The sequence below is a fragment of the Phocoena sinus genome, chromosome 1 (genome assembly GCF_008692025.1).
Source record: "Phocoena sinus isolate mPhoSin1 chromosome 1, mPhoSin1.pri, whole genome shotgun sequence".
NCBI classification, from domain to species: domain Eukaryota; kingdom Metazoa; phylum Chordata; class Mammalia; order Artiodactyla; family Phocoenidae; genus Phocoena; species Phocoena sinus.
In genome coordinates, this window is record NC_045763.1 from 38,554,275 (window position 1) to 38,623,754 (window position 69,480).

Genomic DNA, 69,480 nt, shown 5'->3' on the forward strand with positions numbered 1-69,480 from the left:
GACCTTGGGTGGCTCTGGCCTCTCCTGTGTCCTGAGGGTAGCAAGGAGTCAGGCCTAGGTCCCTCCTGCGGACTCAGTGGGACATGAACTTAGGGATTAGAACTTCTGCCCTGCTTTACTTTCCTCTCAGAGTGCCCTGGAATTGAGAAGGGTCCAAGGAGGAATGAGATCTGGGAGGTGTTGAGAGTAGGGGTCTGATGTTGTTGATCCCCATGGCTGGGATCATCACGGTCAGTGACCTCATTCCCTCTGTCCAGGTCAGCTGGAAAGCTCTGGGAACTGCACCACGAGATTGAGGTGAGGCCAGAGCCTGTCGACTAGAGTAGGGCGGGTGGGGGGTGGAGTTGGACAGGGCACCTGCGTTGGGGTCTCTCGGCCACTGGTCCCCTGGAGTGGCCCATCGTTCTCCCTTCCACTCCCTGACAGCTTGGGGACTGCTGTCAGACCCTCACTTGCCTGGAGACCCGTCCTAGGGGCCTGGGTCAGCCTGGGGCTCCTGTCCTGGATACCTCTTTTGCCACTCTGATGCTGCCTGTAGCCAGCACTCCATGGCCCTGCCCTGGTAGGAAGAGTGGTGTCTGTGGTTCTGTGGAGCAGGTGATGCCCCCTGAGAGCAGCCCTGTCTGAATACCCCTGAGGTCCTCCATCCCACTGTGGTTCAGTTCACGTCTGGGGCAGGTCCAGGGCTAGAGTCACCCCAGCCACAGTGCCTGCGTTGGAGAGTCCATGTAACGGGCTGGGTCTGAGTGCTTCACCTGGTGTACGGGTATCCTCCCCAGGTGTACCGTCACTCTGTGATTGCCCAGTGGAGAGCAGTGGAGCTGGATGTGCTGCTCACCCCCATGCTGGGCCCTGCTCTAGACTTGAATGGCCCAGGCAAGGCCACAGGTGAGGCTTGCAGCCCCGTCACAGCCCTGTCACCTGTCTCTTCTCTTCTATGAGTTCAGCCCTTTGCCTGGTGGGGCTGCTGGGAGGTAGTAGAAGAGGAACCCTGCGGGTGGGTTGCCCGCCTGGGGAAGGACTCCACCCTTGAGAGGCTCACAGTCTGGTTGGCTGGAGAGATGGGAGTCATGTGGGACCCTGTCCTCAGCGCTGTTCAAGTTGGAGATCATGTTACAGAGTCTGTGGTTTTGGGAGGTGGTGTTTGAAGCCCAGGTGGGATTTAGATAAACCAGGAAGACAGCAGCAACAGTCCAGGCGGGGGGAAGCTGCAGGGAAGAGGCACAGGGCAAGCTCGTCAGCGCGCTCTCCAGCCCGCCCTGAATCTGGATTCCCGGGCTCTGTCACCCTCACTCAAGTCTCAGCCCTAGGAGAGAACCTCTCCCTGTCTGTGGATGCAGGGTGCCATTTCACAGGGTGGAAGACTGGGGCTCAGAGAGGACAGTTGTCATGGAAGGTCACCCAACCTGCTCCAGCCACATGTGCTGTGTCTCAGGGGCCATCAGCTACACTCTGCTCTACAACTGCCTGGACTTCCCTGCGGGAGTAGTGCCTGTCACCACGGTGACTGCCGAGGACGAGGCCCAGTTGGAGCATTACAAGGGCTGCTTTGGGGATATCTGGGACAAGGCGCTGCAGAAGGTAAGTCCCTTTTCCCCTGGACTCACACCTGCTCCCCTTCCTCTAGTGGAGGAGAGAGTATAAACACGAGTATCCTTGTTTGTCTGTCTTGAGAGCTTGTTTGGAGGTTCTAGCAGGGGAGCGCAGCTGCTCGTATACCCTTGACCGAAGAACGGACCTCCTCTATCGGGGAAGGTCGTCCTCTTCGACCGAGCACGCAGCTTTGGGAGGGATGCACATGGAGTGGTGAGGGAGGAAGGGGACACCCGCCTAGCCAGCCAGATCAGCCAAGTCAACGCTGGCGATCAATGGGGTGACAGGTGTCACAGCCAGATCGCCCTCATGTCCTCTCGTCTGTCTTTCTTAACACAAGACCCCTAAAGACTGCGGGCTGGCCCTGCCGTGCTGCCCTCCTCTCCAGCTGGGGTGCTTCCTGGGCCCAGGGTGGGGTCCTGCCTCGACACCTCCCGTCCTGACGCCTGTGTCCCCTGCAGGCCGTGAAGAAGAGCGTGGGCCTGCCTGTGGCTGTGCAGTGCGTGGCTCTGCCGTGGCAGGAAGAGCTGTGTCTGCGGTTCATGCGGGAGGTGGAACGACTGATGACCCCTGAGAGGCAGCCATGCTGACTGCCGCCGCCTGGCCCTAGAGGACCTGAGACCCACTGGAGCCACGCCCAGTGTAGTCAGGGCACAGCTGCCACCCTGGAGGAAGTGTTCAGCCTGGGGCAGAGGCTTCCAAGTCCCTCCCCCTCGCCCCTGCAAGAAGCCCAAACCCACTGAGTCTGGACCTCGCTCCCTCCCCTGTTCCCTTCCCTGCCCTGACACCCCCAACGTGGCAGCCGGTGGGCATGACATGGGCGAAGGCCCGCTAACAGTCAAGAATCGGTTCCTATACCACAAAACAAACAAACAAACAAACAAACAAAAGAATCGGTTCCTGGTCTGTGTCCTTTCTGGAAGTCATCGTTAGGGCACTGGGGGTTGGAGACCCGACCTTCTAGAACCTGACTCCAGCCACGTCAGTCTCCTGCTCCAAAACCTCCTCTGGTTCCTGTCACTCGCAGGATGGACACAAGCTTCTCAGGATGGGCGATGCGGCCCCAGCACTTCACACCCAACCCTCCCACCCGCCTTAGATTAAGCCCTACTTTGTTAGACATTGTCTTTTCTCTTCTCCTTGCCTCTGCTGGGAATGCCCTTTCTGCTCCCCTACCATTAAATCCTCTGAGGCCCAGCTCAGATCCCTCTTTCTCCTTCTGAGCCCTGGAGTAGGTGGGCTGTTTCCTCCCAGTCTGCGCTGTGTGGAGGGCGTCCGCGGGTGGGTCACCGCCCTTAGCACACTGGCTCTCCTTGACGGCAGGGATACTATTTCTACGTCTTTGTCCTCAGTGGCCAGCACAGGGCCGGGCACAGGGCAGCGGGGAGTCTGGGATGCTGCTGGGGAGAGGAACCCGCAGGACTGAGGCGAGCACAAGACAAGGTGATCTAGCAGAGAGTGCTCGCAGGGCCAGCCCAGGACTGGAGTGTTCTGGGAAGGCTTCCTGAAGGAGGAGTGCCTGTGTTGAGTATAGAAGGTCCCCAGGGCTGAGATAGGGGACGAGGACATCCCAGGGAGAAGGAACAGTACTACAGCCAGAATGGGCACAGGAGGAGATGTGTGTGGGGGTCAGATCAAGGTGGACTCGGAGGGCCAGTTCAGGAACTTGAATCCAGTCTCAAGGGCAATGGGGCGCTCTTGAAGGATCAGACAGGTGTGGCGAGGAGAGTAGACTGGAGGGGCGGAGCCTGGAGAGGGTAACGAGGCTGCTCCATGATCCTAATGTGGGGAAGGGCACCTGGGGCCTGAGCTAGGGCCGTGGCCCAGGTAGAGAGAGGGGTGATTTGGGACTTGACAGTTGAGGGGTGGAAGTGAGCTGGCTCAGCTCTGCCCAGTTTGCCAGCTCACCTCTTACTGGACTGCTTTGCCTGGTGGGTGGAGGGTTAGCTGGTCTGGATGCCTGGGGGGCTTCTCGGGTCCACCAGCACAGCTGCCTCGCTCCTCCCTGGCTCCAGCCCTAACTCGCCCGCTTGCTGTCGGAGATGTTTCTGGCCTGAGCCCTCGGGCAGGGTGGGCCCCTGGCTCCCACCTGACCTCCTTCGTATTCTTTTCAGGGCAAGCTGCTTTCCCAAGGCTCCCTTCTCCACCGAGATTTTCCTGCTTCTCCAGTGGTGCTTTCCCCTCCAAGTCACGTGCCCGGTGGCACCTGTACTTTCTGCCAGTGGCGTCCCTACCTCAGTGGGGCAAGTCTCAGGGCAGACATGAGGCCCTACCTTGGGGCTGACTAGAAGGCCCGACCCACATGGATGCCTAGACTGGGGTGACCAGGCGGCTGCTGCACTTTGCCCTGATTTCTCTTAACTGCTGTCACTTTGCCTCATATCCTTCCATAAAACCACGTGCCATCTGCCCCAGCTTCCTGCCCCATTTCTCTCTTTGGTTAATGATAGCCTCGTGCTTTTAGACACGAGGCTGCCGTGGGGGGCCACCTCTCCTCCATTCCTTCCCTGGTTTATTGATGTCACCCTTGGACCCCAGCAGGGCCGTGCCCAGCCCCGTGCTTAGTGGTGCCGGAGTTCCGCCAAGCCTGGCTCCCATCCCTGAGAGGCTCCTGGGCCTGTGTGTGTGGAGGATGCAAGCACGTTGGCTCTCTTGTGATCAGGGCGGGGGGGAAAGGGTAGACGATGGGGTGAAATGCTGCTGAGGGCAGCGGAGGTGGTCAGCGAGGAAGCGAGTACCCCCTGCGTTCCACCTCCACCTCTACACTGTGGTGCAAGCCACCTGCCTCTCACCTCGACACTAATAACCAAACTGGGCTCCCTGCTTCCTTCCTCACCTGTCCGCCAATCCATTCTCCATACAGCAGCCAGTGTGATCATTTAAAAGTGTATATCAGGGCTTCCCTGGTGGCGCAGTGGTTGAGAGTCCGCCTGCCGATGCAGGGGACACAGGTTCGTGCCCCGGTCCGGGAAGATCCCACATGCCGCAAAACTGCTAGGCCCGTGAGCCATGGCCGCTGAGCCTGCGCGTCCAGAGCCTGTGCACCGCAACGGGAGAGGCCACAACAGTGAGAGGCCCGTGTACCGCAAAAAAAAAAAAAAAAAAAAAAAAAAGTGTATATCAGATCGAGCCACCTCTCTCCTTAAGACTTTGCAATGGCTTCCCAATCACCCGCGAATAAAATCCAGTCTCCTCCTCGAGTCCTGCGAGGCCCCATGTGACGTGGCCCTTGCCCACGCCCCTGCCTCCTCCTGGATGTCTCTTCCTCTCATTCATCGTGCGTGCTCCAGCCACATGAACACCCTTTGGTCTCTCGATCGTCTCAAGCTTTATCAGAGCTTCTGTGTTAGCTGTCCCTCTGTTTGGAACAGAGGGACAAATGTTTGGAACATTTGGCGCCAATGTCACCTTCCCTGATCACCCACTTGGCAAACAGTCCCCCTTGACACCTTCTAACATGCCACCCTTTGTACTTTATAGCATTATCACTATCTGGAATCATACTTTTTTTTTTTTGTCTCCACTCAGGCAAGCTTCCTGAGAGCTGCACTTTGTCGTGCTCAGCCTGATACTCAGCATGTGGAACAGTGCCTAGAAGGTGCTTAGTTAATTTAGTGAACATTAACTGAGCATCTACTAGGGACCAGGCGCTGTATTGGATGCTGGGACTGCAGTGATGAATGTGGCAGGCTGGGGTCTTGTCCTCTCGGAGCTGCATTCATTCTGGAGGATATTCGTTGACTGAAAGGAGGCAGGGAGGCAGGCAGGTGTGATAGTAAAGATGTACGTATTTAATGAATGAAGTGATAAGGTGACTTTTAATCAGGACAAGGGGGGAAGGACATTCTGAATATGAGCCGTCTACCTTCTGGGCACTTTATAGTGATCATGTCATTTTATCCTATTCACCCTGTTGTGGGTGTTTGTGTCCCCATTTTACAGAAAGGTCCCACAGCTAGAAGCAGGGGAGTTAGAATCGATATCTGATTCATTCGATGTCAGAGCCTCTGCCTGGTGTCCCATGATGCTGAGGCACAGAGGAGTGACAGCATAAGCCAGCCGCTGCCTCTTCCTGTCTGACCAGTCCAGCCGCCTCAATACCCTCTAAGTCACATGGCTACTTCCTGGTCTCAGCCTTTCCCCTACTCCCCGGTCCACTGCCATAGCTTCTTGCCTGGCCTCCCTCTTCAGACTGGTCTTCTCCAACTGTCTTTCATATGGCAGATAAGTGACCTTTCTAAAAACAAATCTCATCACGCCTAAACCCTTGTGCTCAGTCCAGACTCCTGGCTCTGACCCACAAGGCCACGCTTCACTTGGCCATGCAACTGACCACTCTGATTCCTCCCCTTCCTTGGGGCCCTGAGATGGTGCTCAGGGCACTGCACACCTCCCACCTCCATGCCCTTTGCTCACTGTGCTTGCTCTGCCTGGGATGCTCTTCCTCATGTCTCCACCTGAAGATCCCCGCCCCCCACATCCCACTATTCCAAGGTAAGGGTGGTCATCCTCTTACAACTGTCAGGCTGTGCTGAAAGGGCTTCTTGGTGCTTCTGTCCATGCTCGAAAGCAGGGGCTGTGACTTAATAATAGAAACCAATATTGATTAGGTTGTGGAGTTGATAATCCATTATCTCATTGGAAAAAGTAGGCATTATTACTTCCATTTTATAGATGAGGGAACTGAAGTTTAGAAAGGCGTTGCTGATTTGTCCAAGGACAAAGACTTGAACAGAGAAGAGTTGAATCCACATGCCCGACTCCAGACTTAGTGTACTTTCCTTGTCTGCACAATCATCCCGAGGACAGGCAGTAAACACCCTCTGGGTGCCGGGTTCTGTGCTAAGTGACCACAACACTGGAGACAGAAGCCACATCCAGGCACTGTGCTCCTCTGCTGGTGTCTGTTTACAGAAGGGTTGTGATATTGGAGTTTAGGACACACAGAGGACCTGCCACTTGTCCCTAAAAAGCACCATCTTTTAGGGTCATCCCAGAGCTCCAGCTTGTTGAGAGCCTTTGGGATCCTGGCTCTGTTGTCCACTCTTTCTGCTCTGCCTCCCAGCTTTGTCCATCCACAGATCTGAGCACTGGACCTCTCCAACCTCATCCAAGTCGCCAATAAACAATCAGATCAGAGCCATGGAAAGAGCCGTGGGGTGTGACACCCCAGACCACCTGCTCAGACAACCTGGGCATAAGAGATTGCCACATAATTAAGTCTTATCAAGTCTTGAGCGTCCCAGCCATCCTTGGCGAGACCTCCCAGGTTTCCTACACATAGATTGGGAGCGGCGGCCCTCTGCACCTGAGGCACATGAAGTCACCTAGGGTCAGGGCCGTGTGGGGTGTTTGCCCTTGCATGTCCGGCACCCAGCATGGCGCCTGGTACTCAGTGGGTACCCAGTGAAGGCTTGTTGAATGGAGGAGCGGGTGATTTGTTATTAGTGAACCCTTTTGGCCCCACCTGTTACTTCCTTCTCATCCTAAACAGGAATGTCCTGGTCAGCCCCTGTCCTCAGCCCTTTTCACATTTATCTTAACTACTGCTCTGACCTTGATTTGTGCCCATAAGGACAAATAGCTCCCAGTATATATTCAACCTGTGACTTTCTCCTCGTCTGCAAGTCCTCATCCATCCAGTTCCCCATCTCTATACCCCCTTCATCTCCATCCATCCAATAAACGTATTGAGCTCCTCCCACAGGAATTACTTCAGGGTAACCAATCAGAAATAGTCCCTGCCTGAATGGAGCTTTCATTCTTCTAGCAAACAGACACCAAGTGCACAATCACATAAAAACACTTGTTAGAAGTGCAGTAAAGCAGAAGCACTACTTTATCAGAGTAAACTAAGTGGTACCTGGTTCATCCTGGGTGTGTGTGTGTGTGTGTGTGTGTGTGTGTGTGTGTGTGTGTGTGTGTGAGGGAATGCTTCCTGAAGGAAGTGACATTTAAGCCAAGAGCTGCATTGTCACGAAAGCCAAGGAGTGAGTGTATTTCAAGAAGGGTGGTGGCAATGGCTTCACACGCTGCTGGATTAACTTCAGGGAGGTTGTTGAGGTGATTTGGCATAAACCAGACTGGATTGGGTGGAGGAGTGAGCGAAAGATGAGGAAGTAAAGGCAGCAAGTGTAGATAACTTGAGAAACTTGGCTGGGAGCAGAGGAAAGATGTCAGGGTGGTAGCTATGAAGGATGTAGATCTGAGAGAATCTTGGAAAAAAGGTTAAATTATTTTTTTAAGATGGGAGAGACTTAAGCGTGTTACATGCTGCTAGAAAGGAGCCATAGAGGTAATAGAGGGGATACATCGAGATAAAGGCGGGAAGGGAGGGTTCGACCTACCTATCATTTCTCCACTTAAGAAATATTACTGAGCAGCTGTCGTGTGCCAGGCACTTTGAAAAAGGCTGACAAGGTACTTGCTCTTATGGAACTTATTTTTTTTTAGGGAGGAAGGCAAGACATAAGTAAATAAGATAATTTCAGCGAATGGTAAGCGTGATGAGGAGATAAAATGGGGTGATGTAATGGAGGGGTGCAATCAGGAAAGGGTGAGGTAACAAGGCCCCGGGTGCTGCAGGGGTGGTGCAGCAGCCGGACGGCCTGGGGGAGCTGAGCTGTCAGGGGAAGCCAGGGTTCGGTGAGGGGGGCGGTGTGGGGAAGGGAAGGGTGGGGGAAGAGGAGGAAGGACGCGGGGAGTTTGCTGATGAGGAGGGCTAGTTCCAGAGGCCCCTGGGAGACGGTGAAGAGTGTTAGAGGGTGGATGACCTTGGGGTTACTCTGTAGGTTGTGACTCCACATCCAGCCCTGGGTGAGCCCGGGTGCTCAGACTCAACATTACGAACCACAGACCCGTCTCCTTCCCACCAAATCTGCTTCTGACTTCCCAGTCTTGAGGGTGCGGCCACCAGTCTCCTGTTCACCGGTGACTGGCAGCCTGAGATGTGACAGACTGCTCCCCTCTCCTCCTCTGATACAGAGGACTGGGCCCAAACAGACAAGAGTGGAAGGGCTCCCAAATCAAGTCCCTCCGGCTCTACTGCTGCACATCTTCCCCGTCTTTCCTGCCCCTCCTCCAGGAGTTTACCTCCATCCCCTCACCCCACCCCACCCCACAGATTCCTTCTCTGCACACTCTCCCTGCTGGTAGGGAGCTCCTAGTCCAATGAGGAAACGAGAAATGAGTCTGGAAGGGAGACCAGTAGACTGGGGAGGCTGGAATCCCAGGGGCAGCAGTGCGGCCTTGCTTTGGGAATCAGGAATGAAAGTCTAGGTGGGCTGGCGGGGGCAGGGGTGAGTGCTATGCCTGCCTGCCTCAGTCCTCACTTCCTTACATCATGTCCCCTGGGACGGATGCCTTCTGAGCTCTGCCTGCCCCCTCCCCCCGGTGTCCCTTCCTTTCTTCTCTGCCTGAGCCCCAGACACCCGCAGAGTGAGCTGCTAACTCTGGGCGGCCATGGGCTGTTCAGTCCTTCTCCCTGTGACCTATGAGCCATGTTAAGGGCGTTGGCGATTATCCCTCAAGCCACAGGCAACCCCATCCAGAACTGGTACGGGTCAGATTAGGGTGCTGGTGGGGTGTCTGATGGGTGGGATGGGGGAGGAGGACGTGAAGGAGGTGCGATCAGAGCCTGGTCACCTGCCCACCTGCAGTCTTGGGCTCCTCTTCAGGCTAGTTTCTGCCAAAGCCCCTTCTTCTGTAGGGCCTGAGGAACAGGGGACTTTGTCCAGATAGGGGATAGGTCCAGATGGCAGTAAGAACTGGCTGGGAGGAGGTTGGGTTCTGTCAACACCTGGGACCGTGGCTCCTGCCCCGTTGGAGAACAGGCGTGGGAGTGTGCGCTGGCTGTGTAGCTGACAAATAAGTAGGCAGCGCTCCTGAGGAAGCAGATGGTGCACGCGCACGACGCCTGTGGCGGCTTGGCTGTCTTACTCGCTGGTGGTGCAGCAGGCTCCAGCCCTGAGCAATGATCCCGGGGCGCAGAAGCGCGGAGAGGGGGCGCTGCAGCAGATGGCAGCCCTGGCACAATGTCTCCGGCAGCAGGTGAGCGGACATAGACCCCTGAGGTCCCCAGCACTCAGTCCCAGTAGTGGGTCCCACCTCAGGACAGGGCCCCTCCTGTTGCCCCATCTTCTTCAGAAGACAGGGAGCAGCCCCCCACTCAGCTCCCCATCCTGGCTCCTTGTGTCCCTGTCAGTTCCTTCTCCATCTGTGTCCTTTGAGCCCCTTGAGGTCAGGGGCGGTGTATTTTCTCTTTCTCCCAGTGCCAAGCACAGGGCTCAGCAGCATTGTGGGTGCTTACCTGGGCTATTTGTTGAAATAAAATAAACTTATGGAGGTGATTGGAGGTAGGAGGCCAGGGCCCTTTCAGCCCCTGAGCACCCCCAGACCCCACTGGCACAGGACCCTGCTCTACACATTCTGCCTCTCACTCCCCCTCCCCCCTGCCAGCACAGGGCTCTGCAAATGTTTGCTGAGCACATGACAGGTGCAAAGCACATGGGGTCACTGGAGATGGGGTCCTCCCAGGAAGCTATGTTTCTTAAAAGGGGGCTTGGACAGCTTGGCTGGGGATAGTGCAAGGCACTGAGGCAAGTCGCTGTGGCTGGGCTGGGCCTCGCAGTGAAGTGGTTTAGCTGCGGGTAAGTCAGCAAAGCCTTCCCGGAGCGGCAGAGGGAGTGGGGAAAGGAGAGGCACGGAGACAACTCTGCACCATGTCTGCGGTTTGCTGTGTGGCCTGCAGGATGTGACAGTCCCTTTCTGGGCCTTGGGCTCCTCAACTGACCCAGGAGGGGTGGGCTGGTGATGTCTTGGGTGATAGTGGCGGACTCCCTCTGGGAGCCCGGGGAGCGGGGGTTGGGGTAGTGCCTGAGGTGCTGTCCCTGTGCTCTGGAGTTCCTGAGTGTCCTCTGCTGTCCCCTGGACGGTGATTGATGGCCCAGGCAGCTTCTCTGCCCGAGCTGCTGCAGTTCCTGAGAATGTGTATTAATATTAATTGGGGCTAATTAGTTGGATAAATCAATCTGCCCCCAGAGAGCAGCTGCCCCTCCCTGGTTGATGAGGAGGAAATCTGGGCTAATGGGGTTGCTGCGGCGAATCTGTGTGATGGAGAAGATTCCTGTGTGTGTGGGGCGGTCGCATCTGTGTGCATTGGTGAGTTTAGGTTCCTTTACTGAAAACACCAGGGTCTGCTTGTGTGTGCCTCCTGCTGGCGTTTTACTGTGTGCTGGATGGGTGTGTGTCTGGCTGTACGCTGCTTGGGTTTGGTTACGGGCCTTGGTGTATGTGCCTGGCTGGGTGTGTACGTGTTACTGATTGGCGTGTATTCATCTAGGTATGTACGGCTGGCTTGGGTCTGCATGTTTGGCTGAGTGTGTACACATGGTGTCGTGTGTCTGATGTGTGAGGAAGTCTGAGTCTGGGTGTGTCTGGGCATCTGGTTGGTGTATGTGTGGGTGTCTGGGATAGGTAGTTATTGGCTGGGTACCTGGAGGGGCTTGTCTGATTGGCTGGAGGAGTGTAAAGGGTTTGGGGTGAGGTTACCCATGGTGTCTCCAGCCTTCCCTCAAGGCCTCTTGGCTCTCAGCACCTTATTCTCTTCCCAACGTAGCTACACATGTCTGTCCTGGGCACCTTCCCAATCAGGCCACTCCTCTGCCAGGGTTACCCTCAAGGCCTCAGATGACCAGCTTTCTGACCCAGGCAGGTGGGAGGTTGAAACACAGGTCAAACCCTCACAGGATTCAAACAAATCCAATTCATTGCCATTTAGGAATATTTCACAAAGGATTCCCCTGGGTCTTGCCTCTGCTGGACCCTGGGGACAGATTCATTATACAGATGAATCTAACATCTGACCCAGGCTTGCCTTAAAGAGGCTCCCGGTCTGGGTGGGGTGTGATGGAAACAGAGCTGTGCAGACCACGAGGGGAGGCAGCTCAGCTGAGGGTGGAGAAGGCCAGATGCCCAGGGAGCTGTGGGGCTCAGCAGGAGGGGTGATTTCTTCTGTCTGGAGAGGGCTGGTGGGGAAGGCTTCACAGAGAGGTGGTGTTGGAACTAAGCCTTGCAGGACGTGTAGGAGTTTTCCAAAATGAGGAAGGAACAGGAAAGGCAGTACCAGAGAGAGAAAAGCCTGAGATAAGGCAGTGTTTCTATAGAATACTTAGAAAATAATATTTGTAGGGTCCACTGGCTGAAGGTTGCTGCCTAGGAGGCTCTGGTCACCTCAGGTTGAGGGGTTTTATGACATTAAACATATTTAACAACCACTTTGGAAATATGAATAATAAATCAATCTACTAAAAACTTCAAAATATATTTTCTTTGATTTTCAAACCACACGTGGAGGCAGGACCAACTGAGCGTGGAGAAGGCCCGACGTCCCTGGACCTGTGGGGCTTGGCAGGACGGGGTGATCTCTTCTACACTACTGGGCGGGCCAAAAAGTGCCTTCAGTTTTTTAAGTAAAAATAAAAGCCACATTTTTCATTTTCACCAGGAACTTTATTGAACGACGTATTCACCCTTTTGTTCCACTACCTTCTGCCATTTTTCAGGCAACTTCATAATTCCATCTTCCCAAAACTTTTTATCTTTTTGAGCAAAGAACTGTTCCAGGTGCCTTTTACAGTCTTCCAGGGAATTGAAATTTCTTCCACTAAGAGAATTTTGTGAAGACCAAAATAAATGGAAATCCGAAGGTGCAATGTCTGGTGAATATGGCGGATGAATCAGAACTTCCCAGCCAAGCTGTAACAGTTTTTGTCTGGTCATCAAAGAAACATGCGGTCTTGGGCTTCCCTGCTGGCGCAGTGGTTAAGAATCCGCCGGCCAAGGCGGGGGACACGGGTTCGAGCCCTGGTCTGGGAAGATCCCACGTTGCCGTGGAGCAACTAAGCCCGAGCGCCACAGCTACTGAGCCTGCGTGCCACAACTCCTGAAGCCCATGTGCCTAGAGCCCGTGCTCCGCAGCAAGAGAAGCCACAGTGAGAAGCCCACGCACCGCAACAAAGAGGAGCCCCCACTCACCACAACTAGAGAAAGTCTGCACACAGCAACGAAGACCCAACGCAGCCAAAAATAAATAAATAAAATAATAAATTTATGTTTTAAAAAAAGAAACATGCGGGGCTTCCCTGGTGGTGCAGTGGTTGAGAGTCCGCCTGCCGATGCAGGGGACATGGGTTCGTGCCCCGGTCCGGGAAGATCCCACATGCCGCGGAGCGGCTGGGCCCGTGAGCCATAGCCGCTGAGCCTGCGCGTCCGGAGCCTGTGCTCCACAGTGGGAGAGGCCACAACAGTGAGACGCCTGCGTAATGCAAAAAAGGAAAAAAACAAAAAACAAAAAAAAACCAAAAAAAGAAACATGCGGTCTTGCGTTATCCTGATGGAAGATTATGCGTTTTCTGTTGACTAATTCTGGATGCTTTTTGTCGAGTGCTGCTTTCAGTTGGTCTAATTGGGAGCAGTACTTGGTGGAATTAACTGTTTGGTTTTCCGGAAGGAGCTCACAATAGAGGACACCCTTCCAATCCCACCATATACACAACATCACCTTCTTTGGTTGAAGACTGGCCTTTGGTGTAATTGTTGATGGTTCACTTTGCTTGCCCCATGATCTCTTCTGTTCCACATTATTGTACAGTATACACTTTTCATTGCCCGTCACAATTCGTTTTAAAAACGGAACACTTTCATGACGTTTCAGTAGAGACTTGCATGTGGAAATATGGTCAAGAAAGGTTTTTTCGCTTAACTTATGTCAACCCAAACATCAAAGCAATGAACATAACCAAGCTGGTGCAAATGACTTTCAACTCTTGATTTGGATATTTTGAGTATGTCAGCTATCTCTCACGTGGTATAACGTTGATTGTTCTCAATTATTGTTTTGATTTGATCACTATCAACTTCAACTGGTCTACCCGACTATGGAGCATCGTCCAGTGAGGAATCTCCAGTACTAGACTTCGCAAACCACTTTTGACACGTTCGATCAGTCACAGCACCTTCTCCATACACTGCACAAATCTTTTTGTGCGTTTCAGTTGCGTTTTTACCTTTCTTGAAATAATAAAACATAATATTGCCGAAAATGTTGCTTTTTTCCTTCCGTCTTCAATATTAAAATGGCTACACAGGGCTTCCCTGGTGGCGCAGTGGTGGAGAGTCCGCCTGCCAATGCAGGGGACGCGGGTTCGTGCCCCGGTCTGGGAAGATCCCACGTGCCGCGGAGCGGCTGGGCCCGTGAGCCATGGCCGCTGAGCCTGCGCGTCCGGAGCCTGTGCTCCACAATAGGAGAGGCCACAACAGTGAGAGACCCGTGTACCGCAAAAAAAAAAAAATGGCTACATAAAAATTCACCAATTTTGGTAAATCTTTTTTTTAAATGCAGGGTGATATGACAGCTGTCACATACAATCTAACAAAATTGTTTCAAATGAAGTTAAAGACAACTAAGTGCTACCAGAGCCATCTTACGGAAAAAAACGAAGGAACAATTTGGCCCACCCAGTATATGCTAAAATGGCTTCAAAGCAATGTAAGTTGAGGCTCAGTTCTGTCATCAGATTATTCTAATAATTATTAGAATTATTCTAATAATTTCCAAATAATTTGTTGATGTTTAGAAAATTTGTGGGGATTGTCTGATGTGGTTGTCATCTTTTGAAGATGTCCCTATCTTTCAAAGCTCTCTCAATAAACTGAGTCATTAGGTGACTTGCAGTCTCATTAAGTAGAGACTTTCTCTCAACACCCATGCATCCATTCTCGGGCCGAGTCTAGCTCAGCTTCTGCTGAAACAGTAGCACTGACACTCACAATTCCTAGGTCTTCTAATGCCCTCCGAGATTTTATATATTCACGCATCTCTGTTGTCAACTAAGTCATAAAACTGTTATTAGAATGTCATATAAATGACATCGAACCTGATCTTACAGGCGCTGGGAGAACCTAACGTGTAACGCGGTGGTTAAGAGTGTGGTAGTTAAGAGAGTGCTGGGCTGCCTGTGTTCGAATCCTGACTCTGATGCTTACATTTAAAATAATTTCTCTGTGCCTTAACCTCCTCATCTCTACGATGGGGTGATGATTATAATTATAGTACACAAGTAAGTTAATAAATGTTTACAGTGGGTATACAGCAAGCACTATCTAAGTGATAGTTCTCATTTTAGCAATAAAACTAATGTCCTTGTTGAGTGGGCCTTTAGTGAGTTTCAGTGAATTTATTCTAATAGACTTGTTCCATTCATCAGGGCTGGTGAAAAACTTCCTCGGGCCTTTGAAAGCCTCCCACCCCAGCACTGGCAGAGGAGCAGTCCCAGCAGAGGCCTGCAGGGCCCCCATTTGTGTCTCCTGGCCTGCTCTCCCCACCTCTCCCCAGCTTCCCGAGAGGCTGCTATTTTCACCAGTGGCCACGCAAGTACAGCTACAGGGGAACGCTAGCCTCAGGGGTCCAGATGGATGCCGGGCACTTGCCCTCAGGGTGCTACCAGGGGTGCCACCTCACCAGGTAGCTATTGGGGTTGGCGTTCAGTCTTGATGGAGTGCCCGTGGACCGGCGAGTGCTGGGTGGTCGCTGGTGGGGCTGGTGGGGCTCCTCAGGACTGGGGAGAGAAAGGCAAGGGATGAGCACAGCCTGGCCCTCCGTGGCCCCTGAGGGAGTCAGAGGCTGTGTCTAGAGGAGCCCTTTACTTGCTGGGCTGTGAAGAGAGGATGCAATCCCAGGGGAGGGGCTAGGGCAGCTGGGGTAGTGCAGTGCTCAGGGCAGTGGCTCTTTGCTAAGTGACTCAGAAGGATTTCAATATCTTTTAGGCACGGAGGGTGCAGCTGTTGAAGTGCATTCTAGCCAAATGCTCGCCCTGTCCAGGGTGATGCATATCCGGGCCCTCCTGAAAGTCCTTGTGTTACCGACTAGGGTTCTTGGCCTTCCCCAAGCAATAGAAATCGACTAGAGGCCAGACAACAAATGCAGGCAAGGCTTTACTGGGGTCCCTGCTGCAGTGGGGGAGCGGGAACAAGCAACAGGTTCCCTTGCTTTCTCGCTCCCCGAAGGGGGGCAAGCTTATTTCTTACATGGGGTGAGGGTAGGAGTGTGTCCAGGGGTCGGGCCAGAGGGTGGCTTAGGTGGTCTGCCCACCCGTTAGGTGGTGTCGTGTGCAGGGGGCATGCGCAGTGCCCTGCTTTTGCTCCCGACACCCCGCTTTTGCTCCAGGTTCTGCAAAAGTGGCAGTTGGGTTTTTGGTCTCTTTGCATCTTTTGGGTCCAGAGTTTGCCCCAGCTGTGCACGTATGCAGTCATTTTTAGTCCCATACAGTTTCTTTGTATTTTGTTGCTGGAGGAGAGGTGTGTCCAGGTGCAAGCACTGCAGCACAGCAGCAAAGGGGCCCAGGTCCCAGCCTGCCTCACTTGTGGCAAACAGGCTGGGGAGCTCTGAGCTGAGGCACGGAGATGGCACAGTGAATAGAAGGATTGGGCAGCAGTATACGGGAGGGGAATAGGCAAGAAGAGGCTGGTGAGATGGGCCCACCGGGACCCAGGCAGAGGAAGGGCCTAGGGCAGTGCCTGGCACCCAGGAAGTGCTTCATCAGAAAAGCTCCCCTCCCGAGAGCCATTAGAGGGTGGCGGTGAAGCTACAGATGACTTGGGCTTAAGTGTCCCCACCTTTAGGACCTGGGGCAAGAAAGTTAACCTCTGTGTCCCAGTTGCCCTCACTGGTGAAACGGAAATGATAATAAAAGCACCCATTTAAGGGTTTTGGTGAAGATTTAACAGGCAGAGTGCTTGACGTGTTCCTAGTGCTGAGTAAGTACCGGGTAATTGCGAATATTGGTGTATCTATGTGTGAACACGTTATATGTTTATGGTGAAAGTCTTTAAACCATCCTGAAGAGAATGGTGTTGCAACTGTATTCTGAGGGCAACTGGGACCTGTAGTCAGATTTGGGTTTTACAAGGTCTGGAAAGGATCACCCAGGCTGTAGTGAAGAGGCTGAGCTGGAGGGGTAGAGTCTCGAGGCAGGGAGGCCAGTGAGGAGGCTGTAAGAAAACTGAGAGACAGAGAAGGTTCTAGGCAGGAAGGAGTCCGAGGTGGGAGATTTGAAGGAGGCAGGACCACCTATTGGCATTGTGTGTGGATAACAGAATGGTCACTGGGGCTGCACAGGCCGGCGTGAATCCAGGTCCTTGGGTAAACAGCTCTCTGTGCTTCAGTGTCTTCTGCTGTAAAATGAGAAAATACCATGACCTACCTCCTAGGCTTGTTGTGAGGAGTAATATGAACTATTATATGTAAAATGCTTGGAATGGGGCCTGGCACGTATGAAGTCTTGTAACACATCTATCTTACGTGTGATCGTGTTAGCGTTTGTCAATCCATGGTCAGAACTTGGGTCTGTCACTATTATGACATAGTGTGAGTGTGTTTCGTGTTTGGTAACTGCAATCATTGCTGCTTTTGTTGTGGTCATCCATTTACAATGCTTGGTGTCTTGTAGAAATAAAATACAGTGTGTGTGTGTGAAAAGAAAAAAAGAAAAAAGAACTTGGGTCTGAGGATCCAGGGTGATCTTGAGGTTCACTGCATTGGCGACACAAGTAGCATCAGTTGGGAATCTCATGAAGAACAGGTTTGACAGAAGAGTGATGAGTCCTGGATGACTGTGGGTCCGTGGGTGGGTAAATGGGTCTGAGGCCTGGTGGGAGGTGGGCCTGGACTGGAGAAATGGGGAGATCTGGGCACTGTGGGGCCCATGTGGCCACTGAGGTTGCCCAGGGAAGGTGGACACGTAAGGAGAGAGGAGGGCCAGAGGAGACTGAGCGGGAATTGCTGGAGAACAGGGGAAAGTCAGGAGAGTTGAGGGCAGGGAGAGTTTCCAGAAGGAAGGTGTCTCAGAGTCAGACGCTGCAGAGGAGAGTAAGGTGAGGATAGGAAGAATCCAAGAAGCCTTGGAGCCCCCAACCTCCCAAGAAAACCCCTTTGTCTCCCCTGCTCCCTTCCAGGACCAAGAAAGCTCCACCCAACCCACACTCCAGCTTGCCAGCGGCAGGGTCTCAGCTGGGACCGTGGAGGGCAAAGGGAGACGGCTTCGCCTTCTTGAGTGCCCGCTGTGTGCTAGGTCCTTGTCACGTCACCCTTGCCCCTGACCGGAGTCCTGAGGGCTGATTCAGGCCCTCCCTCACACCCTGAAGGGCTGAGTTTAGAGTGGCTGGGGAGCTTGTCTGTGCTCACCTGCATGGCTGACTCCTCATTGACTTCCGGTCCTTTCCTCTCTGAGGAGACCTAGGCCACGGGAGGGGAGCTGAACAGTGCTGTGGTCAAGGATGGCTCCCAGCTCTCCTGCCACCCACGCTGGACCTTGCCCTTCCCCAGGGTCAGACCAGCAGGGGTGGGAGGACTGGAGAAGAAGGAAAGGAGGGATGCCAGGCTGAGTCCTGAAGGCAAACCTCACAGAACTGAGCCTCACTTTCCGTAACCCCTGTGTCCCAAGATGTGCCTGTAGAGTCACTCCCACTCCCCTGGTGTCCCTGCTGGATAGCGGTACGAGGAGGGAGGCAGGCCTTCTCTGTGCCGGGCCCTGGGCTGGACTCTGGGGAGGCAGACACAGAAGAGGACACCTGTGTCCCTGTAGGGCTTTCATGACAACCGGGAGACAGACCAGGAGATGTCTTTAATGCTAAAGATGAGCACAGGAACACGTGAAGAGCACACTGTGTCCACTGGAGTATGTGGGCGTGATGTTGAGTGTGGGGGGCCCTGAGTGGAGCAGTATGACATCTGCCCACCCCCCACCTCCATAGGAGCCAGAGCTGGACTCCAAGCCCATTCTTGGAGCTTCCCCAGGAGAAGCTGGCCCAGAAGCTGCGGGCTGACAAGCTGAGTCTGGAGAGCATCCTCTGTAGCTACTTGGGGGGCGGGTGGGGAGGGCGGGGTGGGGGAGGTCGGGGTCAGGGCCCAACCCCGGGGCTCTGGGTGGAGTGGGGGATGTCACCCGTCGTTGTTCTGCTTAGAGGAGTTGTGGGACAGGTGTGACCCTGTGGCGCTGCAGCCAGCTTGGGAGGTGACTCGTGCCACAGTCGTCTGTCACTTCTGCTCTGAGTCAGGGTGGGCAGAGGGGATGGGGTGACTCAGTGCCCTGTGCCTGGCCACCCCCTGAGCCCCCCTCTGGTCTCCCTCAGCGCTGCTCAGGCACTGAAAGTGCACCAGGAGGTGAACTGCCTGACAGATGTCCTGGGGGAATGTGAGGAACAACGGCAGGCATTGAAGAAAGTAAAGAAGAGACAGCGAGGCCTCCCCTGCGGGGTCCCACCAGTCTCAAGGCTACCTATGACAGCGTGGTGAGCCCTGGGGGTACACGTGCATGTATACACATGAGCATCTGGGTGTGTGACATTGGGCAAGTTACTTAATCGAGGCTGTACAGTTAGAAAGTGGCCAACTGGGAAACCGAACCGGCGGTCGGGCTCCCAAACCCCATCTCTTAACCACCGTGCTGTGCTCTTCTGCCGTCTGTGAATCCTACTAGGCGTGCAGCACTTGAGTCTCAGAGGGCGAGAGAATGCATGTGAGTGCGAGCGGAGTGGGGGTGAGAGTCTGTCCGCTGGCTGGTTCCACCCTGGCCCCCAGGGGCTGGAGCTCAGGTCACTTCCCTGCAGGGCCATGACTCAACGTGTGGCCTGGCCCAGTTCCTGGAGAAGCCGGTGGCCAAGGATGGGGTCATTGTGAAAGGGCTCAAGGCCCGGGTAGCTATTCCCTTCGTTAAGACCAACATCCCCCAGACACTGCTCAGTTCTCTGCAACGGGCAGGCCGGGGCCGGGGCTGGGCCCAGGACGAAGAAGCAGCTGAGAGTCCAGACTCAGGGCTGAGGGTGAGGTGAGGGCCGGTCACGCAGACCTTGGGACCAAGGTTCTTGGGTAAGTCTTCTCTGCCCTCTGAGCCTCAACTTCCTCATCTGACAGCGTGTGGGTGGACTCCATGCTCCCTAAGGGCCCTCAGGTCCAAAGGTTCTGGAAAGTTACATCTCTGTTTCTATTCCAGCTTCTCTCTAATTGTTCTTATTCTCTATTCTCCTCCCCTCCCCTGCACCCCACTCAGCTGTTGGTGTATCTATTTCTACCTGTTTTTGGAACCTGTTCCCAGTTCTGATAGCAGAGCTGTGGGCTCCTTGATCCTTATTTGAGGAGTCGTGGTTGATGACTCTTGCAGCAGCAGCCCCTCCCCTCAGCTGAAGGGACACCAGGAGGTTTCCAGCACCCCGGGTGGAGCTCACCGGCCCTGGGGGTGACTCTGAGGGAGGCCGGCCTCTCTGTGGGCGGGCCAGTCTTCTCCAGTTAAACCTTCCCCTCCCAGCCCCTTTTCTTCTGCTTCCCTCAGCTTTGATTGCAGCAACCCCATCCATGCACAGATTCAACCCTTTGAACTTAAAGAAGACACCTGGGGGCTCCTCAGGGGGTGAGGGAGCTCTCCTGGCAGGAGGGAGCTCCATCCTGGGCATGGGTACCAACGCTGGTGGCAGTGTCTGCATTCCAGCCAGCTTTAGTGGTGTCTGTTCAGAGGTGCCTGCCTCCGAACCACAGGGTACTGCCTCAGGTACTCGGTGGTGGGTTCCTCCAGTCCAGCCTGGAGGAACTAGGGGTCTGGTCCGCACATCAACTCTCATTAGCTAAGTACTAGGGGAAGTGGGTCAAGGTAGGAGGGCTTCAAATAACTCCTGCCTCAGCCACAGCTAAACACACCATGTTTGGTATGGGTGGCAGTGGAATAGACTGTCCACTCATTTATTACTTCATTAATTCATTCGTCTGTATATGCATCCATCTACCTAGCCTTCCCCTTACTCATACATCAACCCATCCATTTATCCATCTATAACAATTCGTCATCCATTCATCCACCCATGCAGTCATCATCCCAGCCTCTATCCATGAAGCAATTTCACCATTCATCTGCCATTTAATTTATTGGGCAAAGACAGACACTGTACTAGGTACTTGGGATGCATCAGTGAACAAAATGGACAAATATCCCAGCCCTTGAAGAACTTACACACATCCTTCCTTCCATTCATTCATTCATCCATTCACCCATTTATCTCTCCATCCATCCACTCAACTGGTCATCAATCAATCCACATGTGCCTCCATTCATCCATCCACCCACCTCTCCATACGTATTTCCATTAATTTTTTCATCTATCGTGCATTCATCCGTACATCTATCCACCCCTCCACCTATCTTTCAGCCCCACTCTGAGTACCTACATTGTGTGGGCCCTGTAATGGGGACACAGAACACTCTCAGACCTAGACATGGCCCTGTTGTGCTCTTAGACATCCGAATGGCTTAGTCAGCAAGTGATCGAGGCTCTAAGAGAGGGTCAAATCTTGTGGGAACTTACAGGATGAAGTTGACATTTTCTTCAACAGAGATTTATTAAAAGTCTAGATTTTAAACTTTCAGAGGCAGGTCAAAGGCAGGGAAGGCTTCTTGGAGGAGGCAGTGTTTGAGCTTGGATTTTTAAAATTTATTTATTTATTTATTTATTTTTGGCTGCATTGGGTCTTCGTTGCTGCACGCGGGCTTTCCCCAGCTGCGAAGAGCGTGGGCCATTCTTTGTTGCTGGGCGCAGGCTCCTCATTGCAGTGGCCTCTCCCGTTGCAGAGCACAGGCCCTAGGCGCATGGGCTTCAGTAGTTGTGGTGCATGGGCTTCAGTAGTTGTGGCACATGGGCTCAGTAGCTGTGGCTCATGGAGTCCAGAGCACAGGCTCAGCAGCTGTGGTGCACGGGCTTAGTTGCTCCGCAGCACGTGGGATCCTCCTGGACCAGGGATTGAACCCATGTCCACTGCATTGGCAGGCGGATTCTTAACCACTGAGCCACCAGGGAAGTCGCTTGAGCTTGGTTTTGAAGGATGGACATGCAGAGCTGGAGTGGCATCTAGAAGGCTGTAATTCTGTAAGCAGCCTATTTTGCCTGGAGCAATATGGGTGTGTGGAAAGGCTAGAAGGGGAAGTTATGGAAGGAGTTGATAGTTTAGAGCCTTGAAGGGCAGTCAAAGAGCTCAGATTTATGCTGTGGGCAGTAGAAAGTCATGGGAGGGTTTGAAATAGCTCCCATTCTTGTGTGCTGGGTCCCGGGGGAGTGCACTGGCTGGGTGCCCAAGCCTCTTTGGCACCCAAGTCCTTCCCTTCAGGTGCTGAGCTGGGCTCTGGGTGGGTGGGGTTTTGCAGCTACTCCGGAGTTGCCTCTGCTGTCGAGGGGAGGAAATCGGGTGAGGTCTTGTCCGCCTCTGGCCACATCCATTCAAAGACAAACCTGCTTGCCTTTCTCCAAGGACATTTCACTTGTCCTGTATCTCAGACAGACTGGCCCCACTGGTGATCAAGGAATCTGGGAGAAGGTTCTGCCTGGCTCCCTAGTCCAGTGACTCTTGCCCCACTGAGAGGTGCTTTAACCTCTCCTAGCGGTCTCTTGATGTTCTGCCCCAGACGAGGGTCTCCTTTCAGGCACTAGTCTGACTAGTCGGCAGTCTGCCGACTCCACCCGTCCTCAACCCCTGACCCAGGTTGGCCCCAGGGCCTCTTCCTTTTGCCCTGATCATGGCCCTGGGTCCCACCCTCCGAGGCCAGGCAGTGGGGGTCCCCAGAGCAGAAAGGATGCGGTGTATCTGCCTCCCTCCGTCCCCTCTGTGCAGTGACCACAGCGGCTGGCCCCATGGCCCGGGACGTGAAGAGCCTGGTGCTGTGCCTGCGAGTGCTGCTGATTGAAGATGTGCACCCACTGCACCCCACCGTGCCCCCCTGCCCTTCAGGGAGGAGGTGAGCCAGGTGGGGGGCAGGCCTGGAGGGCTCCCTCCCCCCGCCCCTCATTCCTCATTGGCGGGTCTTCTGTCTGTCCATCCCCTGTGAAGCCCTCCTTTCTCAGCCCAGGGTGCAGTGAGCAGGAAGCCCACATGCTCAGTCAGTCAGCTGGATGCCCGCTGCTTTGGCTTCTCTGCCGCCCTGAGCCGTAGAAGATATCACCCCCAGAGAGGGAGGGACTCCAGCATCATATACCCAACACACACAGAGCGTACTCAGCAAGTGTGGTTTGGAGAGCCCGGTATGGAATGAAGCTGGGCCTTTAGGCCTCTAGGTAACCCTGGCCAAGTCCCGTCTCTTCTCTAGGCCTCAGTCTCCACACTGGTATAATGAAGAGGTTGGACCAGAAGACTGATGGGGTGGAGGTGGGAGCCGGGTGGGCCCCACCCTGTGAGGAAGGCATCCCCCTTCGGTGGTGGGGACTCTGGGGCTCACGCCTATGATTCCCATAGCCAGGGGTTTCTGTTGCCTCCATCAAATGGCTGTAAGGAGCGCTGTGTCCTCAAAATCCCCCCTCCCCCACCCCCCACACCCGGTGGCTCCTCCCTGCCCTGCCTCCCCTTTGAGAATTGCCCGGCCAGTCTCTTCACCCCCGTGAGCCTCAGGTTTCTACCACACCGGCTGGCTGTGCAGGTTAAGTGAGCTCACAGTAAAGCACTTGGCAAGGGGCAAGGTCACAGCTAAATAGGCATCTCGAATTCTGTCTCATCTCTGTGTGGGCTGAGGGAGTGGGCATGGCACGAGGCTTCTCACGCCCTGCTGCGGGGCTGAGGCGGATGGAGGTGAGGGGTGAGGTGGTACCCTCTCTCTAAATCCTGAGGGATACAGAGAGAACACAGGGCAGAGCAGGACGAGCTCCAGGCCCTGACTCGGCCTGTGTCTCCCCAGGTCATCCGCTTCGCTATCCGCCGTGCCGTGTATGCCTTCTTACACCTGTAGGGCGGGGGTCCGTTTGCTGAGGGAGGGGCCACTCTTCTGGAGAAGCTGTACATCTGCTGGGACTCAGATATGCGGCATGGTGGAAATAGGGAGGCGGCTGGTGGCAACTTGAGCCCTAGGAGGGGAGCTGCGGGCCTGGGCTGGTGGGATGCCTCTGGCTAATTGTGTGACCTTATGCAGAGAGTCACCCACTCAGGCCCCGTCTTCAGGATGCACACATTCCAGGGGTGGTGCTGGTGGGAGCAGAGTGTTTCTTTGGGTCTGACCTCCTTCCGTGGCTTATCTACCGAGGGGAAGCTGGGCGGTGGGAGCCAGCTGGTGGCTGAAGGCTGTAACTGACCAGCTCTGTGTCTGTGGTTCCTCAGTAAGGGGGACATTGTGGACCCCACCATGAAGGACATGGTCAGCCAGCTCTGCCTGCCAGACCCACTCAAGTGTTTCTCGGCCTGGATCCTGAAGTACACAGTGAGTGTGGGCCCAGAGCGGGAGGGACTCAGGGGGCGAGGGGCCCAGAGAGGACAGGGGCTCAGAAAGGGGAGGGGCTCCCAGGGGGGTGAGGTCGGGTCAGAGAGGAAGAGGAGGCCCAGATAACGTGGTAGTTCAGAGAAGGGCTCAACAGGAGAGGAACTGAAAGAGGGGGGATGGGGCCAAAAGAGAGGAGTGCTCTCAGAGAGGGGAGGGGCTTCAGAGAGGCTCAGCGAGGGGGAGTGTCAGTGAGAGGGAAGGGGATTTAGAGCGGGTGGGACCTAGAGGGGGCCCAGGGCTTGGTGCGGTGGTCAGGGGCTTAGGGACGAGCAGAGCAGAGTTGCTCTTCCTGGACCCCCGTCCCGGGCAGGCTGGTGTTGCCCTGTGGTTTCTGAAGTCCGTCTCCCCCTCTCTCCCCACCTCTGGGAGCCCCGGACTGGCCAGAATTTGGAAGAGATTCGTGGAGTGGGGTGAGTACTCGAGTCTCCTCAGGTCCAGCTCACAAGGGTTTTCCATGGCGATTGGATGAGGGTCACGTGGCTGGTGGGGGGGCTTGTCTGCTGGGGACAGGGCTGTTTAGACTTTGGGATCTAATTAGGGTTTTAGAGTCACGCCTGACATGGGGTTAGATTTAGACTTTTGGGTGTGGCTGGGACCGCAGCTGGGGTTAGATTTGGAGTTGAGCTCTGAGTGCGTGCTAGAATTGGGTTAAGCTGCGATAAAGGTTGGGCCTGAGTTGAGGTTAGGTTTGGGTTTGGGTTGGGGTTAAGGTTGGAACTGTGGTGGGGATGTGGCTGGGAGAGGAGGCTGGTTTGGGCTTGGCCTTGCTGTTGGGCTTGGCCTGGAGCGCTTGGAGTTGAGGTGCTGTTTGGAATCAGGGCTGGAGCAGCCTGAGGGCTGACCTGGGGCCTCGCAGTTTAGGGGAGGGAACCTGTGGTTTTGAGGGGGACTGTGGGTCCCTTTGGCTGGTGGTGGTGGTAGGGCTCTGATCAGGGGATGTGTACTCTTGGGAACATTGGACAGGCAAGGTGTCTTGGCCAGGGGACAAGATACAGGGTGATTCCCTGTAGCGGCTGCCAGCTGATACGCAGCCGGCATTGAGGCCAGACCCTGCCTCCTGGGTGTCTTGTCCCCATTTGTATGAAAAGGAGTCCTCCCGTGCTGACCTTTGGACTTCTCAGTCTTCCCCATTCCCCAAGGACACCCAAGAAACTGTGAGAGCAGCACACAGCAGTGGAGGCGATGTATGCCTGGGGAGACCTTGAGGGACTGCCGGAACAGGGGCAGCAGACACCTGAGTGATGACAGGAGTAGCCCAACAGGAGGTAGATCTCTGTCCTGGCCGGCAGGGCATGCCCAGCTGCACTAGGATGGTGACCTAGGAGGTTAATGTAGTCTGCCTCCCTGGGGCCAGGTTGATGCATTGTCCCCAAATCACTGTAGCTTCAGACTCCCCTTCCCATCCCTTCGCCTTGGCCCCTGGGAAGACCCTGACATCTCCCCGTCCTGCCCCCATCTCAGTCTGCATCTCACAGCCTGGGAATTCTTCCTGGTGTTTAAGCTGACTCGGCCTGGCAACACCTGACCTTGTCCTGAAAACACTGACCTCTGCCAGTCTTACCCTCCTGCCCACCACTATCCCTGCAGGAATATCAGCAAGAGTTCATAGCCAAGTGGATGTCCCTGGACCTGGACGTGTTGCTGGCACCAGCTCTGGAGACCCTGCCTACTATATCGGCTATCCTGCCATGGCATCAAGTGAGAGGGCACTGAGTCTTGGCGGGGGTGGGGTGGGTGAGACTAGGAGTCCAGGACCTTTGAGTCCTGCCACAGCCTCTGTGGCCTTGACCTCTGATGCTATTCACTATTTTAAAATTTTTCTTAAGTTGAGAAAAAATTCAGATTACATAAATTCACCATTTAAAGCGTACAACTCAGTGGGTTTTAGTATATTCAGAATGTCATGCAACCACCACCACTATCTAGTTCCAGAACATTTTCATCGTCCTGAAAAGAAACCCTGTACCTGTTAGCACTCACTCCCAAATTCCATTCACTTTTTTTTTCTGTTTTCTTTTGGCCACATCCTGCAGCTTGTGGGGTCTTAATTCCCAGACCAGGGATCGAACCCGTGGCCTCTGCAGTGGAAGCGTGGAGTCCTAACCACTGGACCACCAGGGAATTCCCTCCATTCACTTTTTAAATGAACTTTATTGGAGTATAATTTACATGCAATAAAATTCACCAATTTTGAGTAACTTGATGAATTTTAACAAATGTATATATACATGTATAACCACCACCATAATCAAAAGATAGACTATTTCCATCATCCTCCAAATTTCCCTCATGTCCTGTTGCAATTCACCCCACCCTTACCTCCAGCAACCACTGGTCTGCCTTCTGTCACTACAGTTTTGCCTCTTCTAGGACTTCATATAAATGGAATCATGAGGTATGAGGCTTGGGGGTCTGACTTCTTTCTCTTAGCATATCCTTTCACTCTTTTTTTAAAAAAATATTACATTTAAAATATTTATATATTTAGGCTGTGCTGGGTCTTAGTTGCAGCACGTGGGTGGGATCTTCCTTGCGGCATGCGGGATCTTTAGTTGTGGCATGCAGGATCTTTAGTTGCGGCATGCGGGATCTTCTAGTTGCAGCATGCAGACTTCTTAGTTGCGGCATGCATGTGGGATTTAGTTCCCCGACCAGGGATCTAACCCGGGCCCCCTGCATTGGGAACGCAGAGTCTCACCCACTGGACCACCAGGGAAATCCTCAAATGTTACGTTTTTATTTATTTTTTGGCCCCATGGCATTTGGGATCTTAGTTTCCTGACCAGGGATTGAACCTGTGCCCCTTGCAGTGGAAGTGCAGAGTCTTAACCACTGGACTGCCAGGGAAGTCCCCCCCGTTCACTCTTAACATGCTTTCTGCTGCCTCACTTACAAAGGCGGCCTCAGCCCAGGCCACCTGCAAATGCAAGCCTCAGCACAGGGCAGCAACCCATCCCCAGCGCAGGTGCAGGTCTCAGAGGTGATACCATGCAGAATGCAAACCCACCTCAAGCCTGGAGTCCTCTCCTCTGGGTTCCCCCACGTGGCTGCCCAAAGGCACACCCCACATCTGGCTCTGCTCTAGTGCCCTCTGTCCACCTCACTGCTGCTTTGATGCTCACTCCCTGCACACAGGTGGCTGCTGGGAGGAGCTGCCTTTTCAACTCAGGATTGCACTGTGCACTCCAGCCCTCTTGGAGCCCCATGTACTTGAGGGCATGGCTGAATCCTCTGCCGCCCACTACCTGTGTACCTGTGTACCTGCCTGCCACCTCGGTTTCCCATTTGTACATGCGGGATAGTAATCCGCATCTCACGGGGTGGAGAGGAGTCAAGGACTCAGCAACACAGAGAGGGGAGCACAGTGCCTGGCACTTGAGTAAGGCTTTGCAGGGCGGATTCTTTTTTTAAAAATTTTTATTGGAGTACAGTTGATTTCAATGTTGTGTTAGTTTCAGGTGTACAGCAAAGTGAATCAGTTATATATAATAATAATCAGTTATATATATATCCACTCTTAGATTCTTTTCCCATATAGGCTATTACAGAGTATTGAATAGAGTTCTCTGTGCTATACAGCAGGTTCTTATTAGTTATCTATTTTATATATAGTAGTGTGTATATGTCAATCCCAATCTCCCAGTTTATCCCTGACCCCCCATCCCCTGGTAACCATAAGTTTGTTTTCTACATTTGTGACTGTACTTCTGTTTCGTAGATAAGTTCACTTGTATCCTTTTTTTTTAAGATTCCACATATAAATGATATCATATGATGTCTTTCTGTATCTGACTTACCTCACTCAGTATGAAAGTCTCTAGGTCCATCCATGTTGCTACAAATGGCATTATTTCATTCTTTTTATGGCTGAGTAATATTCCATTGTATATATGTACCACATCTTCTTTATCCATTCCCCTGTTGATGGACACTTAGGTTGCTTCCATGTCCTGGCTATTGTAAATAGTGCTGCAGTGAACAATGGGGTGCGTGTATCTTTTTGAATTATGGTTTTCTCAGGGTATATGCCCAGTAGTGGGATTGCTGGGTCGTATGGTAGTTCTATTTTTAGTTTTTTAAGGAACCTCCATACTGTTCTCCACAGTGGCTGTATCAATTTACATTCTCACCAACAGTGCAAGAGGGTTCCCTTTTCTCCACACCCTCTCCAGCATTTACCGTTTGTAGATTTTTTGATGATGGCTCTTCGGACTGGTGTGAGGTGCTACCTCATTGTAGTTTTGATTTGCATTTCTCTAATAATTAGTGATGTTGGGCATCTTTTCATGTGCGTTTTGGCCATGTGTGCAGAGTGGATTCTGATTTTCTCCTTCCCTCCACTGTGGGGAGCAGGAGATAGTGGTCAGGCTGACCCCCTGCACTGAACTGGCTATTACAAGCAGAGGGCTGCAGTTCCAAGAAGGACCCTGAGGGAGTGCTCACCCACATACTTTCCCACTGAGTCTTTTCTGAGCAGATAATTTTGGGGGCTTGCCTGGATCTTCCTACAGGTAGATCTTCCTACCTGGCCCTGTACAACATCCTGAATTTCCCTGCCGGTGTGGTGCCCGTCACCACCGTGATGCTACAGGATGAGGAGGAACTGGCCTTCTGCAGGGGCTACTACAGAGATCGTTCCAAAAAAGATTTCCAGGAGGTCAGTTTCCCTCTCTGCCTCTCTCCCTGTTGGGGTGGGGCCGTTCATTCCTGGTGTTTACCCTTTATGACTTCGGATGCAGTTTCGCCCCATCCCTGACACACTATTTGACCTCCAAGTCAACCTCTGTCCTTGTCAGGGGAGAATACTTTGCAAAAGCAGTGGTTTCCTTAACACTTCTGTAGGGAAAGTCGATCCCAGAGGCAAGGTAGGCGGAGCAGGGCGAAGGTCCCTGGTTAGGAGCTTACTCTGTAACCGAACTGGACACTGACCCTCTCTGGGCCTCAGTTTCTTCCCCAGGGAAACGGGATTTAAAACATCTACCTTGCGGGATTGTGCTAAAGTTTAAATGGAAAAAGAGTGAAGCAATTAACATAATGCCTTGTATGTAGGAAGTGTTCAATAAACGCTACTATTACTAATTCAGAGAGGGCTTCACAAAGGAAATATTTCCATGGACCTATTTAATTCATGGTCTAAAATAACAACCCTGACTTGGGTGAGAGAGAGGAAGAGAGCAAGGGAAAGAGAGAGACTGGCTCTGAAAAGTATGCATGTGTCTGAGTCAGACATTAAGTAACTTATTTTTTCTGGAAATTGATTTTAGTGCTAGAGTTACCCAGTGGAACTGCTGACCTGAATTCTGAGAAGATAACAATAATGATACTATCTAATGTGTTTTGAGCTCTTGCTCTGTTCCAAGAGCTGTTTAAAAGTGCTGTATATATATTAAATCATTAAATCCCATAACTGTCCTGTGAGGTTTTGCAAATGAGGAAATGGAAGCACAGACAAGTTAAGGGACTTGACCAAAGCCACACACCCAGCTGAAGTGAAGGAGCCAGGACTTGAAGCCATGTGACCTGGCTCCAGAGACAAAGGCAAATAAGGGCTTATATGATATTGTCATAAGGCAATGAAAACATGTTTGAATGCCTATGACTATGCTTGGATTTCATGGCAGGGACTCAGGCTCAGCCCCTATGTTCCTGGGCCTGTGTTTGGGGTCAAGGCACCCCTTTCATTGCAGAAGTGTAATGAGACTCTGGGTCAGGGATTTGCACATTCTTCCTTCCTTTGCTGAGAACACTGGGGTGGATACTCGGTTTTATATTTCATCCTTATAGTCAGCTCTCTACACAGGGAGCAAATTTTATATCTTAACCCTGGAGAATTGTAGCCAAAGCAGAACTGTTTTCCCAGGTTCTGCTGAGAGCTGAGGAAGCCTGGAAATCTAAGATCCAGGACATCTCTACCTTAATATAGACTGGGGGTGAGATATTTGGATTAATGCACACCTGAAGGTGGTGAGGAAGGCTGGACAAGGGGTCTGTGAGCAGGAAGCAGGCTGTGAGTACACAGACCCTCTCTCTATGCAGGTGGTGAGAGGATCTGTGGCGCTTTCGGCGGCTGTGCAGGGCACCGCTTTGCCACGAGAAGAGGAACTGTGTCTCCAGTTCATGAAGGAGGTGGAGGCCTTGGTCAAGAAGCACAGGGAATCCAAGTGACAAGACACTCCTTCTCCTGGAGGCCTTTCTACATCCTCACTTAAGTCTGCACTCGATGTCCCTTCCTTCTCATGAATACCAGATCTGCCTCATTTCTCCTCCTCCTGGAAGCCCACCAGAGATTTTCTTTGTTATCCCTCTGCGTGTCTGCTCAATACAGACACCCCAGATTATCCCAAGATAGGGAGCAGGATGAAGCGCTTAATAAACATTTTGACTGGCCAGCCTCGTGATCTCTGGTCTAGGTGGGGAGGTGGGGCTGTAGCCTCCGGGTTCTCTTCTGCCTCCAGCTGCTCTCCTCCAGCTCAGTCCCCAAGATGCTGTCCCACATTGCAGCAGAGGGGAAGGAGCCCCAAACTGAGGGGTTGGAGACCTGGGTCCAAGTCTTGGCTCTGCTACTGGCTTGCTGTGCAATGCTAGGCAAGTTACTTCCCCTCTCTGGACCTCAGTTTTCTCATCTACAGATTGAGGGGGTTAGATTTGATGAGGTCCATGGTACCTGCCAGTACTTGACTATTAGTGAGCTGTGATTCCTAGGCACTTCTTTGATCAAGAACTTGCCATGGCTCCCACTGCTTTCTAGAGAAAGTTACATAGAGCGAGGCCAAGGGAGTGAAGCAGAGTCAGAACAGACCCTGTGTTGGGACTTACACCCTGCTCACAGTCCAGCTGCTAATTAAAAAAAAAAAAATTATTTATTTTATTTATTTATTTTGGCTGCATTGGGTCTTTGTTGCTGTGCATGGGCTTTCTCTAGTTGCGGGGAGCAGGGGCTACTCTTAGTTGTGTTGCGGGGGCTTCTCATTGTGGTGGCTTCTCTTGCTGTGGAGCACAGGCTCTAGGTATGTGGGCTCCAGTAGTTGTGGCACGTGGGCTCAGTAGTTGTGGCACACGGGCTTAGGTGCTCCGCGGCATGTGGGATCTTCCCAGACGAGGGCTCGAACCTGTGTCCCTTGCATCGGCAGGCAGATTCTTAGCCACTGCACCACCAGGGAAGTCCCCCAGCTGCTGATTTTTTTGGCCTGACACCCAGCACCTCCTGAGGGCCTCCACAGCCTCCTATGGCATGGCTCCACCATAGCACAGCCTCCCTCCATTCCCTCAAATGGGAGCCTTCTTGCCAGCACAAAGGGTGCTTCTGCCTCTGTTCATACTGTTCTCTTTACGTAAACATCACCACAGTTTTCTCTGCCCTTCAAGCCCTGTTTCAAATGCCACTTCCTCCAGGAAGCCTTATTTGAGCCCTCCAACTTCCCCATGATCTTCCCTCCACCTGAACTCTCTTGAGGTTCTCCCCCATCAAAACTTCCCCTTCCTCTATCCCGTTCCTCTTTGTAGCCCTAGTTCCAATCAATCCGGCAAACTAATGAACTCATTCCTCCCTGTGTTTGATAGCCCAGATTTCCTGGAGATAATTTTTTTTTTTTTTGGTTGCATTGGGTCTCCGTTGCTGCGTGGTGTGCGGGCTTCTCACTGCGGTGGCTTCTAGTTGTGGCACGTGGGCTCAGTAGTTGTGGCACACAGGTTCAGTTGCTCCACGGCATGTGGGATCTTCCCGGACCAGGGCTCGAACCTGTGTCCCCCTGCATTGTCAGGCGGATTCTTAACCACTGCGCAACCAGGGAAGCCCAGGAGATAATATCTTAATGCAGATGAATGGAATTCATCTATCCATCCATCTGTCCTACATTTGCTGAGTACCTCCTCTGAACACAAATGATGGGATTTTAGGCAGAAAAAGGCCTGAGTTTAACTAAGATGGAGACCCCAGGAATCACACCAGAAAGGCAGCCCTGACTCTACTTACAATAGAAGGAATCATTTGGGTTGTTCAGGTGTAGGCTGGACAGGGCTATTGCTGACCTCACCATGGCCTCCTTCTCTCTCCAGGCTCTACTGCAGAGTCTGAGATCTCTGCTGGAGAAGGATCCTCATGGTTCCCCCTCAGTCAGGGTTCGTAGGGCTGGCTCCTACTCTGTCCTTCCTCCCCCATAAAAGGGCGGTCTAAGAGGCTCAGAGATGTGGGGGGCAGAGAGGTTTTCTATCTCAAGTGCCTCCTGCCTCCTTTCCCTGCGTCCCGCTGGCTGCACTAGTATGGGCACCAGGGGGCAGCATTGAGCTTCACACAGTCCAGACATTACCTGGCCGCCTCCCGTCATCAGGTCTTTCCCAGACTTAACTCCATTGCGCAGATCGCAGATCAGGAAGTTAACTAGCGGGTGGAGATGAGATTGGAGGACCAGGAATAAGCCAGGTGCATTTGCAGATTTTAGGAGATGGGGGCAGAATCCTATTTTTGGCTGAAATCAGCCTGGGGAAAGGGAGTGGCAGATACCAGCCCAAGGGGCAAAGTGGGAAACCTCATCGTGGGCAAGACTTCCCTACAGGCTGGGCTTCTCTCATTTCTCTTGAGCTGACGTTTGGGGTCAACAATTGCCTTTCTCCCCAGTCCCAGCTCCATCTCCTGTGCTGACCTCTAACCTCTCACTTCCTGCCAGCACCATCTTCAGCTGAAATCACTCCCTGGTCTGTGTGACTGTGGGCAGGTCATTGGCTTCCTCAGAGCCTTTCTTCACAGGGGCTTCTGTGAGGCCTGCGTGGGTGCATATGGGACCTCCAGGGACAGGGCAACGCGTCCCTCTCCCCTTCCCACTCCATCAATACTTCCATCGTGGAGGGCTTCATCTGAGTGTCCACATGTCCAGGTTCCGGCTCTGCCTCCTCTGAGGCCTTGGGCAAGTCTCCCAGCTTCTCTGAGCCTCAGTTTCTTCTGTAAGATGGAAATAATGATTACATATGACACGGCCTCACAGGATGAGACATCCACAGAAGGTGAAGGCCAGGTGGAAGAGGACATGGGCTGCCCCTCCTCAGCCTGAGAGTCACAATGGGGATAGAGGCTGGTTCAGGTCTAGGAGTCTGTGTCCAGAATTCCCAGGGAAGAGCCAGCTCCTCCTGGGGAAGCCAGTCTGAGAGCCTGAGGTTGGTTCACTCATGGGGAGGAGTTTAGCTCAGTAACAGGAAATTTCCCGGGGGGAGGGGGTGGTTGGTTCTACAAAGGCTGGGACTGAGGCCCCTGACTAGGACCCTTTGAGTTCTGGTCCAGTTTCTGCACTGTGGGATGCAGATAAGACCTATCTCCTTTCTGGGCCTCAGTTTCCCCTTTGGCTGCAAGGGGAAGGGGTGTCCGTCCCCTCCCCATTCAGTTCCAAGGCTCTGACGGTCAGACTCGCTTCGCTGCCCAGCGGCTGTCCGGGACTCTGCGCCTCACCCACCGCGATCGGGTATATCCCCGCGCCAGGTCTCCCGTGGGCCGGACAGACAGACCCGGCGGAGGCGGCCCTCCCTGCCCGCACACTGACGGACAGACGGCCGGACGCAACCCGCCCTGAGACAGGCTGGCTCCCTGGCCGCTCCGTCGCTCGCAGCTCCGCGCACTGGCCGCCCCGCCCGCCGCCCTCCCCGGGCGCCCGCATTAAAGCGCATATGCAAGCCATGAATTATCAACTGAAAGGAGTCAATTACCGGCTCTAAAAACGAGTGTCTGCGCCCGGAGCGCCCGGGGCCATCCGCCTATTTACGGAGCGATTTCCCCCGCCCGGCCTCGGGAGGGAGAGACTGGAGAGACGGGGCCCGAGACCGGGAGGGAGAGAGTGACGACGGGGAGAGACGCTGGGAGAAAGAGATCCAGAGACCCGTAGAGACGGGGAGAGAGAAACTGGGACGGGAGGGCGAGACCGAAAGCCTGAGATCTAGAGAAACGCGCGGAGAATCAGACAGGCAAAGGCAGCTTGGTTCCTTCTCCCCTGAGCGGGGGCGGGAGAGGTGAAGCCCCAGGACCGCAGAGGCCCGTTCCCTCTCCCCCAGGGTCCAATTCTCCTGTGCTGGGGGAGGCTGGACTCCTGGGGCCCTGGGGGTAGATCTGGGGCTCAGAGTGTGATAGGGTGAGGAGCACAGTTTGCAGAGGGGCCTGTCCTGGCAGGACACTGTGTTGTCAGGTCACCAGGAGGAGTGGGTGAAGAGCAGGGACAAAGTGAGGGCAGAGCCTGATGCGTGGGTGTCTGTGCGGCCTCTCCGCATTGAAAGAGAAGAGGTGAAACCAACCCCAGTGGACTCAGGAAGTCTTGTCTGCCTCCCAGGTTCTCTCCCAAGTGGTTCCCTCTCTGGAAATGCTTTTCCTACTGGGCTCCTACTCATTCTTTGACTCCAGGCCTCCCCAGCTGCTCTGCCTGCCTTAGCCTCAGCACACACCCCATGTTCCATGATCCAGGTGTGACTTTTCCATGTGATCAGTAAGTACCGTAAGGGCAGGGCCTTGGTTAGTATTGTGCCCTGTGAAGGGAGAGACGTAAGTATTTGCTAAATGAATGGATCAAGGAGTGAGCTGGGCTAGAGGGGACCTTGGTCTGGCCTGAGGATGTGACCAAGGACCAGAGTTTGGATGGGAAAGGCCAAGTGTAAAGCACTCTGTTCTGATCACATGGAAGGCTTCAAGCAACCTTGGTGTTAGGGTGAGTTCACAGTAACTGAGTCCAGCCCTTGCTGTGCAGAGGGTGAGTGAGAGGAGGGCAGGAGCAGTGGCAGGGAGGGGAGGGGTTGGCGGCAGGAGACCTGAGGCCTGGCTCACCAGCACAGCAGATTGCTGCCAGAGCCCCCAGGGCTGTGCCTTTAGTGCTTCAGGGCCTCTTCTTCTGCAGTGGGTGGGGCCAGGGAACCGCCTGGAAGGAGGAAGGAGGAAGGAGGAAGGAGCAGGGTCTAAACGGCAGAGGGAAAAGGTCTAAGCTTAGAAATCAAGCAGAGCCTTTTTCTTCTAGCTGTGTGGCCTCTGAGAGCCTCTTAGCTTCTGAGCCTCAGGGTCCTTACCTATAGAATGGGGACACTGCAATCACTTTTACACTGAGTGTAAAATGAGCGTTCTCACATCTGCACAGCACTTTCCCTCAGAGGAAAAGACCCTGCCTAAAGTGAGAATAGCTACCGTCTATGGAGGCTTACAGGTGCCAAGTGCTGTGACTAGTGGGTTATCTTTCTCTTCTTCTCAAAAGCTTTCTGAGGTCGTGAAGTCACTTTGCAGACAAGGAAATTCAAAGAAGGGCAGGGTTTGGGAAGTGGTAGCGTCGTTTTGAAGTCAGGTCTGACTCCAGAGCCTCCTTAACCCCCATGCCACGGGGCCTCCCAGACTTGGCCCGTGCACCCCTGTCCTGTTCCTTCAGCCCTTCCAGTCTGACTGAGCCCAGGTCTACTGAGGGGGCCACAGCACATTGGGCAGGATAGCTCAGGTCCAGCAGAGGCGGCTTGTGGGGTCTTGTTCCCACCACAGTGTGCATGGGCCGGCTTCCGGCCTGATGGGTCTGCAGCCCCGCCATGCCATTAGCTGGCAGCCAGAGGGGGTGTCCACAAGCGCCAACGCTGGGGTTCCTGCGGCTGCTCGCCTATTACTGGCTGGTGGCTTCCCAGTGATTTATTAGGGCTTCTTCATTTCCCCTTGGTCCGCTATAAACATATTTATACCACCAGAGTGACCGATAAATTTCCCTTATGAATCCTGTTATCTCCCCCATTAACCATCCGTCACCTTTTATGCGGCCACAATGGGCTGGGCCAGGGCATGGGGGGCTGGGTGGGAGGCCCTCGGCCTGCAGCCCTTGGGCCTAGTGAACTCTTCACCTCCCCCACGGCTCCCCAGACAGAGCGACCGCTGCTGCCTTGGAGCTGCCTCTAGGATGAGGGCACGGGCCTCAGAACAGGCTGGACCAGGCGGGTCTGTTGAAATGTGGCCTCCTCCAGGGTCGTAGAATGGGGAGGTCCCTCTTGGGGCTGCCCTGATTCTCTCCTACTGTAGCTCTGGCTGCTCTTCCTCCTCTCCCCACCCTCAGCTCTCACCCTCATCCCTCTAAGTGCAGCAGAAAGCTAAGACACAGTGAGATGCGGTGCTGGGGGCCAGATGCCAGCTGGTATTTGCCAAGCACCTCCTCTGTGCCAGTCACTGTACATTCATGATTTCATGTGATCGTCATCACAATCCTGGGGCCAGACATTTATATCTCCATTTGCCAGATGAGGAAGTAAGGCTCAGAGACATTAAAGGAAGAGCCCAAGGTCACCCAGCCAGAGGGCAGAGTGGTGATTAGGGGACTTTCTGGCCCTAAAGCTTATGGTTTCAACTACTGCACTCTACCATCTCTTTAGATGCCCTGGTCTAGGAGGGATTAATCCAAGAAAGTTTTCCAGCAGAGAGGGCTACAGAGCAGGGGAGGAAGGAGAAGAGAGGGGAGGGAAAGGGGCCTCGGTGTAAGGCTGGCAGGGAGAAGGGGGCAGGGCCGTGGAGTGGGGAGTGATCTTCACTTTGGGGAAACCTGGACCCCTGTTCAGAGTTAGGCCCCAAGCTGCTGGGAATGGGGGCAAGGTCTCTCAGAGCCCTAAGGCACCTGTCCTGCCCACATCCGGCAGGGCAAGGGGCCTGGTACACGGCCTGGGCTAGTAGACTAGGGCTTGGCTTAGACCTTCTCAGCTGTGTGACCTCAGCCTTCTGTCTATACCTGGGCATGGAGGAGAGGACATGGGGGAGAGAGCTGCCCTTGGAGTACCTGATATGTCGGCTGCCTTGGGAGATGGCTGGGTTTTTGTGGTGGGGGGCTGCCTGGGAGTCCTGTCTCCTCCACCTTCCCCCACCAAGTCAGCCAGAACTGCTGAGAGCGTCTCTAGAGCTAAGATGACCCACAATCTCCAATGGAGAAGAATCTCTAGACTTAGGTAGACCAAAGTCCACCCTGAGCCTTGGCACTGCTTCTCTGGCCCAAGGAGGATGGGCATAGGCATTTTATGGATGAGGAAACTTCAGCCCAGAGAAGGAAGGAATCTGAGCAAAGAGCTGAGCCCAGGGTAAAGGGCTGGTGACTGGGAGGGGACTCAGCAGCATGAGAGCCAGGAGGTAGCAGAACAGAGCCGAGGATGGGACTGGAGTGTAGCCTGCTGGGTCTGGGTGGCCATGGGATGGGGGTGCAGTTCTATGAAGGCTGTCTAATTACTCCTGTCTCCAGCAGTGCCATCCTGAGTGGTCTAGGTGTGGCTAGGGCAGAGGGGATTAGGGGCTTAACACCCCAAGGAAACAGATTCTCCTCTGACTTCAAGAGGATGTGGGCAGGTCTTTCTGTTTTCTTTTTCTTTTGGCCGAGTGGCATGTAGGCTCTTACTTCCCCGATCAGGAGGTATCGAACCCATGCGGTACGCGGGCCTCTCACTGTTGTGGCCTCTCCTGTTGCGGAGCACAGGCTCCGGACGCGCAGGCTCAGCGGCCATGGCTCACGGGCCCAGCCGCTCCGCGGCATGTGGGATCTTCCCGGACCAGGGCTCGAACCCGTATCCCCTGCATCGGCAGGCGGACTCTCAACCACTGCGCCACCAGGGAAGCCCAGAGCGTGGAGTCTTAACCACTGGACCGGGGAAGTCCCTGTGGGCAGGTCATTCTGGCCGTTCTCCTGCCTCCCATGGTCCACGGGGAGGAGATGTTGTGGGTGTTCACAAGAGCTAGTCCATCCACTTCCTGGCTCCCCTCACCCCAGCACCCGAGTGGGGGAAACAGCCGTGCTAGGAGGAGGGAGACCTGCTGGAGCACGTTCTGGCCCTTTCTGAGCCTCAACCCTAGATAATCTCCAGCTTGGACTCCAGACTCCTTGCTGCCATATGCCATGGGGACACCCTCAGATGCGAGCTTCTGAAGTGGGGACCAGGCCAGAGAGAAGCAGGCACCACAGCCAGATACTCTGGTTGTCTCTCCCCAAGAGGTCCTCAGCCTTGCTGTCTCCTGGTCTCCCTCACTCTTCTTCCCCCTCCTTCCCTTTGCCTTCCCTGTCCTACCCCTACCCACTGTCTGTCTGTCTGTCTGCCTGTCTGTCTCTGGGCTGGCAGCTCTCTCCCCCATGTCCTCTCCTCTCTGCAAGGTTGGAGGGAGGGGTAGGGCAGGAGTGTGCATGTGTGCATGTGTGTGTGTTTGAGAGAGCGCAAGCGCTCCCTCTCTCTCCCTTCCCACCCCCCTACGCTCTCCTTCTCCCACACTCACACACACACTCTCTCTCTCAGTCATTTTCAATGTCATAAATTTCCACGTCTCTCTCCTCCACTCGGCTATTACCTGCGCCTCCGTCACCGGCCGCGCTCTCGCTCCCAGATGGGCTAGGCCATCTCCGCTCTGCAAATGACTCAGGGAGAGAGAGGCAGGGAAGGAGGGAGAGAAAGCGGAGAGACACCAGGAGAGATTGAGAGCTTGAGAGAGAAAGCGAGTGAGCAGAAGACAAGAGATTGAAGCAGAGAGGGGGAGAGAAGCAGCCACGAGAGACCTCAGCCCCCTTTTAATGCCCCCTCCCAAAAAAGTCGCCACCAACAGGAAGCCTGTGGCGGGGAGGGGGTGCCCATCTCGGCACCGGGGCAGGAGGCGTGGTGCTGGCTCTGGAGGTGGAGTCAGGTCACCTAGCTCTGCACCCGCCCCACCCCCTGGGACTTGCTGCAAGTCCTTCCCCTCCACTCAGGTTTCCCGTGGGCCTCCACATGCCAGCGCTGTGCTAGTGGGGAATCAGACACCTGGTATTCCTCCCTCCAGCGGCTCACAGCCTAGGGGGCAGACAGACTGGGGGCAGTTCCCTGGGTGGTACAAATCTGCTAGAACCCTGTGGGGACACTTGCGGACGGGGGTGGTGGTGTTCAGAGCTCCCACAGCTCAGAGTGGTCTGCGTGGGAGTCGTGCCTCAACCTTCAGAATTGGAGGCTCTCCTAGATCTGGGCTTCTCACTGCCAGTGTGAGACCCCCTCCTCCCCTCCTGCTATCTTCAGAGCAGCTTTTAGATTTCCCAGTCCTGGTCTTTGGAAGAGAGAAGGGCCAGGAAGACTCAGGTGGTTTGGGGGAGAGACCATTTCCAGGAGACCCCATAGGATGAAGAGTGAAGCAGAGGGGGTCCAGGCAGTGGTATAGTGGCAGGACCGGGGAGAGTATGGGGACCCTAGTTCCTCAGATGCTGCCGGGAGGGCCTCAGTGAAGCACCAGCTGGTGGTATTAATGATGGTGCATGTGGGAGATGCTGGCGGTGCCGGGAGGACATGGTTCCTGGACCTGGTGCTGATACCAGAACCTCCTGGAAGGTTCCTGCTTTTACTCTGAACACCTCCAATTTCTTTTAAAATGCAGATATGATCATACCACTCTCTTGGTTCATCCCTCCAATGACTCCACATCCCACTGAAAAGAAAACTTAAACTCCTCACCCTGGCTTCCTAGGCCTAGTCTCTTCTGACCCCATCCTCCCCTCCTGCGTCTCCCCTGGCTTCTCTCTCCTGACAGGGGCTAGAATGTGCCCAGGGTCTTTGCACTCACTGTTCTCTTTCTACCTGGCTGGCTCCTCATCCCGCACCTCAAATGTCACCTGCACGGAGGGGCCAATCCTGACCACTCCATCTAATGATGGGTTGATCACCCTGTTAACTCTATTGTGGCCTTCTGAATATTTATTTTGTGGCCCTTTTTACACTCTGTCATTATTCGTTGACTTATCTCTTTGCTTGTTTAGTGTCTATCTCTTCTGATGGATTGTACCTTCCACGAAGTCAGAACCATGTTTGTCCTGTTCCTCAAAGATAGCAACTGCCGTATCACAAATTCTCAAGAAGTACTTATTGAATGAATGAATGAATGATGTTGATGTAGGTGAATCCTCCTTACCCTGGTGTGTTGGGACTGATGTTGGAATGGATGTTGAGGCTGGACTGATGATCTCAGGGTTGCTGTCCATCTGGCAAATTTAGAATCCCAGCGGGATAGATTTCATTCCAACAGGGAAAGGCATCTTGCCCTGATGTTGGGAATTTAGCCTGGGATTAGGGTCAGGCCTCATAAGAGAGTTTTCCTTGACTGAAGCCCACAAACAGGAGTCCCTCCACCTGTGGGTAAGCATATATACACAGGCACACGCACACGCACACACACACACACCCACACACACACTCTTACCACAGGCTTACTCACAGCCCTGCACAGAATGGCCTAAATTAAGGCACACTCATGCATACACAGAATCCCCGTAGATGCCTGTACACACCAAGGCACACACAGGGACAAGCCCAGTACCCATATTCCTACACATGCCAGACAACCTCACGGGCATATTCGTGGACAGGTGTACACATATATACACACATATACAAATACTACAAGTACTTATGTGTGCAGACACAGTCATAAAACAACATAATGAAACAATAAAAATGACATCAATGGACAAGACACCTGTTCCCTTGCTTACTGACTCAGGAGTCCACACCATGGAGCGACTAACTGGGCTCTGAGCTGCCCTCCAGCAGGGGATGCACTATGAGTGATCCACACTCTCCTGTCTCATCCCTGCACCTCCCCATGCTCCACTGCCCCAGCCCTCATGGTCTTGTGAGAGGCTCAGGCTCCAGCAGACTCAATCAGGGGCCAGAGACAGGGCTCAGCTAGAACCAGGGTCAGGGCTTGGTCTGTGGCCAAGGTCAAGGTTCACTGGGTGACTGGGGTCAGGCTCATCTGGGACCAAGGTCAAAGGTCAGTCAGGGGCTGAGATTTCCTTGATGCCTGTGTCTCTGCACACAGGTTTACCCGCATGTGTGCCATCCCAAGGAGCTGCTGGTGGGAAAGAGACGCAGGGTCCTTACCGTGCGTGGGCCTCTGCGGCTGGTGGAGAGGGGGGAGGGGGGCCCGGCCGGGCAGATAGCTGTGAGGTACGTTTCCATCTCCGCGGGTCGGGCGGGCGAAGCCATTTCCAATCTGCTCTCTATCATTTTCAATATCATTAATCCCAGACACTCTATTTTCCATGCCTGCGCAGCCAGGCCCCCGAGTGTGCGCCGTGTAAAGTGACACATATTCATCACCGGCTCGTGGCGCCGGCGCCGACGCTGATACAATATTAGTGTTGCCCCCCCGCTCGGGGCGCGCTCTGCCCGGCTCCCCGATGGCACGAATCCATCACCTGGAGCCCGTGTCACTTTCCCCAGCAGCCACATTTGTTTGGGCACTTAGGAGGTAATTGTGGCACATTAGCCGGGGCGGGCAAGGGCGCCGGGTCCCAGGGAGGAGGGGAGGCTGAAGCGTCTTCTTCCATAGCCCGAGTCCACCCTGGCCTGGTGCCACTCCTGGGCTCATGCTGGGGTCCCAGAAACCTGGGTTCTTGCTCAGCCTTGGAGGGGGTGGCTCGAAGAAGCCAGGCCCCATCAGGAAGTCTCAGACGAGTTCCCCAGCTCCCCTGTGAGCCCCAACATTGGGGCTTAGTCTAGATGGGGCCCCAAGCTCGGAGGTGATGGCTTTCAAACCATTCCAGCCATATCTCAGCACCGAAACTTAAGATGTGGCAATGCCAGCCCTCCTGGCTGCATTTCAAGTCCCATATGGGAGAGGGAAGTGGAAGGGAGGTGGGAGGGAGGGGACACCGTGCAGCCCTTGGAAGCCCAACAGTGAGGGAAAAGTTGGTCCTGCCCTGGGAACCTGGGCCTGAGAGGGGAGGCCATTAGTCTTAGAGAGGTGACATGGCCCAGCCCTCAGGAGCCCTGAGTCCAGGCGGAAGGAATGTCACCCAGCCTGAGCAGTAGCTGGTGGCCCAGGGCAGGGTACTTTTGGGAAGACTGCCTGGAGGTGGTGAGCCAGACACAGGGACAGCCTCTGGCCAGTGGGAGGCCCAGAGTGGCTGCAGTGGAGGGAGGAGCAGCAGCCGGGGTCATTGATCCGGGCAGAGGCCAGGCTGTGCCGGGGCAGGGGTTCTCCCTCCTCAGTCCGCAGGGCTAGCACCCATTAACCTCGTCAGCAGACAAATTGCCCGTCTTGTCAAATTCCCATTTAAAATGCAAACTCGATTTGACAGAGTAAACTGAGCGGAGGTGGGAGCGGATAATCCAGTGGAAGCTCATTAGCAGGGCCCAATGAGAGGGCCTGCCGTGATGAACCTCCCAGCCTTTTAACAGCCCACCACCCGCTCGATACTCACTGGCCCTACTGCCCACCCCCCTCAAGGAGCCTGGGGACCCCAGCTGCCTGCCACCACCTTCGGGCAGGTGCATCTGAGAGCTGTGGAAGCAGACAGAGCTGAGAACCAGCCTCTGCCCTCTGCCTGCCCACTCAGTGGCCTTGGGTGGCGACAACAGCAATTGTGTCTCCCCAGCCCGCAACGGGGCTCCCACTGGGACACTGTGTGTCTATTTGCTGAAGGGGGCCTGTGAGTTGGCATTATTAACTCATTTATGAACGAGAAGCTTGGGACCCAGCTCGAAATCAGCAGGCAGAGCTTGGATGTGAACCCCGACCCGTCGGACGGCAATAGTTACACTTGTAACCACTGCAGCGCTTTGCTTTCCTGGATTGTAGATGGCCGTCCTCTCCTCTCTGCTTCCCTGGTTTCTGCGCTGTCACTGGCTGTGTGGGTCTAGGAAAAGGGACTTCGCTTTGAGCCTCATTTTTCTCATCTGTAAAAAATGGGCAAATGACAGCCTCCCAGCCCAAGGGATACGGTAGGGAGAATTTTAGTAAGTACCTGGTTTAATGAATACTAATGACCATCCAAGAAATATCTGCAGACAACTGAGCCTGGGATGGGGTGGGGAAGGGGGGTGTGAAGGGGAGAGAGGGAAACTGGGTTTTCCCAGGAAGTAGCTCATGAGCAGACATGGGCCCCTCCTGGCTTCCAGGACCTGGGCGCCCCTGGACTCACACCCTCTCCTGCCTTCCCAGCTCCCTGCCTGGGCCCCTCTCAGAGGAAAGAAGCCTGTGTGTGGTCGCCCTCACAAGCCTGGAGTGGGTTTGACGGGTCTCCCACCCCCTAGAGGGAGGTGTCCTGGGGCAGGTGAAGGTCCTGCTCACTCAGGCACTCCTTCCGTCCTGTGTTGCGGTCAGGCTGCTGCTACCTGATTCGAATAACTGGAATACCGGACAGTTAAGAGCCCTGGTTGGGCAGCTGCCAACAGCAGATGAGCTGTCACTCCATCTCGCCTCCCCAGGGCACCCCCAGCTATTCCTTTAAAGGTGCACGCGGAGCCCCTGAACCGGGCTCGGGCTGCACCTGCCCCTGCCACCACACGGGGCGCTGTGCTGTCCCGCCGCAGTGGGAGCCGGTGCTGGGTGACCTTGGGCAGTGGGCCTCTTTGGGTCTCATTGCCTGTCACTGGCATTGCAAGAGCCTTCTCACCCCCAGTCTCTACCCCTCTCCCCGAGTCCTTCACAGGCACCAGAGCAGTTGCTCTGAATACTGCCACTTCCCCACCGTGACTCCTTAGTCTTCCCAAGGTAAAGCCCAAATTCCTCAGCTGGTGGAATTCAAGGCCCTACGCAATCTGGCCTCCGTTTGGCCTTCCAGTCTCTCACATGACACAGCGGGTCCTGAACTCTCCTGTCCCTCTGTCGCTGCCGGGTCGTGATTACCCTCATATCCTTGTCCACACCACCTCCAGACTCCGCACCTCTCCTAGGGGATCCTCTTCAGCCCCTCTCTGCACCCCTCCTCACCTGGCTCTAGCTGGAAGAGACCCCTATGAGACCCTGGGCCCTGTCTACGTGGGGTGGGCTGCAGAGGAGGAGAGGCGGGGTGGGTTCTCAGCCTCCCCCCAGTTGTCTGCAGAGCTGTCCTCTGAGGCTGGCCTAATTCCCTCCAGAGCCTGGCTCCCATCTTCAGGGTGGTGCTTAGGGAGCTGAGAGCCCAACGTTAATGCCTGAGAAAGTTGTGGGTGGATTAGAAAGCGAGGCGGATTAGGGCCAGAGCTGGTGGCTGATGCAGGAGCAGAACCCCTCCTCCTGAGGAAGAGGAGGCTAATCCTGCTTAGTGACTGAGGAGTCGGCAGTTCTGAGGGTAGGGGGGCTTCTTCCCATCCACCCGGGGTGCTCAGACCTGCCCGGCCCACCAGGCCCAGCCTGGGCCCAGGCCGGAGCAGCATACAGAAGACCCCCGCCCGTCCTCCAAACTTTTGGTCCACTGGGGTCCCCCAACCATCTCTGCCTTGTCCCCAACACTGCCCTGGCCCTTCATGTGACCCCAAACCTTCTCATCCTTCTCATCCCGAACTGCCCTGGCTAGCCACGGTGCCCGATTTTCATAGCTACCCACATGTCCATGAACTGAGCCATCCCACTGAGACTCCTGGTGCCCCATCGATCTGTGCTGCCCAGAGAGCCAATAGTGGATGCTGCAGTGCTGCCCAGATCCTCCTTGAGGGCCGAGGCACTCATTCCTGCAGCCGCTGGAGTGTTGGCTGCTGAGGGCTCATGGTCAAGTTCCTCCCCGGGGTATTGCTCTCAGCTGCCTCCCCCAAGTTTATGCCCTCTCCCTGGGCACAGTCCACAGGATGACTGGCCAATGCAGGAGTACAAAGCTCTGGCCCCTTTACCTCCATTTGTGGCGACTCTGAAAGGCCATCCCAGCACCAGAGTTTTCTGTGGGGTTGGCTGAGGCCGCCACTGCCGCTGCATCACAGTTCCACCTCTCCCTCTGCCCAGTCCTGTCCCTCACTGCTTTGGGGGCATCGCTCCCCAGAGCACTCCCCGTAAGCCCCCATCTCTGTGAGAAGTCTCACCCTTCACTTTCCTTTTTAAGTCTCAAGGTCAGGGAGAGAAGATTAGGTTGATCACTGAAGGGCCTAGATTCCGGAGCTCCTGACCTAGATGCCTGCAGGCCAGCCGGGTGAGGACTGGCAGTCCTTTCCCTGGGGATTAATCCTTGGCCCCTTTGGTTTCAATGCTGTAGGCATCCTGTGGACTGAGTGGGGAGAGAGGTCCTGCCCTGGAGACCCAGTCTGGGATCCTGGCCTGAAAGAGGAGCCGGATTCTGTCCAGGGAGCTGACTGAGGAGAAAGCACCTGGTCTGAGAGCTTCATCGGAGGGAGGAGGCAGGTCACTTTCTATGCACCAGGTCTGAGAGGAGCAGCGGAATTCTGCTTGGGACGCCTAGTCTGTGGGGCAAGAAAGGACGCTCCTTAGGAGCTGAGTGTGAGGAAGCAGACCAGGCTCTGGACCAAGAGAAAAGGCAGACCCTACCCGGACTGTCTGCCCCAGGACCCTCCACCCCACCACCGTCTGTCCAGGTCCTCCACTGCCAGGCTTGGCTTGCTCTCCCAAGGGTCAGACAGTCACTGTGATGCCTGAATGTGGGAGGACTGTGTTTCTAAGTTAATGACGGGGTGTGTGTGAGAAGAATAGGAGGGATATCCACTATGGGTCCTTGTTCCATTAGGCAGGAAGCTGTGGCACATGGGGACAGAGATCGTCCTGGATGTAAGCAAGGTCTCTGAGAAATTCTGATCCTCTGGTAACTTGAGAGCAGGGCTAGGGGACTGGACGGATTGACCTTTGAGAGTCAGTTTGGGAGGTGGGGGTCAGTTGAGGGGGACCACTCCCCTCTGTTCCCTACCTTTGATGGACAAATGCTAATGACATTACCAGCGATTGACCAGAAACAAATAAATAATTCAGTCTGGCTTGAAAATGGGAGAAAAGTACTTAAATGCTATTGACAAGCCAGTCCCTGGCCTCATTACCCATGCAGACGCAGGCTTCCACATCGACCATGCCACCCCCCCCACCCCGATTCCTTCAAACCCCACTGCGGGCAGCCTCAGGCTTCCCTCCCACCAAGCTGGCCCGGGCTGAGTGTGGAGGGTGACCTGAGGAGACCAGGTGGAGGGCTGGGCCGTGTGGCTAGAGGTACCCCCAGGAGGGACAGCAGTCCCAACATCCTTCCCCTTTCCCAGACCCTCCCAGTGGCCTCTGTTCGCTGGAAGGGTGTTCCTGGCCAGTCCCTCTCCAGCCCAGCCCCAGGTGTGCATACATGGGGCACAGTGCACACACACGCACACACAGCCCAGCAGCGGCTGCATCCTCTTCCAGGACAAGAAGAGTGGTGACCCCCGGGGCGGCTGTCAGTCACCGTGCTCTCCGGGAACACAAACTCATTAAATGTTTCCCTGCCTTGTTACAGGGGCCCAAGGCCCCGAGTCAGGCCTGAGGAGGAGGAGGAGGAGAAGGAAACAAATGTGCAGCTGATCCTTTAAAAGCACATCCTGTATTCCTGACCCCTGGAGAAGAGGGATTATCAAGGGTGGGGATTACCCATGGAAGGGCCTCACTGTGGGTTCCTCTGGAGTCAAGAGTTGGGATTTCCAGTTCCTGTGGCACATGGAGCTCCCCCAGGCAGCTATTCTGCAAAACAAAACCTTTCTATGCTAAGGGTCTCCCTCGCTCTTCCTTAGCTGCCTGGGCCTGACTCCCCTTCACGGTGCCTCCACTAGCATCAGCTGGTCTCTTTAGGGAGAACTAGAGGTGCCATCCTTCCTCTGGCCTCTTCCCTGCTGGCAATACGTTTACGCCAGAGTCATGCAGCCTCCCTAAGCTTCCACAGTCTGAAGCCAACAATGCCCACTGGTTAGAGAATGGGGAGCCTCAGAGACCCTTCAGCCCAGCGGGCCAGCTGCCTCTTTGCTGGACGGCTCCTGAGCTGGACTCAGTGGTGGGGAATCTGGGAGGGAGCGCTGTGACGTGGGCCTGGAGGTGCAGGATGCTCCGGTGAGTATGAAGGGCCCACTTCAGCCCAGCCCAGGAAATAGTTCTAAAAGGGACCCCATCCCTTTGTGAGCCAAATAACCTGCTCGTGGATGTGGGCCGAGGCCCTGGTGGCACCCCCATTGCCTATCCCTGGTGGCCAGACTTATCTCCTCACTCCCTTTGGAGACCAGACCCCCACCCTGCAGTCTGGAGGGTTTGGGCTGGGGTCACCGGTCCTGGCCTCTCTCCTGGTGCCCTCTCTGCTGCCTGCCCAGACCCTGCTCCCACGAGGGCTTGGCCCAGAACCTCCCAGAACCAGCCTCTCCCTTCCACTTCCCCCACCCCACAGAAGTGCAAGGACTCTTCCACTTTCCCATGCACGCCCTACCCCCCTCAGCGTGGGCTACCGAGCTCTGCGCTCAGGCTCGTCATCCGTAAGGCCCTTCCTCCTCTGCGTCTCTTCCCACCCTAGAGTCCCACAGGGAGTCATTTATCCGGAGAGACTGGCTCTCCTCAGTGCAAACATTCACAGGAGCATAACAGGCCTAAAACCCAATTAGCCTTCAATTACTCAGGCCTCCGCCAGATTTTCCGTGATGGGGACAGAGGTAAGGAATGTGCTTGGGCCTGCCTGATGGTAGCTCCCCTCCACTCCTCCCCCGCCAGGCACCGCTACTCCTGTCCGGGCCAGTCCGCTCCCTGCCGCCGCTCCCTCCTTCCTTCCTTCCTTCCCTCCTTCCCTCGCACTCTTCTCTCTTGCCCTCCCTTCCTTCCACATCCCTCTTAAAAAAATAGCAGTATTCTTAAATATCATTAGTACACAACTGACACAAGGTTTGAAAAAACCTTATTGTAAAAACGTAATGCAAAAGAATGCAAAGTGAAAAGCTAAATCCCCACCCTACCTCCCGCCCCATAAATCCCAGTCAGTAATTGGGGGTTCTCTTTACTTTCAGACATTTGATTCTATACATTCACACATACACACCACACGTAGTTTTAAATGTTCTTTTTTTTTTTTTAAACATTTCAGATTGGGGCCCTACCATTCATATTGGCTTTTAATTAATTCGGCTGCGCCGGGTCTTAGTAGTGGCACTCGGGATCTTCGTTGCTGCGTGCAGGCTCTTAGTTGGGGTGTGCGGGACCTAGTTCCCTGACCCGGGATTGAACCCGGGGCCCCCTGCACTGGGAGCACGGAGTCTTAACCACTGGACCACCAGGGAAGTCCCCATGTTGTTTAATGACCTACTGTATTCACTGAACAGTATGTCATATCGGCTGCATCTCTCCATGTCAGCGCACAGAGCTCTTCCTTCTTCTGGGCGCATAGTAATCCACCGTGTGGCTGCTCCATGATATATTTGGTCAGTCCTTTCTTGATGGACGTTGAGCTGTTTCCGAGGTTTGGGATGACAAGCATCGTTGCAGCGACCACCTCTGTCCCTACATGGCTGTGCACAGAGGCCAGTGTTGCTGTGGGACAGATGCCTAGAAGTGGAATTGTTTGGCCCCAGAGGATGCATATTTAAAATGCTGATAATTATTGCCAAAATGCTCTCCATCTCCAGAACCTCTAAGATTGTGCCAATTTGTACTCTCAATTCTCCATTTCCTCTGCTCTCATCAACACTGGGTATTATCTTTTTAAAATTATTTTTCAACCAAATAGGGAAAATGACATCTTGTGACTTAATTTGTACTTCTCTTCTTCCCATCTACTATCTCCCTTCACCTCTCCTTTACTTCCGTGTCCCACTCCCTCCTCTTCCTCAATCCCATCCAGCCTGCCTCTCCTCTCTCTCTGTCTCTCCCACCCCATCCCCATCAGCTCCTCTTGTTCCTCGCCTCCTTCTCCCCTTCCGCTCCTTCTTTCCGCTCTCTTCCCCACATCTTCTCATCCCTTTGCCTTCCCTCTCTCCTTCTCCCTCCTCCCCTGGGTACTATCGTCCTGGGGGGAGGGGCATCCAGAGAAGCTATTAGCTCTGCCCCCCTAATACTCTGAGTCCTGCTCGCCTCTTAACACCTCCCTGAGCCTGGGCCTCTAAGCCCCATCTCACTCACTCACATCTCCCTCTAATCACTAAGGCTTATTTCTGATTTTCTGAAGTGACAAGGAGCTGGGTTTGGGGGAGGGAGGGCTGTCGGCCAGCATCCTCCAGGATTGAGGGAGGGAAGATGCAGGGAGGGAGGCCTGGCTCAGGGGATGTGGCAGTGGAGACTCCAGCTAGGCCCTCCTCACTCTGTGGGCCCAGATTCTCCAGCCCCTTCTGCCTGGCTTACGGTGCATATACACTTCCACCCTCAGGGTGCTCTTTTAGGCTGTTTTCTCTGGTTTATTTTGTGAAAAGGAGAGTGACTCCCCCTTCCCCCAGGGAGCTCCCTTGGACAGTCTCAGTCCTCCACTGTGCCCCCTCTTTTCCCTCCCCTGCTGCCACCATCTCCCTCTGCCCCAGCCCTCTGATCCCCAAAGTGGGAAATGCCTCCATGCCGAGCACCCCTCACCTCCATCTCCTGCTTCTTACCCGTGGACATCCCGGTCTCCCCTCTCCTGCCCCAAATCCACTCCTCCAGAAGCTCAGTGAATTGGCATAAATTTAATTAAGGACAGCAAGCAAATCTCTTGTCATTATAAAAACATTTAAGGTTTAAAATGTGTGCTTAGGGGCTTCCCTGGTGGCGCAGTGGTTGAGAGTCCGCCTGCCGATGCAGGGGACACGGGTTCGTGCCCTGGTCTGGGAAGATCCCGCGTGCCGCGGAGCGGCTGGGCCCGTGAGCCATGGCCGCTGAGCCTGCGCGTCCGGAGCCTGTGCTCCGCAACGGGAGAGGCCACAGCAGTGAGAGGCCCGCGTACCACAAAAAAAAATAATAATAAAAATAAATAAATAAAATGTGCTTAGAGTAGAGGTCTCAAGAGAGGTAGGATGAGGGAGCCAGAACTAATTTGAGGGAGTTACACTTGAGCCCCAGTTCTAGCCCCACTGTGTGACCCTGGATGCTCCCCTGGTGTCTCTGAGCCTTTCCGTATCAGTACCCCAGAACCTCCAAGAGGCCCAGCAGGAGTACCTTACTCCTGCCTGGAAGTGTTCTCCCTGCACTAATTTAATTACGTGGCCTAACTGGGCCCAGGCTGGGGAGGTGGTTAATGGCAGCTGCAGAGACAGTGGGTAATCAAGAATTAATTAAGTGTTTCTGGGGATTCCCGAGTCTGGGCCAGGGATTCCTGGGAGCTTGGCTATGGCTGCGCAGGGTGTGGGAGGGGGCCCCCTCCAGCTTCCCCTGTGCCCTGCCCCTGCCCCTGCTTCCTCAGGAGTTGGGGGAAGCAGCAGGCCCTAGCTCCAGAGAGGCTCTGGGTGCAGGGCTCCCCACTGAGGCAGTCTCTGATCAGTGGGATATGGAAGCACACAGAGGCCAGCACCTACCCGCCAATCCAGGAGCCAGCAGTGGAGTGGGCAGCGTGGAGCTGGACGGGCGCCTGTGCGAGTGGGTCTGGACATTGCTGTTAAGGGCTCAGCCCATGTTGAGGTTGGGGCTCAGTCTAGGCTGGGCAGGTGGAAAAGGAAAGGTGGGGCCTCAGCCTCTGGGCTTTGGAGTCAGGCAGCCTGAGTTGCGGGCTCAGCGTTACTACTTGCTACGGGCTGGTGCTCTGCCCCAAGGCCTGTCCCCCAGCTCTTCATAGAGCAGGTTCCTCCCTAGTATTCAGGTTCCAGAGAATACATCACCTCCTCAGGAAACCTTCCTTGACCACTCAGGCTAATTTGCCTCCCCACCCCCGAGTTACTGTCACATCCCTCTGCCTTATTTTCTGTTCACGTATTTCTTGACTTGTTTCTTGTGTGCCCCCTTGTCTTCTTCACTAGAAGAGCGTTCCATATGCAGGCAGAGCCGGGTCAGCCTGGCTCACAGCTGGATCCCCAGAACCTAGCACAGCGCTGCCCTTAGAAGGTGTGCCTGGAAGGAAGAGGTCTCTCTCAACCTGTTTCCTCACCTGTCAAATGGGGGATATTCACACTCTGCAGACTCTCAGGTCGTGAGGGGGATTTAGAGCCCGGACTCGGGAAGCGCTGAGCACCGCGCCGGCCCAGAGCTCGCCGCGATGGCGGTCACGACGTGATCAACTTCATCAGCGTAGTCCTTGCCACCGTCATCATCACGGGTGAATTTCCTGCCCCACCTCCCGGCTGCGGGCCCCGCCGGCTGCGGGGTGGAAGGCGCCCGCCGGGGTAGGGGCCTAGCCAGGCCAGGCCGGCAGACCCGCCGCGGGCCCCGCTCCTTCCCAGGCGCCCCCGCGCCGCCGGCGCTTTGAAGTCCCAATCCGGCAAATAGAGTCAATCAATTATGAAGGGAACAATCTGGCGGCCCCTCGGGGAGCGGCGGCCGAGCGATCCCGGGGGATTAGGCCGCAAATCGCGCTGAGCCTCCCTAAGTGACAGCGAGAGAATCGCACGCGGCGGTGGCGGCGGGAGCGGGAGGGAGCGCGGCCGCTAACCCGATTATGCAGATCCGCGGGGGGCGCGGATTAGGCCGCGGGGGCGGCTTCGCCCTAAGCGGCTCGGGGATTTGGGAAAAGTTTACTCGGGCGGAGGGGGCGGGGCCTCCCCCGGGCGGGCTGCCCATCGCTCCCAGCTGGGTGGGTGGAGACCGCAGGACCGCAGAGGAGCCCGAGGTGGGGCGCACCTGAGACGCCAGCACGGCAGCACCTTTCCAGGCACACGCTCACACACACACGCATACACACACACACGCGCGCGCGCGCGCAAAGAGTTACACACGATAACCCTACGTACATAAGCCCACAAACCCACACACCCTGGCTCGCCATCACCCTTCCAAGCTGCAAAAGCACGTGAGAACACACAGAGGCGTGCACACATGCCCCCAGGCTCAGCGTCCCAGGTAAGCCGTAAGCCAGGCCTGTGATCACTCACACACTCACACAACAGTGGCTCATGGTCACACGAGCGTTCACGTACACACTCGCAGAAACAGGCAGATGCTCTACCATTCACAGACACACCATCCTGCATTCAGATGTGGTGCCTCCCTGCCGCCCCAGCAGACACCCCCAACACAGGTGGAGATGTCAGCCACAGGATGGCCCGTGCGGGCATGTGGTCAGGTGCATAGCCCCCCTGGAAGGACCCTGAGGACAAGCATGTACCAGTGTCTGTGAGCATGAGTGTTTTTGAGTGTAAGCCTGCCAGGATGGCCCATATCTCTGGAGTCTGGGCCTACTCTTGGGCTTCTGCAATGGGGTGGAAGGGACTGAGGCATGACACTGAGTCCCCTTGGTGACTCTGGCTGGGGGTCCAAGACTTTCCTCACCAGGTCCTCTGGGCCTGCTGCTTCCCTGAGGTGCAGTCAGGGAGGAGGTTGGGGAAAGAAGGCAGTAGCTTCCCCCTACCCATCTGGGAAAAGGGCACAGAACCCAGCTCCAAGACAACGGAAGGCAGGCTGTCAGGAATGTCTCAGACACTTTTCATGTGTAAAATGTTCAGTGTGTATGATTGGGGTATGTCCAGGGAACACACCTGCTTTCATGCTCAGTGTATGTCCATGTATGCTTTTGTGTTTGCCAGTATGTTTATCCTTAGCCTCGCACCCCTCACACAAACATCACAGCCACATATAATGACTGAGGGCACACAGTGACCACAGACAGGCACTCATTTTGGACACTCAAAATGACCGTGGACACATATTCTTCACACACACACACACACACATACAGCACGCCTCTGAGAGAGGCCGATCCTTTGCGTGGGCAGACAGTGAACACTACATGGAGTCACACTCTCAGTCCCCACAGCTGCTGTCGAGGTGGCAGAGAGCAATTACTGTGGCAGGGAGGACACCTCACCCCATGGCCTAGGCAGTGCTAGAGTGATCCTGTGGCTGGCTCGATCAATGGGGAAGAGGGGTCAGGGTTAATGAGTCTTTAGCAAGCATGGCACTGGCCGCTGCCTCCAGCCCCTGTGCTGTGTGCATGTGTGCCTGTGTCCATCACACACACCATTGTTGTCGTTGGAAAGAGGGTATATGTGTGTGTGTGTGTGTGTGTGTGTGTGAGGGGGGGGCATTATTTTCAGAATCTGGGATCCACCCCTAGAGTGGTCTGGACTTACCCCTGGACCCTGGTCAGTGGGGGAGGGAGGTTCTACGGTGTGGTGAAGATGTGCTCTGGTGTCTCAGGCTGCTGGGCATGGTAGGGGGAGAGTCCCCTCCCTGTGTAACTACAGCCAGACCCTGATGCTGTCTGGGCTTGGTTCCCTAATTGACCTTGCCTCCTGCAACCTTTCTGGTCCTGAATCCCTTGGAGGTGAAGCTGAAGGAATCAGACCTTCAAGAAGAAATTCTCTTGGGTATACCTGACCTACTGGACAGGACCTGTAGGTCCAGTTGGCCAGCCCCTCACACCTAAAGCGCCTGGCCCCCCATGGGGCAGTCAGGCCTGATTTCATGCTCAGGAAGGATTCCTCTGGCTGCCAATGGGGCAGATATGATTAGCTGGCTGCAGGGAGGGCTGAGTCACAATTAATCAGCAGCCAGGCTGTGGGGAGGGGCCGACCAGGCAGAAGCCCACCACAGAGGTACACAGGTGGAGGCCTGCAGGATTAAAGGGAATGAGGGTGGGAAAAGCACACCCCTACACACACCCAGGGTTCCTCCGGGGGGGCTCAGTGGCATCTCAGTGGTCCTTAGCTGGGTTGGGCCCTCCTTCCCTCCAGCCTGCCCTGATCCAAATCCTGCTGCGCCACTTGATGGATATGTACCCTTGGGTAAGGTACTTCATCTCTGTATGCCTCAGGCCCCATCTTTAAAATGGGGATACGATAATCCCTTCCTCATAGGATCTATATAAAGGAAATGTGAAGCATGTGGCAGAGTGGCTAGCAGAGTGTAGGTGCTCAAGCTGTGGGAACTTCTGTTATTGTTACTACAATATTATAATTAGTTGAGAAGAGGCAGACCGCAGGAAAAAATCCAACAGCCGATGAAATCTGACACCCCTTCCCCCAAAGGAGGGAGGCTGGGGAGAAGGGAGACCCCTTGGGATCCATGACAATTTCCCCTCCCCCATTCAGGTTTATTACCTAGGAGAGCACACATGGGTTGGGGGAACTAGTCTGGGCAGTCTACCCTGAGGGGAGGCAGACAGAACCCCTCCTCCCTCCAGCCCCCAAGTACAAGTGTGTGAGGAGTAGGTGGGGAGAGGGAGGCCAATCTGAAGTGGCTCAGCGGCTCAGTTGTTTCAGGCCAGAAGCCATTACCTTCCTGGAGAGAGAAGCCCATGGCCCATCTGAGGCTGGGGGCAGGGGCGAGCAGGGTGAAGATTGGAGTGAGACCCCATGTCTGCCTGGGGCCTTCTTGCTGTCTTTTCTCTTCTCTGACCAAGTGAAGAGGCAAAGTCCAACTCACTCTCCTCCAGTTTGGGCATGTTCCACGCTGGCCCTGGGGGTGAGGGTGGGGACCAGCCAAAGAGGAAGGGGTCCCTGCCCACAGTGCCTCGAAAATTGATTGCACCTACTGTGTGCAAGGCCCCCAAGCATCTCCTGTTTACTCTGTACCCTCGACACAGCTGGAAACCAGCAGGGATCTTCGAAAGAATGGCGTCCAATTATCTGGCCTGGGGGGCAAGACTCGGCAGCCGGAATCAGAGGATTTCCATATAGGGGTTGCAGAGGTGGCCAACAAGAGAGAAGGGGGGTGCTCAAGACCCTGCCTGCTGGGTTTGCACTGCAAGTGTGCTGTTTTATGAAGATGGTTTGCCTGCTTGGGGTGGCTTGGTGCTGATGACTGAGGAGAGGGCTAAAACTTCAAGCTCAGGGAAAACATCAGTCTACTAAATTTCAGGCCTGGAACCCACTCACGTGAACGTGGCAATTTCTTGAGTCACCCCCAAGGTGGGTAAAGGGGGACAGCGATGGGAGTGGCAACTTGTGATGGGCCCTGGAAAAATCCAAGACTAGTTCTTTTCTGTAAAGGACAAGAGGGGATCTTGTGTGTCTCTAGGGGACAAGTGTGTCCCTAAAGAGCAAGGCTGTCTCAGTACCATGGACAGCAAGATCCTTCTTCCCCTTCCAGCCCCAGGTAGAGTTTATCTGTCCATTTATTCACTGGTGTTGGGTGTGTGTTGTGGGGTGGAGGACTGGAGAAGAAGTGGGACAAGGAGAGGAATGAGGCTGTGTCCCCGCCACTTACAGGCTGTCAGTAGGTTGAGAGGACAGACTTCTATAGCCAAATGCGAGGACTGTGTCTGTGCTAATGAATGTGTCCTCGGCCCAACTGTTGTGAGGTAGAAGGTGTCTTTCCACGTCAGAAGCTCTCAGAATGCTAAAAGGGTGTTTAAACCATACTAGGCGTCCTGGGGGAACTGAGAAGTCAGCTTTGCAAAGCACATCTTGCAGGCTCCAGCCAACCTTAAATTCTAGCTGGCACCTGAATGGCTTCGTAGCAATTTAAATTTCTTTGTCTGTCCTTTCCAGCTCTGGCCACATGAACAGGTCTGAATCCCTGGGAACATTCAAACCTCTCAGGGCACAGAGCCTAGGGAAGGCTGTGAGTAGCAGTGCTGAGAATCTGGTGGTGGTTGAGATGGGCATGCGGCTGATGATCGTGGAGATCAAGACAGCCATGGAGATAGCGGTGATGCTACTAGGAGTTGGGGAGAGAGCTGGGGTGCTGATAATGGTGGAGGTGATGGGGAAGTATTGGCAACAGTCAAAAGGTGGCAATACTGTAGGCAAAGAAGTAGGCCCTAATGGGAGATAGCTTGGCATAGTAGATAAGAACTCAGCCTGGGTTCGACTTCTGCTTTTGACATTTGCTAGCTGTGTGACCTTAGGCAAGTTATTTTAACTTTTCTGTGCCTCAGTTTCCTCATCTGATAATAATAATGCCTACCTCATAGAGTTGTCATAAGGATGAAATTAGCTAATACATGCAAAATACTTAGAACAATGCCTGGAACCTGGTGAATACTATGTAAGTGATAGCTGCTAATACTATTAAGGAAGGCAGTGGAGGTGGTGATGATGAGGGTGGAGATGGTGGTCATGAAACTGATAATGGTGAGAACGGGGATCATAATGGCAACAACACTAATAACGGAGTACTAACTACGTGCCTTGCGCTATTCTAAGCTCTTTGTATGGAGGAACTTGTTCCATCATTTTAACCCCATGAGCTAGCTCCTATTATCCCCATTTTAAAGATGATGAAGGTAACACAGCTAGCTAGTAATTGGAGGAACTCTAGAGCCTGTGCACTTAACCACTTGCTGAGTGGCAACAATGATGGAGCGGGGCACAGTGGTGGCGAGTGTTGTGTACTGTGGATGGTGGCAATGGAGGGGGCCTGGGCAGTGGTGTGGTCCTGGAGGAGGGGCAGGGGCAGCGTAGTCACCTATAGGAGCATCCACTAGCCAAGTTCCCAGTAGTGCTTTCGGCTGCTGAGGGGAGGCTCTGCCAGGTTTCCCTGGTGTTGTGTGTGTATGTGTGTGTGTGTGTGTGTGTTACTGACCTTTTATACGGTTCCGCTCTGAAAGCAGGTAGGATAGCAAGGACCTTCCTTTCTGTTCAGCAGCAGGGGCTTTGAGTCCCCGGCAGTGAAGTAGGATGGAAACAGGCAGACTCTCCGGGCACAGTGTGGCAAAGCCATGGGCTGGGGCTTCCCATTTGTCCTCCATCCCCTTCCTGGGATTTGGCATCCTCTGACCCCATCACTGCCCAGGCCTTGAGCTGCCTGCCAATGCCTGGCCTGCACTGATGGAGCAGACAGCAGCAGCGGCAAGCTGCCCAGCCCATCACGGAACTCTCTCGGCCTCGCCTGCCCAGCGCTGGCTCTGGCCTGCCTCCCGCTTGCTGCGGCGCTGAGGGGGGAAGCCTTAATAGAGAATCCGCCTCTGCGCCACCGCCGCCGCCCCGCCAGCCTGTCCCTATTATCAGCACCATCAACGGCGGCAAATGACACTCGCGGAATCTTGACTCCAATCTGATGCCTGGTCCCTGGGGCCGCAGAGAGGCGCAGGCTGGCCAGGCTGGGGGGCTGAGGAGGGGCTGTGCTGTAATAGGATGTGGCCGAGGATGGTCTATTAGCAGCGCCGCAACTGATGATGAGCCCCCACCCCAGCCCCTTGGTGTCGCCATCCCCCCATGCGCCCCCAGCCAGGCATATAGGAGGCTTGTGGAGGCAGGGGAGCTCGGGGAGGGGGCTGCTGCAGGGGGTTGGGCTGGGGCATCTTTAAGCCTGGACACCAGGCTCCCTTGGGGAACCTGGGGGTTGGGGGAGGGAAGTTGGAGAAATGAGGCCCCTCAGACTCTCTCCTTCTGACCATGTGCTGGGGAGGAAGAGGAGTAGGGAGCAAGGGGTCCCTACTGAGGGAGGGTGACTTTTTCCATTCCTACCTGGGAGCATCTGGGGCTCCAGGTCTGGAAGGATTCTCAAGAGCATCCCATCCAGCCTCCTTTTCCAGCCTCTTCTTGAACTCTCTGAGACATGGGAAGCTCAGTACCTCCCTGGCCACCTGTCTCATTGCTTCATGCTTCCTCATTTGGAGTCCTGAGTGGCCTTTCTTTCTTGGTACCAGGGCCCTGAGACCCCTAGGGGTACTCACCCCACAACCAAGAAAACCTCATAGGATGTGGAGACAGAAGGTGGGTCTCAAGTCTGCTTTCCCGGGCCCCTACCCCTCCTCATGGCCACAGATCTTCTGGCCTTTGTGTAATGTGTGTGGAAAGGTTCTAAGAGGCTGGGGGGCAGATGGATGAACCCATCACAGGGCCCTGGATAATGCAGGACAGCCAGGTCCTAGCCCAGCTCATCTGCTGGGCGACCATGGGAGAGCTGCACACTGTCCACCCTAGTCTGCCTCCCTCTCCCCTCCAAAAGGCTCTTGCTGAGAAAGGGAGGTAACGAAGCTGGCTTTTCTCCCACAGGGGACAGGGCGGGTAAGCGCTTTGGGAGGCAGGAATCATGGATTTGGGGTGGGACAATCTGTAAGTATGGTCTCCTTAACAACCCCTCCACCCATGCATATACAACTGCAAAGGGGTGGAGGAAGACGAGGCTGAGAGTAGAGTGTGAGCTTGCCCCTTCCCTTCTTTGGGCCTGGCTCTCAGTGCTGGGGGCATAGTGTGTGTGTTGGGGGGTGCAGGGCTGGGAGGCGGGGTCAGAACACAGGGCTCTGTCCTGCCCTGAATGGGACCCGGCAGGCTGGAAGCCAGGGCTCTCTGGACTCCAACCCAGCTGGACAGGGCTCCCTTCCGAGCTTTGCAACAGGAAAGAGGGGCTGGGCCTGCCTATGCGAGGACCCCTGGGGCCTGGCTCATGACCATAGCCCCCTGACCCCACCCCCAGGTCTGGACCTCTGACCACAGCACTGAACTCAATCTGTTCTGCCCACTGCCTCCACCATGCCCCGTAGTCCAGAAGCTACAGACGTCCAAGCTGTTTGCCTCTGCTGAGTGCCTGTCCTCAGTGCCCCAGCGGGGGCCTGGCCATCAGTCACAGAGCTGGCTGGACACGCAGCGCCGGATGTGCACCAGTGGATGGCAGGCGGCAGGGGGCACCAACTCTTGCTCGTGAGCCCCTTGGTGGCCTCCATTCACTCCACACCTTCCCTGCGCCATTTGCTCTTGCCAAGATCACCTGTGCCCTCACCTGTGCACATCCTTCTTTCTCCATCACCTGTGTCTGCCTCACCTGTCCTGTTCACTACGTCCTCTCACCTGTGCTCCTCTCCTCTGTCCCCTCTCTCCTCCCTCATCAGATTCCTCTCCCCTGTCCCCTCCTCCCTAGTCTCTGGGCCACAGTCTTCCCCTCTCTTAGGCAGTTTCCTGTGTTAGTCTCTCCACCCGCTTAGCCCCTTAGGGGCTAAAAAAGCCAAGATTCAGCCTGTGACATTCCATTTCCCCGACAACAACTGTTCCTACTTCAGCCAGGCCATCCCCTTTTCCAATCAGCTACCAGTAGGGAATTGGGACCCCAAGGCAGGATAGATTCTTTGGTCCACCTGGTGGTACAGGTGAGAGGAGGAGGCCTTGTGTGATTTTGGGGGAGAGGGGTCACTTGGCCCGGGGCACCCTGGGGATAGGGTGCAGTTCTGGAGGTTCGGCAGCAGGGGGCGCCCAATCCTTTCTCTATTCTCGGACCCCACAGCTGTAATTGCCCAGAGCCGGAATAGCCCACAGGGGTGAGTGTTGAGTACACTGTGGGTTGGAACCCTTGAGAGCCCTCAGGAGAGGGTGAGCTTTGTCCAAGTCTGAATTTGGCCTTGTCTTGTTTGCCTTTTAAAGACACTCTTACCTGTTTCCCAGAATTACTTCTCTATTTGAAGTCCTACGAGGGATGAATTAACTTGGCCTTAGAGCTCTGGGGTAGAGGGAGGTGGAAGAGGTGCTGTCGTTCCTCTGGGGAGGACCACCTCCACTGTCCTCAACCCTGGAGACTGGCACTCCGCCTCTCAAATCGTCCCATCTGTGGGAGATAAGGAGTAAGAGTCTCCCTTGGCTTCCCTAAGATTGCTCCCTTCTCATTTACAGGCAGTGTCCTCCCTCCACTGGACTAACACCTACACCAGCTGGGGAAGGAGCGCGCCCAAGCCAAGTCCCGACAGACCTGTCTGGTGCCCAGTGGTATGGAGAAGAGGAAGGGGGCTGGGCGGGGCGGGCCTTCCCTGTGTGACAGTGTGACCATGTCTGTGACACACTAATCAATAGTGTGTGTGTGTGTGTGTGTGTGTGACTGAGAGAAAGAGAGAGAGAGAGAGAGAGAGAGAGAGAGAGAGAACAAGGTTTGTTCTGTTCTTTTCACAGCAAAACCTGAGACAGGTGCTACAGGGCATCCCCTTCCCCCTCTACACACACTTTGGGAAGGGGCTGAGCCTGGGTGCGAGGTCAAAGCAAGTGTGTGTGACATTGACTCCAACTAGGTGAAGCAGCCCCTTGGGGCGTGCCGCCAGCCTCCTGTCCTCAGTGCCTAAAAGCTCACCACTAAAGTTTTGATTTTTCGGAAGGAAGGCAGGCACTGCCCCAGGCTTGCATATTATCATTATAGTCATGGCTCTGGGATGGGACAGCATGAGGGGCCCAGAAGTGACTTAGAGACAGAGTGTGACAGGGGACACTTGCTGAAGAAGGCTAAACTTGATGGGGAGGCGTCTCCCATAGCCCTCTGGCCTGGGGCAGGCAGGAGGGAGGGCCTGGTGCAGTCACTTCAGGCCCATAAACACCTTTCTGGGCCTCCCATTTTGCTGGGAACTGGAACTGAGATCCTCAGTGTAACACCCCCCTCTGCCCCAAGCAGGCCATGGGAGGTTGGTAAATATCGTAATCAGATTAGTGAGTGGAGACGGCAGAGGCTACGGTGGGAAAATGCTCTGGGTTAGCCTGGCCCCCACCCCTCTCCTGGGAATCCAACCCTCTTGCCCTGCCCAACCCCTCCCCTGTGGGCCCCAAAGCCATCTTGGCTCTTCAGTGGCCTCTGTTGGCCTGGGTGATCCTACCTATCACCTGGCTCTCTCTGGGTTTGGTGGAGATTTCTGCATCCTGGGTCTCCTCAGGCCGGGGGAGAGATGGGGCAGCAGAAAGCCCAGCCCTGCTGGCGCACCTCTCCGCTCCGCTGGGCTGCTTTTCTCAGACCACTGAGCCCAGGAGGGACCCCGGCCCCTGCTTCTGGTCATGATGATGTGCTCACCTGTGAGCCTGGGATGAAGCCTCAGGATTCCAGGGTGATCACAGCTGGAGGGAGTGTCTGGTGGGAGGCGTGGGTTTAATCAGGGTTGAGTCAGAATCACTTCCCTCCTCAGTCTTCTCCATGAGAAGGTGAGTACAGGTCTGGGCACAAGGGGCACAGGAAGCCTGGCCAGATGGGATGGAATGGGGCAGAGATAGCCAGGTACATCCCTGGGAACAGTAGGAACATCAGGTCAGACCAGGAGGGGAGGGGCTGAGAGAACAGGGGTTGGTGTGCTGTGGAGGCTGGAGAGCTGGGAGACTGGAGAATTAAGGATTGGGGGCTGAGAATCTAGAGAGTGGAGATTGGGAAGCCAAGAGGTTGGGAGCTGGGGGTTGGAACTGGGGTTGTGAAATTAGGAGACAGAAGACTTGGAGCTGAAGGATCTGGGTCTGGGATACTGAGGATTGGGATATTGGGGGGCTGAGGATTTGAGGTATTGGGGAATTTAGGGGCTGAAGGTTAAGAACCGGGGTGTTGGGGGACTAGAAGATCAGGACCTCAAAAGAGGTTGAGGCGTTTGGGGCTGAGGAATGAGGGGGCCCGTGGAGCTGAACGTGGAGAGAGAGGAAGTAGAAAAACGTCCTCACGGGCAAGGAGAGGTGTCCATGGCTGGGTGGGAGAAAGTGCTAAAGGCCCCAGGCCAGGCCCCCCTCAGTCTCTAAGGCCGAGCTGGGGCCACCGGGGCGGGCAGCGGGCCTCTCCTTTTCGGGCTGTCAGAGCGGGTTAGGCTCCAGGAATTGGTTCTCTGGATCATCTCCCGGGAGCCAGCCCCTCCTGGCAGCTTTGTTTGGGGAAAGCGCAGGGATTAGTGGGGCTGCCCCCCACACCACCTCCCAGCCGCCAGCTCCTAGCGCTTTCATCCCTGAAGGTCGCTAAAGCCGCAGTGCTTTGAGATTAGGTCCCACAAAGGGGCCCCTTGTGCTCCAGCCAAGCCTTGGGGGCAGGAAGGGGAGGGGGTCCCGAGAACTCAGTGCAGACTGAGCCCCTGAGACAAATGCTTCTCTCCTTCCCTGGCGCATCACGAAGGTCTCCCTGGCCAAAGGCCGAAGACCCCTCCCATCTCCCTGCCCCCAGCTCAGAGACTGCGTCTCCAGTGGAGCCTGGTGAAGGGCATTTCAGGGTAGTTGGCGGTGACTCCCAGGCGTCACCTGCCCGCCCCCGCCCCCCACCCCAGCATATCAGCATCCACCTGTGGTCATCTCAGGGTGGGGCGGGCTAAAGGCACCCAGCGCAGGGGCCAGAGCAGGTCTAGACCATAGACTGAGAAGGAACATCTGTCCCACCTGCTCACTGAGTGGATGGGGAGACCAACCAGGGCTGGAGAGAGGAAGGGGCTTGTCTTGGGTCATACCACATTGCAGGCCCAGCTGGGGCAGGAATGTGGGGAGCTCCCCCTTTCACCCAGGCTAGTGGTCAGCAGGCCTTCTTGATGAGGTGGGGACAGTTTTGTGCTTCCTGCATGGAAAAGAGTAATATTTTAAAATGTGGCTTCCAGCATAAAGTTGCCAGCTATTAATTTGCCCATATAAGGGCACTGAGAGAAAACTATCAACCGCTGTCAGAATGATTTCATAAAAGAAAGGATATTTTCATGTCAAAAAAGTTGAAAAGACATAATCCCAAAAAGAGAGGTTAGAGCTTCATATTGAATAGACAGAGCTTTAGGAACAATTTCCTACAAAAATCTTGTTTTTCTCTTTTCTTGATGTTTGGGTGAAAGGTCTTGGGACTCTTAGACCAGGTGACCTCAGAGGGAGTGCCTGCCCCAAGGGGCTGAGGGCCTTAGGTCCTATGCATCCAGGTCCCCTAGATCTAGGTCTTCCCACCCCTCCATGCCAGGGGTTGGGGGGCAGCAGCTGTTTCGGGTCTGGCCCTGGGGAAGTTGGAGGAAGAGGCCCTGAGATTGGGCTGCTCCTTAGGGGCTCTGCTGAGAGGGCGGTCTTCGCCTTGTCCCCCTCCTTGCCAAGGAGACACATGAAGAGGAGGGGGAGGGAGCAGGTTTGACTGCAGGTCGATAGAGGAAAATTTCTTCCTGTCCTCTCACTCATAAAGTGTTTGTGGCCAACATGTTGCACAACATTCCCAGAGAGGCCACAAAAGGCAGTACTGGGCTGGCGGGGTCAAATAGAGCTCGTGGAGCCCAGCCCCCTGCCTAGCCCCCCACCAGGGTAATTGGGGTGCTGGTGGTGGGGTTATGGGGTTAGTCTGAGGAACAATGAAGGTGCTCAATAAATCCCTTGTGAGAAAGAGCCCACAGGCTGCAACGAGAGGTAGGAACTGATGGTATTAGCCAATACTTATGTGCCATTTACCACTTACCAGGTACTACGCTAAATGTTAACTCATTTAATGTTAACTCATTTAATGTTAAATGTTAACTCATTTCATCCTCACAGCAGCCCAAGGGGTAAGTACTAGTATTTCCCTCCTTTTACAAGTAAGAAGACTGAGGCATGGAGTTAAGTGGCTTGCTCAAGGTCACACAGCTACTCAGTGGCTGAGGCTGGATTTGAACCCAGACGGTCTGGCTCCAGGGTCCATGCAATTTAATTACTGTGCATGTGATACTGCTCCACTGTAGTCCTGAGCGAGGGTTACCTCTGAGTCCCCACGATCACCTGGCCATGCCCTCCCCACTTCAGGATGTTCCATGGCTTTTCTAGGGTTTGGAGCCATCAAGAGGTGCTTGTCATTTTGCAGACACTGGGTAGAATGGAAGTGTCCCCTTGCCTAGTTGTGGTAGTTTAAACAACATGTCCACAAATTTTTCAATACTTCTTCCTTTGAGTGGAAGAGCTTAATTCTCCTCTCTCTTTTTTTTTTTTTTTTTTGCGGTACGCGGGCCTCTCACTGTTGTGGCCTCTCCTGTTGCGGAGCACAGGCTCCGGACGCGCAGGCTCAGCAGCCATGGCTCAGGGGCCCAGCCGCTCCGCGGCATGTGGGATATTCCCAGACCGGGGCACGAACCCGTGTCCCCTGCATCAGCAGGCGGACTCTCAACCTCTGCGTCACCAGGGAAGCCCAATTCTCCTCTCTTTGAGTATGGGTTGGATTTAGTGACTTGCTTATAATGACTGAAACTTAGCAGAAGTGATGTCACTTTTAAGATTAGCTTACAGCTTCAAATAGAAGACTACAGCTTCTATTGGACCTTTTCTCTCTCTCTCGGATCCCAGCCACCATACAAAGAAGTCCAGGCTCTCCTGCTGAAGAGACCACATGGAGGAGAACTGGGACACACTGGCTGAGAGCCAGCACCAACCACCAGTCCTGTGAATGAGTCTTCTTGGAAGAGGACCCTCCAGCCCTAATGAGACTTCAGATGAAGTAGCCCTAACCAGTGTAATTGCAACCCACGAAAGACCCCAGGCCAGAACCACCCAGCTAAGCTGCTCCTGGATTCCTGACTCTCAGAAACTGTGATATAATCAATGTTTGTTTCAAGCCACTTAAGTTTAGGGGTAATTTGTTATTCAGCAATAGATAACTGATACACTTGGTCAACCTCACTGTCTGGAATTTCACCATTAGAGCTTCACCTATGGGTGGGTTAAGTCACTGTCACCTCCATGTCTCCACCCAACCCTGAGATAAATAACAACTGGCTGATGCTGATTTGCTGACTCAGGTAACGGCTAGAGGACACCTCCAATCTGGTTAGGGGATGCCATTCTGGGAATGGTATGTGGCCACTTAATCATTTCGAACCCACGCAGGACAGGGGTGGTCACCAATGAGCCGCTTTGACAGAGTTGTATGACTTCACAGCTTTCGTATATGGCAGCTTCCAGAAAAACCACCCCCTGCTTTAGCTGACAGCAAAGGGGCAGGGCTGTCATGGGGATGAGGGCTTGAGGAGAGCTGAGCTCTGACAGGAGTAAGGCCCAGGTTCCACAGATCCCTGACATTCCTGGGCTCTCTCCACTCCTTGCCCAGTAGTGGCCAGAGCTGCATTCATGAGACCCCTCTCAGCATCTTCCAACCCGTTTCAGAATCCCCACCCTTGGCTGGCCAGTGGTCAGAAGCTAGCACAGTGTGACTGTGTACATCTTAGTGTCATGGTATGTAGGTGTGAGCGTGTAAGGGCACGAGGTGGGAGACATTTGTGTGCAGAAGCATGTGCTGGTGGGAAGCATTCATTTGTGCACGTGTGCATTTGATTTGTGGGTATCTGGGTGGGAAGGAGGGTGTATGCTGCTGTATTTTTGCGAGAGTTTTTGTATACATCTATGAGAATCAGTGTATCTGCATGATGGCTTTATTGGAGTGGGGGCCTGTGCACCTCAGTCTGTGTGCCTGTCTTTGCTGCAGTTGGGATGCGTGTCTATGTGTCTGGCTTTCCACAGGCAGGTACCAGTGCTAGGAGAGCCTGGGCTGTGGTCCTTCAAGGGTTAAGAGAAACAGGCACCGCCATAACTCTTAATCATAGCTTTGCAAGCTTAGCCAGTGCCCCTGTTGAAAAATGTTTCAAAAAGCAAAATAAATGATCTTTTAGTTACAGAAGTATTGATTTTGCCCACATCTAGTAATAAAGAGCAAGTCACCTGTAGCTAAAACTCTTGTAAAATATATTTTATACTCTAATAGTCTGCAGATAGAGTCACCCGCTGAGCAGATGACAAATCTCCCCAGCGCGGCCTGCGCCCCCCATATTTCACGTCAGGTACGCAGTGGTGGTGCAGGCAGTGACGGAGCTGGGCCTCCCAGCGGGTGAAGACACAGCGGCCTGGCTGGCCAGAGGAAAAGAAAAAGCCGGGTTCCCGGCACCAGGTCCATTCCCCAGGCCCCAACCTCCACGCTCAGCACCAACCTGGCTCACATTGGAGGTTCCAGACCACCTGCCCTGCAGAAAGAGCTCCCCTCCTAGATCTGGATCCTGCAGAAGCAGCTCCCCCAGGCTCTCAGAACAGGGCTCTGGCACTCCTCACTGCCTAGCTACAGAAGCTGACAGTTTGGGAGTGTTGAGGCTGGATCTAAGAGAAGAGTGAACAAGGGGGTGGGGACTCCTTCCTGGTTTGAAGCCTAGTTACCCTAGGTGTGCACACACACGTTCACACAGGTACCACACACACGCTGCCCCTCCCAGGCCCCCATGTACACACAAAGGCACACACTTAGCCCCCAGTGTACACATACACAGAGAAACCCTCCATACGTTCAGAGGGACCCCACCCTGTGCAAGTACACACATGGACACTTGGCTTTATCCATGTACCCAGACACACACCCAGGAGCTCATCCAGGGCATGTCCAGTTCCCCCACACAGTCCTGCCGTGTATCTAAAGAACCAGACTGCGTCCACTCTACCCAGAGAATTCTTTCAAGAAATAGACTTGTCTGAAATGACCAAATAGTTACTTTGCTTTTGGGGATCGCTCCTTTCCTTCATTATCTATGTTATATCCAGATAAATCTGGTCCTGTACACACCCACATATAACTCTCCCCACCCCTCTCTGCAGGTGGGAGGGCAGTTGCTTAGTGAGGGCACCCTGGTCTCTCGGCCTCTTTTACTTCCCAGAGCGGTGCAGCCAGGGATGAAGCCCAGGCCTCAGAGGTCACACACCTGGTTCCAGTCCCTCTTCTGCCCTGATCTGCTGTGTGGCCCTCAGCAAGTTTCTGCATCTCTCCGAGCCTCTGTTTGGATGGTGCCCAACATCTCCCCCCAGCCCTCATGGCCTCCCTCAGAGAAAGTCCACCGGACTCACCATGTCCCTGGTCAGGGTACTCTGGGAGAAGTCACAGTGTCCTCCCACCTCCATAGCCATCCAGCCGGCCTTGGGCCACCTCACCCCCGACAGTAAGATCACCTGGAGCAAGAGCGGTCAGAGGAAACTCGAAGACACGGCAGGGGAACCCCTCCACACAAAGCTGGGAACAAACAGCGTTTTCCAATCCCTGATGGCAATGGGGTGGGGAGAGGAAGTGAGGAGGGTGGAGAGTAGAGGGAACCTCTGGGAGTGAGGAGGTGAGGGGCTAAGTCAGCACTGAGGCAAGCCTGAGAGATGGTGGGAAGGGGCCAGGAGCTTGTGGGGGATTTGGGGAGAAGGTAGTGCTACCACAGGTAGTGCTACCCCAGCTAGGGGAGAAGGAACTCGCGCGGGGCAACTAAGAGGGTGTGTGTGGGGGTGGACGCTTTGGGGTGGTCGGAGAGGGCCAGGAATCCACAGGGGTATCTTTGAGCGGTGAGGGCCAGCAGCCGGGTGGAGGGAGGGGACAGAGCAGGTAGCTGCCCCGCGCTGGGCTGGGGGCGGGGGGAGGGCTCCTTAAGCGGCGGCCGCGCTAATAACCTGTCCAGGAGATGGCTCGTGGCAAATTGCTTTGTTAGTCTTGTCAGCGCGGCCGGGGCCGCCGTCAGCGCGCGCCATGGATCACGATGATGAATCACCGCGGATCGCGCAGATGCGGGCGGCCCGCGGCCCTGCCCGGGGCTGGGGGTGGGGGTGGGGGTGGGGTGGGGGGCGGGGCTGCGGGGGGGCCGGGCCGCCGCCGCCATTAGCTCTCGAATTAGCTCTAAGCCGCCCACCCGCCAGCCACTGCCCGGGGGAGCGCCAGCCGTGGGGGCGGGAGCGGGCCAGGATGGGGAGTGGCACCGGGGCCCTCACCCCGCCAACCCTCGAGCCCGGATGAGGCCTCCGAATCCCGGCAGATCCGGACGCAGAGAGTGGGCCTCCGGGAAGGAGCGCAGGGCGGCACGGTCTCCAGCCTCCCCGGCGAGCCTCCGACATCGCAGCCGGGTGTTCCCTCAATTCGAGGGTATCCCCTGCCCGTCTGGGGCGCCTAGAGAGTGGCCGCATCCTGGCATCCGCCCCCTCCCCTCTGGTGCTGAGTGGGCCTCTCTTTCAGAGTGTGTGTACGTGCGGGGGATTAGGGGGGTTGGGTTTGGCATTGCTGCTCTAAACCGAGTCCAGAAGTGGCAGGGCTGGGGTCTGCCCTGGGACTTTCGGGGAACCTCGGGTTCTCACTCAGTTCCCAGATCTTTTTGCACAGACGTCTGGCATGTGGGGGTCTCGGTTTCCAGGCTGCCCGAAGCCCTGTGAGCGCCCGCTTTTCCAAAGTTCCTAAGTTAACCCCTCCCTTGCCTACCCACCACCTTGGTCCAATTTAGAAACATCTCCCCACACACACACCCATGCGCGCAGCCCACAGAGGCACAGTCTGCATCCATATGTTACATATTTAAACCTGTACACACATATGTTACATACAAATATAGGAATATATACCTGCAACTACACATACGCATAACTCACGGGATAATGAATACACACAAACACACAACACCTCCCAAAACGCACAGCCGCCTCCACTCCCAGCCCCAGTAGCCCCCAGAAAGTCTGTTGGAGGCGGGTCCCCAACCAGTCTGGGATGCCTTCCTTTTAAGCCCTTTGAAGGTGTCAGCCACAGCCCTGGGGCGGTGGGTGGGGAGGCTCCAGGAACAGGCTAGGGAGGGAGGCCCTGAATCATTTCCATTTCTTAGCTCCTGTCTAGACGGTGGCACCTGCGGAATCATTTTGGTAAATCAGTAAAAACCCACCCACATTGTGGCATGCCAAGCTCTCCACCGCCCCAGACCTCCCCAAAGACACCTTCCCCTTAGCCCTCCTACCCTGTTTTCCTCTCTGACTTTCTGTCCCAGCACATGCCAGGGATTTTGTGCACCCTCCCCATAAGAATCCACAATCAACTCAGAGCCCAGCACTTTGCCACCTTGTCTCTGGAAGTGCACGGGGTGGGAGTGTGAATGAGCAGTCCATGGTGTCCCCTTGTGTGGAGGACCGGTGTGTACCGTGAGGCTCTAGGCATACTGGCCCCCCAGCCACCACCTCCAGACCTCTAGGACTGGGACAGCTGGCACTGGCCAGGGCCTGGGTAGGAGGCAAGCAAGGGTTTCCCCAGCTGGGCCCAGAGTCTGTGTGGCAGACACGTCCCTTCAAAGAGCTGGTGCCTAGCTGAGCCCCATGACCCACCGCGGGGAGCCCTCAGTAGCCCTCAGCTCACCAGCAGAACCTGTGCTCTCCCTAACAGTCTGCTTCCCAAGTCAGACCTAGGCGGGGTTGGAGTCCTCACCCCCCAAGTCTGCCCAGCAGCCCCTGTCCTGTCTGAGGAGGGTACTAGGGAGGGATAGGTTGGAGTTGGGTCCCTGGGCAGAGAAAGATGATGTTCCCTCCTGCTGGAAGGGGAGACCCATCTGTAGCCGGGATTCCTCTTGTGGGGAGTGCACTCAGCAACCCCCCCTGGGACTACCAAGTAGGGATGGCTAGGGGCAGGGAGGGACTCCACATCTGTGCTACCATGGGAGGGATTTTGGTGACCACCCCCCCCTTCATCTGTGTGTGTCTAAATGTGACTCTCTGCACGTGCACCTGTATCCAGGTCTGTGTGTGTGACTGAGTGACTAGTGTGCATAGGGGGTGATAATTTTCTCCAGGATGATCTGTGTGCGTGTGTTCGTGTGTGGAGGGCAGCCAGCTGGGGGCGCAGCGTCCCACCATTTCTCCAGTGTGTGGAGCGACCACCTGGCCTCTGTCCCGATTACCTAGGCCAAAAAGCCTGGGCTCCCCTTCCTTTCCCTTCCCTTCCCTCTTCTCCTCTCCCCTCCCTCACAGGGCCAGATCCCTGAAGGGAAATTAAAAGGTTATTTAAAGCCCCCGCCTCCACCTTTCTTGTCCCTTTAAATGGAGCCTAAACGGTTTTGCTTTGGCAGAAGAAATCTTTTCTGGAGCTTGGGGGTGGGGGATCCTGGTGGGAGGGAAGGGTCTAAACGGCCTAATCCTCTTACCGCCCCCTCCTCTCCCCTCCCTTCTGAGGTCCACCGCTCCCCGCCCCCCTCTGAGGCACTCAGTCCCTAACTCTGCCTGGGGATCGACCCTCAAATCTGTCTGTGGCCCCTTCTGGCCTGCCCAGGCCAAAATTCCTGACCTTCTCCACCCAGGCCAGGACTCTAAAATTTACTGGCAGCATGGGCCAGTCAGTACCTCCTGCCTCTCCATGCCTTTGCCCCTAAGGAAACAGCCAGCTTCCAGGAGCTAGACGCAGAAGCATCACAGACCAGAGGGAATGCCAGAACCAGGGTCCAGCTGCCCAACCCCCAGCGTAAAACCACGTGCC

General features: G+C 54.9%; 2 protein-coding genes across 6 annotated transcripts in view; both read left to right on the forward strand.

Annotated features, from left to right (window-relative positions):
* Positions 1 to 2,790, forward strand: part of FAAH (fatty acid amide hydrolase) — a 17,013-nt gene extending 14,223 nt beyond the window's left edge. For 3 of the 5 annotated variants that reach the window (XM_032635896.1, XM_032635903.1, XM_032635891.1), the window contains 4 exons: positions 258 to 297; positions 780 to 888; positions 1,436 to 1,581; positions 2,055 to 2,790. In XM_032635896.1, coding sequence (XP_032491787.1) covers positions 258 to 297; positions 780 to 888; positions 1,436 to 1,581; positions 2,055 to 2,183 — 424 coding nt within the window. In that variant the 3' untranslated portion in view covers positions 2,184 to 2,790. Of the gene's footprint in view, positions 1 to 257; positions 298 to 779; positions 889 to 1,340; positions 1,582 to 2,054 lie in introns of all 5 variants that reach the window. The other 2 variants (XR_004350490.1, XR_004350491.1) reach the window with 2 other exon arrangements.
* A 22,281-nt stretch (positions 2,791 to 25,071) lies between these two features.
* On the forward strand, positions 25,072 to 30,302 carry LOC116743934 (fatty-acid amide hydrolase 1-like). The gene is made up of 4 exons (XM_032613108.1): positions 25,072 to 25,192; positions 25,515 to 25,625; positions 28,439 to 28,584; positions 29,964 to 30,302. The coding sequence occupies exons 1-4, from the start codon at positions 25,114 to 25,116 to the stop codon at positions 30,090 to 30,092; spliced, it is 465 nt and encodes a 154-aa protein (XP_032468999.1). The 5' UTR covers positions 25,072 to 25,113; the 3' UTR covers positions 30,093 to 30,302.
* The last annotated feature ends 39,178 nt before the right edge of the window (positions 30,303 to 69,480 follow it).

Excerpts from the sequence above, each read along its gene's own strand:
- LOC116743934 (XM_032613108.1), top strand. The coding sequence starts at position 25,114 with ATGCCTGGGGAGACCTTGAGGGACTGCCGGAACAGGGGCAGCAGACAC. Across the intron at positions 25,193-25,514 it reads CAGGAGTAGCCCAACAGGAG|GAATATCAGCAAGAGTTCAT; the intron begins GTAGATCTCTGT and ends CTATCCCTGCAG. Across the intron at positions 28,585-29,963 it reads CCAAAAAAGATTTCCAGGAG|GTGGTGAGAGGATCTGTGGC; the intron begins GTCAGTTTCCCT and ends CTCTCTATGCAG.